Source organism: Xenopus laevis, chromosome 7S (genome assembly GCF_017654675.1).
Source record: "Xenopus laevis strain J_2021 chromosome 7S, Xenopus_laevis_v10.1, whole genome shotgun sequence".
NCBI lineage: Eukaryota > Metazoa > Chordata > Amphibia > Anura > Pipidae > Xenopus > Xenopus laevis.
The window spans coordinates 41,337,987-41,410,075 of record NC_054384.1 but is presented as its reverse complement, the minus strand read 5'-3'; positions in this window follow the sequence as shown (position 1 = coordinate 41,410,075).

The window sequence follows — 72,089 nt, the reverse complement described above, 5'->3', positions numbered from 1 at the left end:
GTTACAAAAGAAATTCCAAAAGGTCAATTTATAAGGGCTAAAAGAATTACCTCTAGGCCACATAAATATGAGGAAGTGATAACAGCCCTAACAAGAAAGTTTTTGGAAAGGGGGTATAGACCTGAATTCAGGGCCGGAACTAGGGGTAGGCAGAAGAGGCACGTGCCTAGGGCGCAAAGCTGGAGGGGCGCCAGGCACATACCGCTTCTTCCGCCTTCCCCTAGCTCAGACCCTTGCTTCCTCACAACGAGCAGTTCCTCCTCTTCAGCGCGTACCTGCACTCTTCCTCGCACACGTGCTTGTGCACGGGCGTTGAGTCTCCATGGTCGGCAGCAAGCATCCTCATCGTGCGCTTTCGCGCATGCGCACGTATGTGCTTTTGCGCAAGCGCACGCACGCGCTTCCGCGCATACACAAAAACGCTTGGGGAGGGGGGTGACGTTGCCGGCTGGGTTGCCTAGGGCGCCCAGCCGGCTTGGCCCGGCACTGCCTGAATTAATTGGAAAAACTGTAGAAGAGGTGGAATTAGTCCCTTGGGACGATCTCTTGCCTAAGAAACAAAAAATAGTAAAGGATTATTATTATTATTTATTATTAACATGTATTTATATAGCGCCAACATATTGCGTAGCACTGTAAAGTAAATGTGATTATACAACTAAATCACATGAATTATATACATAGAACATATGGAGTTACATACATCACAATCAATACATGTACAAAAAGAAGAGGAAGGCCCTATGCATAGGCATACAGTCTAAAGGGAAGGGAGTAATACACAAGGTGTGGGAGTGGGCAAGATCGAATTAAGTGGGTGAGAAATGCGGTATTGTATTATATAGTGCCAACATATTGCGTAGCACTGTAAAGTAAATGTGATTATACAACTAAATCACATGAATTATATACATAGAACATATGGAGTTACATACATCACAATCAATACATGTACAAAAAGACGAGGAAGGCCCTATGGATAGGCATACAGTCTAAAGGGAAGGGAGTAATACACAAGGTGTGGGAGTGGGCAAGATTGAATTAAGTGGGTGAGAAATGTGGTATTGTATGTGGTGTTGCGTTTGGTAGTTAAGCAGCGTGAGGGTAGGCTTCTCGAAAGAAGTGCGTTTTCAGAGATTTCTTGAAAGCAGAAAGGTTGGGAGAAAGTCGGACAGACCGTGGGAGAGAGTTCCAGAGGAGGGGTGCAGCCCTTGCAAAGTCTTGAATGCAAGCATGTGAGGAGGTAATGAGAGAAGAGTTGAGTAGCAGGTCAGTAGAGGAGCGTAGTAAGCAATTGGGTGAGTTCAGAGATGTAAGGTGGGGCAGAGTTATGAAGTGCTTTGAAAGTCAGTGTCATTAATTTGAATTTGATTCTGAGAGGTAACGGAAGCCAGTGCAGGGATTGACAGAATGGCGAGGCAGAGGAGGAGTGGTTGCTGAGGTATATGAGCCTCGCAGCAGTGTTCATTATGGACTGGAGAGGTGACAGTCTCTGGAGGGGAAGGCCAATTAAAAGAGAGTTACAGTAGTCTAGACGCGATATGATGAGAGAGTGAATAAGAATTTTGGCAGCATCTTGGTTGATAAATGATCGTATTTTGGATATGTGCCTTAGGTGGAAGTGACATGATTTAATAAGTGACTGGAAATGAGGAGTGAATGACAGGGCAGAATCTAGGATAACCCCAAGGCACCGGGCCTGGGGAGAGGGGGTGATAGTGGAATTGTTAACTATAATGGATACTTCCGGGATGTTACTGGTGTTAGTTGGAGGAAAGAGAACCATTTCAGTTTTAGAGAGGTTTAATTTAAGGTAGCGTTGTGACATCTAGGTAGATATAGCGGACAGGCAGGAGGAGACGCGAGTTAGGAGTTCTGGGTTGAGATCAGGAGATGAGAGATAGATCTGAGTATCGTCAGCATAAAGGTGGTAGTGGAAACCATATGAGTTGATTAATTTGCAGAGGGAGGAAGTATAGAGGAAGAATAGTAATGGTCCCAGGACAGAGCCTTGAGGAACTCCAACAGAAAGAGGTAGGGGAGAAGATGATACTCCATTGTATGAGACACTGAAGGAACGATTGGTGATGTAAGAAGAGAACCAGGACAGGGCTGTGTCACGAAGGCCAAGCGAATGGAGGGACTGGAGGAGGAGAGGGTGATCTACAGTGTCAAATGCGGCTGAGAGATCAAGCAGTATTAGTAGTGAGAAATATTTGTTGGTTTTAGCGGTTGAAAGGTCATTAGTTAGTCGAGTCAGGGCAGTTTCCGTGGAGTGTTGTGGCTTAAAACCAGATTGTAGGGGGTCCAGCAGGTTATTGTCAGAGAGGAATGAGGTTAGTCGGTTGTAGACTAGGCGCTCAAGTAGTTTAGAGATGAAAGGTAGCAAAGAGATAGGTCGGAGGTTGTCAAGATTGGAGGGATCAAGAGAGGGTTTTTTCAGGATCTATGGTTAAACCTTGTCTCCACATTTAGCCACCATAGTGGGGAAATTGAACTAGCCATTAAAAAATATTGGCCACTATTACAAGCTGACAAACAATTTGAGCATCTTTTTAGGCAACCACCCCTGTTTTGCTACGTATAAAAAAAAGGCCATTCGATTAAGGATATACTTTGCCCCTCAGATACAAGGCTACAGAAGTCTAGGTTCTTTGGAAAATCCAAAACTGGAACTTTTCCATGTATGGGTTGCAACTGTTGCTCATCAATTATTAAAGGCAACACAGTTAATCATCCTACTAGAGGTTACGAGATAAAAATAAAAACGTACCTGTAATACCACCCACGTAGTTTATTTATTGAAATGTCCGTGTGGCATGGGCTATGTAGGACAAACAAAAAGAGAAATTAAAATCCATATCCAAGAGCATAGGGGTAACATTAGGAACTTTAAAAAAAGAATACACAAACAGATAAACCTGTATCTAGACATTACGTAGAGCACAAACATAATCCTATGCAATTTACAGGAAATTGATGTGTCCTAGATGAAGCTGCGTTAGACAAGAGAGGTGGAAATAGGTTAAAAAAACTTCTACAACTTGAAGGTAAATGGATTAAAAAGCTGAATACTCTCACTCCGGATGGAATGAACGATAGCTGGAGTTTAAAACCATACCTCTGATTTTAACTATGTGTCTCCATTATTACAGGTCCTGATATTAGAAAATACTAGCAAATAAGGGAGACAATTTAATTACTTACCAGCTGGCTTTGGCCATATAGGTAGTTTAACTTAATGTATACTATTACTAAAGTCACTAAAATCAATATCATGAAAGATACTCGAATGGTTAAAAATATCGTTTTGTATCTATTATGACAGTAGGTCACCCTAGCTTCTGTTTTTTGAATGTTTTGTTAAACCTAGGTAGGCACTCTGATGTGCAGTACCCAGGCGCTATATCAGTGAACTGTTATTTTATTTATAGGTGGAAATTGGCGATATGATAATGGATTGGATATGCCATAACTCTTAAATATCAACTAACATCGGAAGTTGGACTTTTTCTGATATATTTTTCTGATATATTTTTTTATTTTTATGTCTTAACACCAGAATGTATTTGAAGGATTTTATACGCATTTACACTTTCACTATGTTAAAATTACTGCATTGTCGAAGATTTTAATATATTTATTTCCATAACATTGTTGCATTTTATATTGACACTGTTAAGAGGCACTTTAACTTGAAACATGAAGCTTTTGAACTTTAACCTGGCAATCAAGGGGTGGGATTTAAACAGGATGTGTTTAAAAAGTCACTTTGTTTCCATTTTGTTACACTTGATAAAGGGCGTTTGAGGCCCAAAACATGTAGTGTTTTGTAGCTGCTAATAAATTACATTGTAGCAGATATTCTGCCTTGGATTGCTCTCCTCATTCTACTGGTTACGTTGATACTGAAGACTTGCGGTGAAGTCTTAGAGGAAAGAAGCACCATTGCATTTAAAATTTGGCAGTGCGCTGAAGTAACCTAGTACAGTAATAATCTATTTCATAATTGACAGGCCTGGGTTACAAAGTCTTGGAAATTAGAACATAATCACATAAACTGCATTATGTGTCAGTGGGCCTATCGGCTCCCAATGGGAGAAGTCCGGGCCAAGGAGGAAGCTTGGGAGTTGAAGTCCAATACCCAGTACACAGGGATCAAGTATAGACATAGTCAGGATTTCAGGCAAAGATTCAGAAGGCGTGCAGCAAAGATCAAAGTCCAAAGTTCAGGCAAAGGTCAGAAAGTCCAAGGATAGCAATAACAGGTATATAGGAAACCCAGGAACACGATTCAGCAATTCCTATAATCGGGCATCGAAACCGTGACCTGGAAGTCCTTTTATTTTCAAATTTCACGCCGGGAGCATGACATCATCATGCCAGCCCACGTGGTCCTTGGGCACTGCCATCTTGGACCGGATGCTGACGGTGACAGGAGCGCCAACGGGCACTCCTGACAGTACCCCTTCCCCCAGGGGGGCCACTGGACCACTACCTCGTGGTTTCTCTGGAAACTGTTTGAAAAATTCCCTCACCAATCAAGGAGCATTGACATCACACTATTTAATCCAAGAGCATTCCTCGGGACTGAAGCCCTTCGATTGGATCAGGAATTGTAGGGACCCTCTGGAGATTCTTGAGTCTAGGATCTTTTCCACTTTATATTCTTGTTGGCCATCCACAGAGACAGAAGCAGGAGGAGATTGTTACGAAGAGAAGCGATTAAGGATTGCCGGTTTCACCAGGGATATGTGGAAAACATTAGAGATTCGCATTTCTGGTAGAAGCTGAAGTCTAACAGCCACGGGATTGACAATCTCCACAATGGAGTATGGACCAACAAATTTTGGACTCAACTTGGGTGAAGGAATCTTGAGACAATTGTTCCTCGTAGAGAGCCACTCTTTGTCCCCAACTTTATATAAGGGAGAAGACTTCCGTCCTTGATCAGTCCTTGATCCAGTGGAGGCATGGCAAGCATTGTTGTGAGCGAATTCCGCCCAGGGAAGTAGATCAGCCCAATTGTCCTGACAGAGGGATACATGACTTCTCAGGAATTGTTCTAGCACTTGGTTTACTCTCTCAGCTGCCCCGTTGGATTGAGGATGAAGAGTGATGCTCAGGTTTTTACACAAAAAGTGCCAGAATTTGGACATGAACTGAGAACCTCTGGCAGATACAATCTCCACTGGAAAGCCATGGAGTCGGAAGATGTATTGAATGAACAACTGAGAGAGTTCAATGTCAGAGGAAAGTTTGTGAAGAGGGATAAAGTGCACCATCTTGCTGAAGTGGTCAATAACCACCCATATCACGGTGTTCCCCTTGGAAGGTGGTAATTTGACAATAAAGTCCATAGCCAAAGAAGGAATGGGCAGAGGTTGCAATAGCCCACTAGGGCGAAAGTGGCTGGACTTAGACGAGGCACAGATGGCACAAGCCGCCACGTAGAGACGGCCACCAGAGGAGTTGACTGACAAGCTCAAAGGTCTTTTGAGTACCTAGATGTTCAGCTTGCTTGGAACAATGGCTTTGCTGAAGGATGGGTATACGGAGTTCAGGTGGCAGGTAAACCATACCAATGGGGGTATCAGTCGGAGCAGATGACAGGACAAATAGGATCTGACTGGCCAATTGTGGAAATAGGGAAGCAATGATCTTCGTGGGAGGAACAATTGACTCGTGATCTTCACTGATACGACCTCAGGGAGAATGCTTCGGGATAGGGCATCCACCTTATGGTTTCTGGAGCCTAGGCGATACATAAGGACAAAATTAAATTGAGTGAAGAAGAGTGCCCATCGAGCCTGTTGGGGATTCAATCTCTTGAGAGTCTGGATGAACTCTAAGCTCTTGTGATGGGTGTCAATGGTCACAGGGTGAGGGGCTCCCTCCAGGAAATGTTGCCACTCCTCGAATACAAGTTTCACTGCCAGAAGCTCACGATTTCCCACATCATAATTCTGCTCTGCAGGAGAGAACTTTTTAGAGAAATAAGCACAGGGGTGAAATTTCCCATCGGCAGCTTGTCTCTGAGAGAGGATGGCACCAGCCCTGATGTCGGAAAGTCTACTTCAACGAAGAAGGGTTGCAAAAGGACTGGATGTCGATGGACAGGAGCCAAAGCAAACAAATCTTTCAAGTCCTAGAAAGCTTCCAGAGCATGAGGAGGCCAGGCATTAGGTTTTCCTCCCTTCCGGAAGAGAGCCAAGACAAGAGCAATACGGTAGGAGATCCCCTTGATAAATTGTCGGTAATAGTTAGAGAAACCGACAAATCTTTGGATGGCCTTGGTACTTGTGGGGAGAGGCCAATCTTGGATTGCCAAAACCTTGGAAGGGTCCATGTCAAATCCATAACGAGAGATAATGTACCCCAGGAACAGAATCTTGGGCACCTCAAGACCCACTTCTCCAACTTGGCAAAAAGGGAATTCTCTCTCAGATAGGAGAGCAGCTCTTTCACCAGGGTTTGGTGAGTTTCCAAGTCTTTGGAGAAGATTAGAATGTCACGACTATGGATCGCCCTAGATGATCTCTGAAAATGTCATTCACAAATTCTTGGAAGATGGCAGGAGCATTGCAAAAGCCAAATGGCATTAACAGGTACTCGTAATGCCCATCTCTGGTGTTGAATTCAATCTTCCATTTATCCCCCTCCCAGATGCGGATTATGTTTTAAGCTCCTTGGAGATCAAATTTAGTGAAAATCTTCGCCCCTCTGAGTTGGTCGAATAGCTCAGAGATGAGAGGTAGCGGATATCGGTTCATCACCGTGATTTTATTGAGGCCCCTGTAATCAATACAGGGACACAACCCACCATACTTCTTTTCTATGAAGAAGAATCCCGCCCCAGCAGGAGAAGAGGAAGGTCTAATCAATCCTTGCTGGAGATTATCTCTGATATACTCCTTCATTGCGGAAGTTTAAGCAGGAGACAAGGGGTAGGTACGACCCCTGGGGGTCATGGAACCAGGGAGAAGTTCAATGGGACAGTCATAGGGGCAATGAGGAGGAAGCGTCTCAGCCGACTTCTTGCAGAAGACGTCCGCAAAGTCTTTTACACAGCAGGCAATGATTGCAGATCTGAGGCAGCAAGAGACACCCGATGGACGGGCTTAGCCGGCAAACAGTTTTCTTATATAAGGGCTCCAATGCGATATCTGGTTGGCAGACCAGTCAATAGTAGGATTATGCTGACAGAGCCAAGGTAGACCCAACACTTTCTATTAACAGAAAAGACAGTTTCTCCTGTTGTCTCAGAAATTATCCCGGAAGTCAGCGGTTGATCGTCAATCACCAAAACCCTCAGGGGATTAGACAGAGGGAATAAAGGAAGTCTCAGGAATATGGCAAAGGCGATATCCATGAAATTTCCTGCAGCCCCAGAATCAAGAAAAGCATATACATTGATAGTCCTTGTTCTTTTGGGGTGCAGGCTCAGAGTTCTTTTTGGGTGCAGGCTCAATGTCACCAAAGTAAAATTCCCCAGTTCTACTTGAGCTCAGAGATACTCCCAACTTTAGAGGGCAATGCTTGGCAAAATGCGCTTTTCCTCTAAAATATAGGCATAGACCTGCCAAACGTCTCCGAAACTTCTCTTGTTCCGATAGACACATCCGACCAATCTGCATAGGTTCCTCCGAGAGAGTTACAGGAGGTGGATTGACAGGATTGGGAAGGAGGGGTCTCTGAAAGCATGGTGCCAGGCCAAGCAGGAATCTTTTGCTTCACTCCTTATCGGACTGGTGCTCCCTAAGACGGGTGTCTACCTTGATAACGAGAGCAATCAGGTCTTCCAAAAGCTCGGGACGATCCTTGGAGACAAAGTCATCTTTGAGTCTGGTAGACAAGCCTTGATAGAACACCGTATAAGCCGCATTGTTCCAGCTAGTTTCCACCATCAAAGTTCTGAAATCAATGGCATACTCACTGCTGCTGCGGTTCCTGCTGCTAGCAGTCGTGAAGAGGCATTGGCAACATGACCAGGGGTATCAAACACAGTACAAAAGGCTTGGAGGAAGGCCTTGGCATTGAAGGTCAGAGGAGAATGCTTCTCCCACAGGGGAGTTGCCCACTCGAGCGGTTTTCCCTGCAGCCAGGACATCACGTACCCCACCTTGGCTTGTTCACTGTACTGTGAGGGATGGAACTCTAACTGGATCAAGCATTACGTCACAAAACCTCTGCAGGCTTGAGGATCCCCATAATAGCGGAGTGGTGGAGAAATGTGGGGTTCACCAGCTGATGCAGCCACTGTAGGAGAATTACCAGCCATGTGAGGATTACCAGCGACCGGAGACACAGAAGGCATACAGGATAGAAGAGAATGGAGTACTTGCTGAGCTTCATAATCTTCCATGTGGGATGCCAATCCCCGGAGAGCTCTTCCCGATTATACTGTCAGGGGGCCTATCGGCTCCCACTGGGAGAAGTCTGGGCCAAGGAGGAAGCGTAGGAGTTAAAGTCCAATACGCAGTACACAGGGATCAATAATAGACATAGTCAGGATTTCAGGCAAAGGTTCAGAAGGCTGGCAGCAAAGATCAAAGTCCAAAGTTCAGGCAAAGGTCAGAAAGTCCAAGGATAGCAATAACAGAATATAGGAAACTCAGGAACATGATTCAGCAATTTCTATAATCGGGCATCGAACCTGTGACCTGGAAGTCCTTTTATTTTCAAAGTTCACGACGGGCACATGACGTCAAAATGCCGCCATCTTGGATTGGACACCTGCCGGAGACAGAAGCGCCAATGGGTGCTCCTGACAGTATGTTCTTTATGAGATGCCTTGAATGGGACGAGATGGCCTGTAGTAGATGGCCTGTAGTAGAGTATAGGTTGAACACTATTTCCTAAATAGTTATGTATTAACTCTATTGTCTGCATCTTCCAATGTAATATATAAAAAAAATTTGAGACTGTCATGAAACTCTGATGTAAATGGAAGATTGAGATCAGTGGTATTAAGAGTCTCAGACACATTACCCCTTTTCCAAATGAGCAAATTAAGGTTGGCTAGTGTCCCTGCTAGAAGCTACTCACAGTAAGTAAATGAGCAAACTTTTCATATAATCAGCACATGAAACTTTGAGCCAGATTCAGTTCAGTGAGAAAATGGTTTATCAATTGAAAATTAAATTAAATTTGAGATGCAATTTAATGCAGAAAAACATGTCACGGTTTATAATGTGAAAAGTCTATTGAAGTCTTTGGGGAAAAAAATGGAAATGACTTTAGAGAACAGTTATTTTCTCCTCAAATTTAATTTCATCCATGACTTTTAACATGATAAACTGTGAGACAACTTTTTCACACTGAACTGAATCTGGCCCTATGTGTGAGAAAATCTGTTATCAATACCACCTGTATTAAAATGGGTCATTCTTCCAAAAACTGTGTTTTGCATTGTCATAGAAAATAAAACTCTAGGCAATATAGCAATTTTTATTAAAACTTATATTTAAATATGTTCAAAAGTTATTTGATGCATTTGCTACTGAAAACAGTATCTGTCAGTCTGTAAAAAAGTCCACACTTACTGTACACTAATCCGCTGTTTGAAGCGTCAGGTACATGCTGTATTCCTCTCTGCACAGGTTAATTCACATGGAAATAATGACTTCAGCCCTTTATCAAGCCAAGTGTACTGTGTAACAAACGTGGTTAAATAAGTGATTTAAGGGGAGGGTTTACCAATTAGGTCATGAGACACAAATTCCAGCAGTCTCAGTAAAATATCAGTGAAATAAATATTGTGACCATCAATCTCTCAAAAACTCATCTTGGTTAATAATAGTCCATCCAGTGTGTTAAAATCAGTCCATCTGGTGTGATAAAAATATCATAAAGTTGCATAGAATTTGTGATTATGTCACATTGTGTTAAAGGTTAAAATGTATTCATAAATCACTCACATCATTTTGCTCAATCACTGGAGTTCTGGATGTCTACATTTGTCAGGAAACCAGCAAATCCCAGGATAGGAGCAATACAGTTCTAAAATGTAATAAACAAATAAATGTAAGGATAAATTACACAAATAGAATACTTGACCACTTGAAATGTTATATATATTATTTCATAAGAACATTTTTTTACACAAAAAGCACTATGAACAAGAATTACCATATCAGATAAATATTTCAGGAGTATATTCTTTATTTAATCCCCCAGGGCTCAAGGTACCTAATTTAAGGATCCATTTCATCTCCATTTTCTTTAGTAACTGTACTCTGTCACCCCCACATCTCAGGGTCAAGGACCTACGTTGTCAATTAATTAGTATCTTAGTTGGCTTACTGTTTGTCTGGCTTCTGCAAAATGTGCAAGTATTGGTAAATGTGTATAGTGACATCTGATGTTAGATGTATGTTGTTTAATTTGGTCTTTAACCTTTTGTGTTGTCTCACCCATATATGCCAATCCACATGGGCATTTTATTAAATATATAACAAATGAAGAGTCGCACATATAGACATTATTAACATTGATAGCATGTGCTCAATTCATTGAATTGAATTTCTACAGTGTGAAATTGCTGAATCCTCTAAACAGATTGAAATTCTGAATGGCAATTTGAAAGATTGCCCTTCTATGGAGACACATAGAACACAGCTGCGACAGATGGAAGAAAATCTGAACAAGCATGTTTTCTGTGTCCTGACAACCATAGACATCCAGAACTGCAGTGACTGAGCGAAATGATGTGAGTGATTTATGAATAAATTTTAACCTTTGTACACAATATAACGTAATCACAAATTCTATGTAACTTTATGATATTTTTATCACACTAGATGGACTAATTTTAACACACTGGATGGACTATTATTGACCAGGATGAGTTTTTGAGAGATTGATGGTCACAATATTTAATTCACTGAGACTGCTGGGAATTGTGTCTCATGATTAGGAGGTGGTGACCAATTAGTAAACCATCCCCTGAAATGACTTATTTAACCACGTTTGTGACAGTACACTTGGCTTCATAAAGGGCCGGTATAGTCTGAAACATTGCCTGGCTAGTGACATGAATAAAAGTTTAATCACTGACGGGAGTGCTGCTGGAGACATTATTTTCAAGTATCTGTCAGTCTGTTTACATCAGCTCAAAAACAGGAAATGGGCACAAACATGCAAATTATTTTTCTTTCATGATTTTGAAGGTCTAACAGTTTGGTCTTTTTTATGGTTCTAGTTACTGAATCCCCTAGCCAATTAATTACACAAACATATACTTACACAATGCTATACAACAGGAATCAAAAATCTTCTGACTTACAGTAGCTCACAATAAGATATTCAGCCAGAGCTCAAATAATTTATTGAGTAATGGTACATGTCAATGGTGATGTACATGAGTAATGGCACATTTCAACTCCTGTTCTCCTACAGAGGCAAGCATTATTCTCTATTCACCTATTTAGATGCCATTGAGATACTACAAAGACTGAACATTACTCTCCAGGACCACAGTCTCCTTTACCTTCTCAAAGTTCATATAATCTTCCAATCTGACTCCCTTCTGGAACCGACGCAAACCCTCTAGCCCTCCTTTGAAAGTCTCCCACCACTAAGAAGGTTGTTATCTTATCTTGATTTGATAACGAGTTGCTATCCCTATCACCTTAACTAGCTATTATGCCACAATAACCATGATAGGAGACTCTAACATATCTACAGGGAGATCCCACAGTACTTCATTACACTCATCCCCTGCTTTAGATTTACCTTCCCAATGTCTTCAATGCTTTATGCTTATTGATGCCTGAAGAAAACTCTATTCCTTTCTAAAACTGTACTGTATTTACTATTCAAACCCTCATGGTAGCTATTCTAGCATTGACCCCATTTTGCCTCAAATTCCCACCTCATGGTTGAATCACACAAAGCTTCATTAATACTTAAAGAGGTTGTTCACATTCCAAACACTTTTTAAGTTGCTTTCAGAAATATAAAACAAATTTCAATTGCCTTCCATCTTTTATTTGTTAATATTTTCCCCAAAATGTATTTTTTATGTTTAATGTTCTGGTCTCTGGTGTTTGGCAACTCAGTGATCAAGGTGCAGATTGTGAACTGTTACAATTTGCTACATTTAGCTGATACATTTTCAACAGCATCTGTAGAACATTAGCAACTATTGTATCAATTAAAACAGCTGACTTTAATGAGATTCTGTCAACAGGATGAAAGATAAGAACCCCCTGAGCTGCTTTAGAAAGAGATAAGCAGGTAAAAAAATTAAACTTTACATTCCAATATTAGAAAAACAGTCACAAATAGAAAATAGAAAGTAACTGAAAAATTATTTATTTCTGGTGGACTACAGTATCTGAAACCAACTGAAAAAAAAGTGTTGAAAGGTGAACAACCCCTTTACGAATTTATGGGACATGCCATCTACCTTCCAAAGGAGAATAATCAATCCCCTATTGAAAATGCAATATACCTTTTTCCAAGTGAAGCTGGTGGTAGGAAAATGAACATTTGGTCTCTATATCCTTTCCCAGCACCCTCTGGGAGACATACAAAACTATGCTTATGAGGATCAATAGAAAAGCAAAATCAATAAACTAAACAAATTGTTATGCCCAGAAAAATATTACATAGAAGCACTCATAGCTATAAAATAGAATCAACCGGCATACCATTCACCCATATACACAAAAATGTGTACTACTTCAGGTAATGCTAAAAGTTTGCCCTGTAAAATATTAAGAAATTTCAAAATACTGTACTTCACTGTATGGTAAGCTTAATACTTTACTGCTTACCTCTTTGAAATTTCCCCGACTGTCAGCATTACAGGCTTAACAGATGGATGCAGAAATTTGCACATAAGAAGTGATAGAGCAATTAAAATTCAATTAGATCTGTGGAGACCTGCAACAGGCAATCTTAAAGCACAAATGACCTTCAAACCAAAACCATAGGTTGGTCTCTATTAATCTGTTTTGAACATTGACATCAAAAGCTAATCTAAAATACTTGGTGAACAGCTTAGCTGGTTTCATCCAAATATGATCAATTTAGATCAAACTTGGTTTGTTCTCAGGAAAGCAATCAATAGCATTGGGTGTGACCTACTAATTTTGAACTCCTGTGGCCAACCCGAGATGTTACTATCAACAGACATCCATAAAGCCTTTGACTTGATTCATGAGACTACCTATCCTTTGTGTATGACAGGTGGGGCACCACTTTTCAGTGATCTTAAAAAATATACATATATATTTTCTAAAGTTATCCTTACATGACCTGTAATCATATTTTTAAATACAGGTGCAGGATCCATTATCTGGCATTCTGTTTCTAATTTTTTAAAATTATTTCCTGTTTTCCTGTAATAAGAACACAGTACTTGATATTTAGTAAATCCTTATCAGAGGCTTAATAATCCAACTGGGTTTTATTAATTTGAAATTATTATTAGCAGACTTGCTATGGAGATCCAATTTGTGAAAGATCCCTAATCAAAAAAACCCAGGTCCCAAGTATTCTGTAAAACAGGTCCCATAGCTGTATAGGAATTACATCAGCTTTCCTCAAATCCATAGGTGCCATTCCAGATGAAAGTGAGTCTGAGAAAATCAGAGATAAAGGCCTGTCTAAATTTGAACTAAGCTTTAAAAATTCCATCTGGTCCTGGTACCTCCATTGGTATAGTTACATAGTTAAATAGTTAAATCGGGTTGAAAAAAGACAAAGTCCATCAAGTTCAAACACTCCATACACACACCCCTAAATATACTCACATAAATTCTATATAACCATATCTATATTAACTATAAAATTTAATATCAAAATAGCCTTTGATATTATGTCTGTCCAAGACATCATCCAAGCCTCTTAAAAGCATTAACAGAATCAGCCATCAAAATATCACCCGGCAGGCCATTCCACAGCCTCACAATCCTTACTGTAAAGAACCTATGCTGATTCAAATAAAAGTTCTTTTCCTAGTCTTCCTAGTCTGAAGGGGTGGCCTCTTGTGCAGTAATCCTCTTTATGGGTAAAAAGGTCCCCTGCTATTTGTCTATAACGTCCTCTAATAAACTTGTAAAGTGTAATCATGTCCCCTTGCAAGCGTCGTTTTTCCAGAGAAAACAACCCCAACATTGACAGTCTACCATCATAATTGAAATCTTCTATCCCCCTAACCAGTTTGGTTGCACGTTTCTACACTCTCTCTAGCTCATTTATATCCCTCCTTTTCATATTAAACAAATCCAATTTTTATTTTTTATTAAAGCATTCATAGCTGTTGTAAGCTCATTTAAAAATCTCATCTGTCAATCAAATATTATCTGCCCCTTCTCTATGCCTTAGGCATAGAGGTGAGGCAGACAATTACTTTCACTTTCCATTCACCACTTCCTAGATGTCACATCTAACATGGACATCTAACAAATTTATCAGAATCGGTAATCTGATAGAATCTGATAGGCCCTCTAATGCTTTCACATTAGAGGCTCTCATACTAACTTTGAACGATGGTGTAATAACAACACAATAACCCCAAAAGCTATATCGCTATTATACCAAAACATGGTATCCCCAACTAACATGCTTGACCTTACATATATCAAAGCATGGCATAAGGAGTTGGAGATTAGCCTGTCAGAGGTAGACTGGTTGAAAGCCTGGGATAACCTAAGACATAGTTCTCTATGATAGTTGATAAGCCACTATACCACATCAAGGTAAACCCCATACGGTGGTCCCTAACTTGTTTACCTGTAATCAAAATATAAATTCACATCTATACCCACACCTGTACTTATACCTATACTCACACACACACACACACACACACACACACACACACACACACACACACACAAGTGTGCACCTATATATACAGCTTTACTTTGCCTTTATTATAGTTTTAAAAGGGCAGTCTCCCTTTTAAAAGCCGTATATGCAGGTGGCTTCAGGAGATTTTTACTCCAAGTAATGCTGTTAAGCAGAGAGGTATATGACCTTTTATATTTTGATTACAGGTAAACAAGTTAGGGACCATTGTATGGGGTTTACCTTGACATGGCACGGTGTCTTTATGATCATAAATTTGTAACAAAAAACCCTGTTTTTCTTTTTTTAAATACATGCACTTGCATATTCATTGAATTATTTAGACAAGGGATTATTGTACTTAAATATATTTTTATATGGCCTTAGGAGTGCACCCACAACCCTCCTTTTTTGTACTTAATCTATTGCCAAAGCTTGGAAAAAACCCACCATCAACTTTACACTGTTCAAAAACAAGGTAGATTGGATCTTTATTAACAAAAGATTAACTGGGATAGCCACAGAGAACAACCAAAGGATACTGAAGATCTGGCAGCCTTGGCTTCGGTACAGATTCAATGGTACCCTCCCTCCTAATCTTGTGGCAGCATAATGCCCCTAGACCCCCATATTCACATCTAGGTGAGTCTTTCCTCTATACCAGATTAAGGGCCCACTACTAGACATCTAAGACTGTTTGACTATACCCTGTCCCTCATTCTACTTAATTTCTTATTCCTTGTATACTGCGTTTCATTTTGTTTAGTTTTGGTTTATTTTGGGTTGCTTCAGCTTTTATGAGGCTATTCACTTTATGTCACAAGTGCCTTGTACTTTTAGTCTACTTAGATAAGCTGTGGTATGCCTCAGGCACTCCTCAAAAACTAACAGTGTTCAACATTTATGGTTAGGTGATAACCCAGGATATTACACGATAGTTATACCGATTCAAGTGCGGCCATTATGTATGGAACTGGTAAATGAAACAATAGTAATACTCCAACACTCTCAAACACTCTAATAATGTCTTACTGTATAAAACTTGAATTTGTACTGTTTTCTTTTTGTTGTAATGAATATCACAATAAGACTCCAAGCACTGTTGTACCATATAACTGTATAACAACCCCTTTAACCATTTAATTGTGTAGCTAGGTCATGGGCATGGTCCTGGACATTGGGTCCCCCATTCTGGTGCACAAACAAGATTCTGAGATCAAGCAAGGCTTGCCTTAATAACAGAGTCCACAAAATGGCTCCTGCCATCTTGCTATACTTATGATTTCCCAGACTGAAGGAAACAAGATTCAAATAATTTATATAGTGTAATTAAAGTTTATTTTGCTTGACTAATGAGATAAAATAGGATTTTGAATATGTTTTTTGGGTGATGGGTCACCTTTAAAGACCGAAGCCCAAAACTGCACTGCATACTCCAGTTGTGACCTTACCAGGGACCTATAAAGAGGCATAATTATGTTTTCATCCCTTTTTTATGCAAGACAGTACTTTGTTTGCTTATATGTCACTGACACTGCCCAGAATCAGACATATACACAAAACGCTAGTTCCTTCCCAGTTAAGGAAACTCCCAACACACTGCCATTTTGTGCATAATCTTGCATTTATAAAAATTTAACCTAATTTTCCAGATTGCTGCCCAGTTTTCCAATGTAGCTAATTTAGCAATTTAGCACAATTTAGCATCATCAGCAAAAATAGAAACAGTACTTTCAATGCCCTCCTCCAGGTCATTAATAAACAAGTTGAAAAGCAACACTGGTCCAATTAGAAAATGTTCCATTTACCTCAACTCTTTGTAATCTTTCTTTTAGCAAGTTCTCTATCCAGGTACAAATACTATGTTCCAGGCCAACATTCCTTAATTTAACCAGTCACCTTCTGTGTGGTATTGTATCAAATGCTTTAGTAAAGTCTAAGTAGATCACATCCACTGCCATCCCAGAATAGAGGTCTCTGCTCACCTTGTCATAAAAAATAAATTGTTCGTTTGGCAAGATCTATTACGTCTAAAACCATGCTGGCACAAACCTATAGTATTATGATTTGCTATGAAGCCCAGTATCTTATCCTTTATTAACCCTTCAAAAAGCTTTCTACCATTTACTTCAGACTAATTGGCCTATAGTATATCAGTGCCCCTATCAGGTGGGTCCTAAAACTTTGACTCATCAATTGTATATACTGAAGAAAAATAACTGATTAAGTACATTTGCCTTTTCTGTAGCCATTATTACCAATATTTAATGGTGCCACACACTCACCCTGCATTTTTTTTACTACTTAAAGAAATTGAGATTAGTCTTATCCTATGTCCCTATCCACTCCTCATTTTCTATCTTTGCCTTCCAGGCTTCCTGCTTTAGAACATCTGTTATAGTGTTTATATTCATTAAGCACAGCTTCTGTCATCTCTAACTTGCAGTTTTAAAATGCTTTCCTCTACTTTCCCATTCAATTCTTTAATTCTAAATTGAGCCACATAGAGTGGTGTTTAACAATCCTATAGTTACTTCTTAAGGGAATAAACGGAGAACAGTAATGATGTAATATTGTAAATCACAATATATTTTATTTTTAGCAGAAAACCTAATAGGTCATTGGTGTAGAGGTTTTCAATTAAACCAATACCACCTATTACCAAAAGCAAAAATAAACATGGACGAAGTCTAGTATTATCTCAAAAACTATGCAAAGTTTAAAGAATGCAGTCTAGAAATAACAAAATAGACCTCACTCCGATATACTCCAATTCAAAGTATAAATACAAAGTCCAATGTTTCTGTTCCTTTAGAGTTTTATCAGATTATAGCACATTTCTACATTTTTCAGGCCCCATACAGGTATGGCAGTGCGATTTCCATAAATTCCTAATTTTTTTTTAGCATAAAACCTTTCCTTGAAGCTATCTGTCACTGCTCAGGTGTGTGGTCAGCCTATTGTCCATAGCAACTATGACAAGCAGCAACATGGACTTGCTGTCAGAGCAGCAATAATAGATGTTTTGTGTTAGCAAATATCTCACCTATTATCTTTGGCACATGGATGTTGTGCATTTATATGACCATGGAACTCCTTGACTTCCAATAGACTTTTACTGTATATTACAACAGGGGGTATATTTTCTTAATTTACAATATGGTTATATGTTTTATCTCTGTGACACCTTTCAGCCAGAAGAACTTGTCAACCTCGGATGCCATGTATTAATATAATGATCTTGCTTTAACTATGTGGCTAAATCATCAGGGTATATAATAATGGTTACAAATATAGACCCTATTCGTGAAGGTTTATTGGAGAATTTGCATCTACAATTCCTCAGTAGTGATAATTTAAATTTTTGCCCCTAAAATGACACCCACAAAAAAATTGTTGCATGTCAAAAATGTGTTGCACGTCAAAAAAAAATTCTTGAGAAATAGACCAATGCATTGAGGCTAATTTTTGCTGTTTCGCAAATTGTTGGCGAAGCGAAATGTGTCAGATTCACAAGGAAACTCTGACTGTAAAAGTGACCATACCTCTATTTATACATACATTTCAAAAATGATATAACTATATAAATTCTCAATTTCTAATGTGTCTCAAGTATAAAATGAATAAAAACATTATAACACTACTAATGATGGGCAAAAAATTTGCAAAACACATTGAAGTCAATGGGCGTCAAAATTATTTTGATGTGTAAAAAATTTTTACACATGTGAAAAATTATATATGAGCAACTATTGTGTCCAAATACATTAAAGTCAATGGGTGTCCAAATAATATTGGGACGCAACAATTTTTATGCATGTGTCAATTTTTACACAAGACAATTTTTTTTTGTCTCAGCTTATATTTCACTGGCTAATATTTCTGGCGAAATATGGAAATTCGCAGCAAATCCATGCCTGCCCAATAAATTCGCCCATCACTAAACACTACCCTTTAAATTGAAATACTCCATATAATAAGAAGCAAAATATTTCTAAGAATCAAAACAAATGTCCTATTACACAGTTTCAAATATTTACTCACTCTAATACATTAAAATAGCACCAGAATCAATAAATTAGACATTGAATAATCAATAAATCATCGATTTTTTAAAAAAATTTAGTTCATGAAAACAAAGAACTTTTATGATTATGAAGATTTTTATAAAAATACATAGTCAATATACCATTCATTTGGTTGAATAGCTTTAATAATTCTTCTGTCACTTGAATTACCTGTAACCAACTAACTTACACTATGGGGCAGATTTATCAAGGTTCGAATTTCGAGTTGAAACTCTAAATTCTTTAAACTTTAAATCCCATCAACTTGAAATTCGAATAAAAAAAGACCAACCGGAATGTATTAAAAAAAATAATTTTTTTTTTTACTTCGGGTGATTAGGCTGTATATGATAGTTCAAATCAAATTTGGGTCATATTTAATTGAATTTGATTTGAAGTGTTTCCCCAAAAAAACTTACATTTTTCAATATTCGATATTTGAATTTTCAATTTTTTTTTCAAATTCAATTCGAATTTGGATTATTGCCTAATCGCATTACCTTGAAATTAGAATTTAAATAAAAATTATTTTGAAATTCGATCCTTGATAAATCTGTTTCTATATGTGTTGTTTCTATCTCTTCACATGTGGAGTATTCTTATAGCATCATTAAATCTCCCTGTCTCTTATGTATTATACAGATTAGAGTACCACCATAAGAGTACTATCAATATTGATAATAGTAAAGTTTTGAAATCCTTAACATATTAAAAAAATAGACATTACCCACTGTAATCAAAGGAATTGATTTTGTCATCAAATAAATTGGATTTTGTTAAGCATAATAAATTGAAGAACAACATTTTTTTAATATAATTACAATTAAAAAACAAAGCTTTAGAAAAATATTGATTCAGTATAAGATTGTTATTTTATTTGGGGTTTGCTTGTTTGCTTTTGTTTGTGTGATATCTTTGCTTGTCCATCCTGCTGAGTACCTTGTAAAGTGAATGCATAGTTGTAAATATGGTGAATGGCCTTCTCTGACATTAATGCTTTCTCAATTTTCATACTCTCAGTGGTCAGAAGGTTAGGCCTGTGATTTTACGGTAGATGGATGGCAGATTGAAGCTTTGCATTTTTGAAACCCCTAGGTTTATATGTGTTTCTTCTGGTTATACACATAAAGGTTGAATATAGTAGTGCTCCTTCTTATGGACAGTGTAGAGAGCTGTTTAAATTGTTGGGGATGTACTGCCTGTGTGGTTTTATCCTATAGCTTTAATAGGGTGATCTAGCTGGAGTCCCTCATATATTTTTATAACCCCCAAATAATTTATTGGATATCATAATCATTTTATTATAATATGGCCCCAGAAGTAGCAGTGTGAATAACTGAGCTGTTAAATAAAATAAGTTGGACAGCACCGAAGTAGCGCATCTATTCATTAAAATCAATTGACCTAGTAACAAGGGTAAAAATAGCGCAGGCATCTCCTTCTTTTATAGGCGTACTGGTGCTGGCGTGATGACGTCAGCGCGCAGTGGCGCCAAATTCAAATGGATTTAAAGGGACTTTTTTACTGTGTTCATTGCCCGTTGTTTGGTTCTTCTTCGTGAGTTCCTGGGTGCATTCCTGCTATTGTCTTGTATCTGATTCCTGTTTTGACCCCTGCCTGCCTAATCTGACTTCCGTGATCCTGACCCCTGCCTGGTAACCCACTATTCTGAAATCTGTATTCCGACCCTTGCCTGTCTGACTCTTCTTGATTGATATCCTGGTTTTGACCCTTGCCTGTCTGACTCGCTTGTATTCTGTCTGCACCAACCCGGCCTGGTTTTGACTACGCTTTCTGTCTGCTCTGACTTTGCTAACGATTGTGCCCCTCTGCTCATCCAGAACCCTTAGTTTGGCTTCTTTCTTTATAAGACCTGGCGGCATCCAATTAGCCGGGGGCTCCTCCCGAGGTGAAAGGCGGCTGTTAAAGGCGGATGCAAGAGCCAAGACCAGGGAGCCTAGCATTGGTTCTGGATTCTGGTTGCCAATCGTGACACAGAGTGAGACTGAATATCTGCTGAAAAGTTATATTAAACCTTAGGTTATTTGTTCTGGATAAAATTATTCTACCTTATACAATAATGATGAGTAATAAATCATTAATATTTGTGAAAAGATTTATATGTCAAATGTCACAGTTCATCACACAACATTGCAGCTAGCCAGTTATGACTTAACATTTTTGGAACAAAACTGTCACCTTTACATTATGGGGGATATTTAACAATGGTTGTATTTTTATTTTAGACATTTTTGGCGCTTAAAATCATGAATTTGAATAATGGTTTAAAAATACACACATTTTTCAATATTAAGGGGCACATTTACTTAGCTCGAGTGAAGGAATAGAATAAAAAATACTTCGAATTTCGAACTTTTTTTTTGGCTACTTCGACCATCGAATTGGCTGCTTCGACCTTCGACTACGACTTAGAATCGAACGATTCGTACTAAAAATCGTTTGACTATTCGACCATTAGATAGTCGAAGTACCGTCTCTTTAAAAAAAACTTTGTCCACATACTTCGCCACCTAAAACCTACCGAGCATCAATCATCAAGGTCCCCATAGGCTTTCTAGCCACTTTCTGATCAAAGGAAAATCGTTCGATCGATGGATTAAAATCCTTCGAATCGTTCGATTCAAAGGATTTAATCATTCAATCGAGCAATTATTCCTTAGATCGTTCGATCGAACGAATAACGCTAAATCCTTCGACTTCGATATTCGAAGTCGAAGGATTTAACTTCGACGGTCGAAGATCGAGGGTTAATTAACCCTCGATATTCAACCCTAAGTAAATGTGCCCCTAAGTAAAAAAAAACATGAAAAACTTGAATGTAAAACTTTGGTATCTAAAAGCTTGCGCGGTCATGTAGAAGTCAATGGGAGCTGTCCTTGCCAAAGTGTTAACTTTTTACTCAAGTTTTTAAATTTTTTTGATCTTGAAATAATTTACTAGAAATTAAGTACTCCACAATTTAATAATTCCATGATTTTATTCATTCTAGGCTTTTATATTTATATTTGGATTTATTAATAAAAAGTAACATTTGTGTTTATTTAAATTGTTTAAAAAATTGTGTATTCAAAGTAGAAAAAACACTATTATTACACAAATCCAATTTTGATAAATAGGCCTTGTGAAACCAAAACTAAACTCACAAACTCTAAAACCACAAATGTCATGGAATTTATTTAAAGATCCAAAAGTAAAATTAAAAAGTGCTGAACAATGCACAAAAAAATATGAATACCTATAAAAATTTCAGTTTTTTGGACAATTCCTAGTGAAAAAGAACCTTAAAACTTCTGTGTTGATTACCGGTCCAATAGGATTAACTTCTATAGGATGTAAACAACTTTTACTTGGCAAACAGGTTTATGTGCTTTTTACACTTAGTGGCAGATTTTTCAAGGGTTGAATTGAAAATTCTAATATAAATTTTCACTTTTTTTATGTCAAAACTGTCAAACTCGACTAAGGAATTATTAAAACTCGATTCAAGTTTTTTTAAAAAAACTTAATTTGATTTTCGAGACTTATCATACTCGGGCCCTAAATATTGTTGAAATATAGCAAAACCACATATTATTTGAGAATTGTAGAGAAGATTGCAATTCGATTTTTAGTAAAAGGGCAAGGAGCAAATCAAATTGCAATTTTCTCCACAAATAGAAATATTTCTTAAATAACAGTTCCTTTGCTTTGATGCTCAACAAATCCTACCCCTCTGATGCTATGTTCCAATATCTTGCACTGATGAGACAGGCTGTCTGCAAGTTTAGATATATGGCTCTCAAGTATTAGGCTGTATCTGTACTGTTAAACTAGCTGTTCTGGAGGTATAGTTAGCCAAAGAAACATTAAGGGGCAGATTTACAAAGCTCGAGTGAAGGATTCGAATTAAAAAAACTTCGAATTTCGAAGTGTTTTTTGGGCTACTTCGACCATCGAATGGGCTACTTCGACCTTCGACTACTACTTCGACTTCGAATTGAACGATTCAAACTAAAAATCGTTCGACTATTCGACCATTCGATAGTCGAAGTACTGTCTCTTTAAGAAAAACTTCGACCCCCTACTTCGGCAGCTAAAAGCTACCGAAGTCAATGTTAGCCTATGGGGAAGGTCCCCATAGGCTTGCCTGTGATTTTTTGATCGAAGGATATTCCTTCGATCGTTGTATTAAAATCCTTCGAATCGTTCGATTCGAAGGATTTAATCGTTCGACCGAACGAATAATCCTTCGATCGTTCGATCGCAGGATTTGCGCTAAATCGTTCGACTTCGATATTCGAAGTCGAACGATTTTAGTTCCTGGTCGAATATCGAGGGTTAATTAACCCTCGATATTCGACCCTTCTTAAATCTGCCCCTAAGTAATTGATATGTACCTGCAGATAATATTAAAAAGAATATCATTTTTGGTTTGAATACAGAATCCTTTCTATTGTCCTTCTACGCCTGTATGCCATTATCAATCAACATGAAATTTCAGTTTTCCAATCAATGTATATACTGATTTTATATACACAGTCCCTACAGCAGCTACCAAGCAATTAACCAGCTAAACCTTTCTTTTTAGAGCTTTCTTTATAACAATTGTCTAAAAAGAGCTTATTTTTACCATTTACTGCTGGCATATATCTGAATATAATAGAAATTGTTTCACAAAGTACAACTTTCAAACCAAAACAAAGTGTCTTCCTTTGACTGTAAGAGCCTTGCTGTTGTATTCTCATTTAGTATTCATAGAGTAGAGATGTGGATGAAACTTTCCAGTTATAGATGAAATAATTGTTTGTTCCAAGCTCTATTTAGAGGTCCCTGAAGAACAGAATATTTTTTTTTACTGCGAATGGATACATTTTACTAAGGCTCTTAAACCTAAGCCTCATAAATACTTCTATCTCTAGCCTTGTTTTACACAGACCGTAAATGCTGTAAATGTTACATAATAAGGTCAGAGATTTTAATATATTGCATTGCTGCATTGCTGTATGGGATTTTTATCCTTTTGAGACTGTGTTTATAAGATTTGGATTCAACCCTTAGACAAATGTATCTTCATGTTATGTTTTTTTACACCAAGGGGGTTAATTATCAAAGTCTGAATTGATCTCAATATTTTCTGCTCCAAACTCTGATCAAATCCACTTAGGTTTTTTTAATCTTATTTATTATTACATTTTCCCGAAAAATCCGATTTTTTCATTCGATTTTCAAAAATTTTTCATAACTTCGGGGTATTGCCCAAAACCCAATGCACATCAAAAAATTATTGGGCTTCTCCCATTGACTTATATGGAAACTCGACAGGTCTGAGATGCCGGATTTTCAGATTCAGACTTTGCCATCCTCGGGGTTTAATAAATTCTGAAAAATTCGTGATTTTAAAAAAATAGATTTTATAAAAAAAAGTCACAAAATTTTCATGATTTTTACATTCAGAGTTTAGTAAATAACCCCCCAAAAAAGTGTTTTTTGCACCATAGAAAATAGTTTGGATACAACATTCATTGTTTTGAAATTAATTTAAAAAATGTGTTTACATTAACACAGAAAATATGAGTTTATGCTATCATAAGGTCAAGAGTCAAGAGTGAGTTTATTGTCATTTCATCCATATATGTTTGTACAGTACACAGTGAAACAAAACAACGTTCCTCTAGGACCATGGTGCTACACACAACATAGATGTACCAAACAACAGACATAAAGTGCAAGTGCAAAAATATGCAACTCCTGCAAGACAGGATAGCATAGTGCAGGGACAGGACAAGACAGTGCACACTCAGCAGATGTAATATGTTAAGTAAATAATGCTAAACGTCAGATATGATAGTAGTAAGAACATGATAAAGAACATGATAAAGTACAGATGTGCTCATAGAGAACAATTGTATCCAATGGCTATTTATTTATACAATGGCGTACCGTGGCTGTATAATGTTATGGTATATATTAAGGGCAGATGGAGTGTGTGTGTAAGAGAGATCTGTCATTCAGTATTCAGGAACCTTATGGCTTGGGGGAAGAAACTGTTACACAGTCTGGTAGTGAGGGCCCTAATGCTTCAGTACCTTTTTCAAGATGGCAGGAGTGTGAACAGTGAGTGTGAGGGGTGTGTTGGATCAGCCACAATGCTGGTGGATTTAGGGATGCAGCGAGTGGTGTAAATGTCCGTGATGGAAGGAAGAAGACACCTATGATCTTCTCATTGCCCATTTGATTGGCAACACATATTCATAATATTACACATTTTATAGGGTCACTGTCATCTGAATACATTGCAAATATCAGATTTGTGTTTATTTTGAAAAACGTCAAATTATCTGCCAGCATATTTCCTCATACACTTGGGGGAGATTTACAAAATATCTGGGGAATCAAGAAGTATGTTTTTGAGAGTATTGATAATTTCCTAACTATCAGGAATCCTTTCTAAAGAGTTAGGAATACACATTTATCAGAGTAGATCAGCATGTTAATTTGTCAGAATGTGTTCAGCTGGCAGTCTATCACTGTTTAGCAAAAAAAAAATTTTGTACAATAATGAGTGTTGCATTAAAAATAGCATAACATGTGTGTAAGGTGCTGCAGCTCCGTGACGGAGCATGCGGCTGCCTTCCCCTCTCAGCCTATAAAAGAAGTGCGCAGGCGCAGTGGTGCTGCACGGTTATACTTACGTCTACCCGAAAGTAACTTCAGCATCTCCGTGTTCAAAGTGATTTTCTTCGGTCCTGATTTCCGGCTTGTCCTCGACTCTAGTTTCAGCTCTTCTCCCTGGTACCTTTGCCCGGCTGGACAGATTCTCAGGCTTGACCCGGCTAGCTCCTGACCTTGGCTTTTCCCACTCCTTGTCTGCTTTCTCTGCTAAAGCAACCTATTCCTGCTAAAGACTTTTCCATTAACCCTTGCATCTCTACATTGCCTGGCTTGCTTATCAAAGACTGTGTCATGAACCCCTGTTTGCCTTCATTTTCTGTTATCTGCTGATATTGATAATATACTAACCTACCTGAGTGGGGAAACAGATCCCGGATTCCCAAAGTCGGGAAGAGAATACATACCTGTGTTACCATTTTCCAGTATTACTTACCTTGAGGAAATGGTCTTTTCTGCTCAGCTGTAATGAGTCACGCCACTTCTTTCCTGAGGAGGTTCATCCTGTGCCAGATCCTTTCCTCTAATTACCTGTGGGAAGATTTCATCATTAAAAACGACTTGACTTTCCTCGTGCAGGATTGTCTTCCTGAGAATTTCAGAGACTGTTCCTCTACATGGACCTGGAAATTAAGAGACTTAATTAATTTTCAGGTGTACACCTTTTTCTTTTGCTGCTTTAATACAGGATTCACTTAATAAATACTTTAAATTCCTAACAATGTGTAAAAAAAATGTTACTCCAAAAATGTTTTTTTTCTAAAATCTGTAAATATAATAGTCAATATAGCCAAATGACGACTTTGCCAAACAAGCGGATTTCCTAGTGTATGGCCACCATAAGCCTTTATTCCATAACAATCAAACATAAAAAGCTGAACTGTGTTTTGTGCTGGTACACATTTTCTATTTCTATGGGTTCCCAATGATCTTTAATGTCAGTGTATAGTTGTAATGATTATCTTGTGATTTAAACCAAAAATAGAAAGTGTATGTCTACTCTAAAGGAAGTCCAACATATATAACTTGCAGTACATTTTCTTATCTACGGCTGTACGGCAGTGGTAAAATATGACATAAAGAGTTATTCTCGTTATTGGGTTGCTACAATAAAATGCATTTTCTAATGTAAGCTGTATTCTAAAGAATTAATTTGAGATAGCAGACAGATTGGCAGTAGAGAATATACATAGTAATTTTCAATGCTGTTGACTTCTGTTGAGATATTAAGTGAGTATGATGAAGGCATTTAGCTTGAGAGGGGTTTATACTTGCTTAGTATACCAGACTTATAAGAAAGAGAATGAAAACATTTTGCATACATATCTTTCATCACATCACAGTTGTTTGAAGAAATTGACAATATTGAAATGTTTCATATTATCAAAAAGCTGTTTGCTCTAATATGACACGTCTTATCACCCAGACTGACAAATGGTATTTATTCTAAATTCAATATGAGAGAAGTCAGGAGTGTGCTAAGTAGTATTTCTTTGAAGCCTGCCACTGTTATGTCCTGATAACATCTAATATGTAAATGAAACAATATTCTCAGATTCACAACACAACATATGTAAAATATACACACATTGTATATAATAAAGATATGACACAAGCAAGTCTCCCTAAGGTAAAATTTGTATCAAGTCCTAGAATTACAGTAACAAAGAAGACAAATGTATTTTGATTGAATGTTTTTCCTAATATCTATCTTTAAGTTCCCACTTGTATTAGGGATCAAAGGTCTTAACACATGCCAGCCCTCTAAGTTAAAATCCATTGCTAACATTCTGTAAAGACAAGAGCAGGTCTGGTCTTAGTATCAGTTTAACCTGTTTTTCAAATGATTATACAGTATAAACCTCTCTGATTATTTTGAGCAATAATTACAATAATTAAATTTAACAGTAATTACAGCTCAAATATTCTACCGGAGTTATGCAATATAAAAGTACACAGAACATGTATCTATTGCTAGTAAATGGTGTTAGCATTATTTGTTTGCAGATGGATTATTGGCCATTGTCCGAGAAATGTTTTCACAAAACTGTGGCGCAAATTCGCAGGTGAAAAATTTTTTACAACCAAAAAATTTATTGCACACATAAAATTTGTCTCACGTCAAAATTGATTCATTTTACTGCATTTGGACAAAATAGTTGAGTGTATAGTTGAGTGTATAAAAATTGTCACTCGCATCAAAATTGGCGAATTTTTCGCTGTTTCATAAATCTTTTCCCTGTTTTGTGAATTTCACGCCGAAGAGAAATGGGACAGATTCACCAATTACTAGCCTGTAGATATTTGAGGTGTTCTTAAGTTGAATTTATATGTAAGTTTAAACATACAGTATACATTTACTTATTACTTGCAAAAAACAGATAGCCTATAGATGTGTTCTTAAGTTGAATTTATATGTAAGTTTAAACATATACATTTACTTATTACTTGCAACAAAACAGATGTTTGTCTTAGCATAGTATTTATTTTTACCTTTCTGTGTTCTGTAGTAGACAACACATGCCAGAGGGGATTGGGGCAGGTGGTTTATTAAATCTAAATGCTAATAAAAGTCAAGTAAACCATAGTATGTTAATGTAATAGCCTCTGTTTGTAAGTATGAGTTGTATCTAAGTTGGGTTTATGTAACTCAAGAACTCCCTGTATATATCGTGTGTAGGGGCCTACAGCATGTATGTATGTTTGGCAATAGGGGTATGTGAGATTAATATAGTACATCTCTACTTACATACAGTACTTTAATAACCCCAGGCAGTAGATGTATATCTGTAGTTCTTGTGTTTTTAGGACCCAAACTTTCTATTTCAAAGGATCATCTATAGTTACATTGTTAAGTTGGGTTGAGAAATTACCATTAAGTTCAACCCCTCCAAATGAAACCAGGCAACAATCCATACATAAACAAACTATACAGTATATTTAAATATCTATATTATATTGTAATTAAGTATAACTCTAGAATTGGATATTATACTTGTTCAAGAAATCACCCAAGCCCCTCTTAAAGACATTAACAGAATCAGCCATGACATCATCCGGCAGTGCATTCCACAACCTTACTGTCCTCACTGTGAAGAACAACCTACTCTTATTTAAATGAAAGTTCTGTTCCTCTAGGCCAGTGATCCCCAACCAGTAGCTCGTGAACAACATGTTGCTTACCAACCCCTTGGATGTTGCTCCCAGTAGCCTCAAAGCAGGTGCTTATTTTTCAATTCGTGACTTGGAGGAAAGTTTTTATTGCATAAAAAACAGATATGCTGTCAAACAGAGCCTTCTTTAGGCTGCTAGTCCACATAGGGGCTACAAAATGGCTAATCACAGCCCTTATTTGGCACCCCCAGGAACATTTTTCATGTCTTGTGTTGCTCCCCAAAACTTTTTTTTATCTGAAGGTTGGGGACCTCTGCTCTAGGCTAAAGGGGTGGCCTCTGGTGCAGTGAAATCCAAAATATGCAAAAGCAAGACCAGTGCCTGTGGCAACAGAAGTTTAGAAACCAATATGGTGCAGTATTTCTGTTAGAAGGGATGACACCCAGTGTTTGGTTACAATTCTAAAGGTGCCTATTACTTTTACTCTCTCCCTTTTACAGTACTACACACATTGCTCTAGTGTCCCTTTGTGGTAAAATTTATTGATATCATATCACATAAACCTTAGTGGACCTCCACCAAATAGCAGCAATTCCTACTCACAGACCAAGGGTATGAAACTGCACGTAGTTTGAATCCCTGTTCTGGTTTAGCTCAGGCTCCGCACCAGTCTCCTACTCGAAAGTGTGGGAAGAGATGGAAACCGAAAATAGTACAGTCCCGTTTTATTAAAACAATTTTTTAAAAACAATTGCACTCACATTTCTGAAATCAAATAATCGCATATAGTCCACATAGGGCGTTCTTCCAGGGGTGGTTTTTGCACAACAGAACTTTATTTGCTTTAGTAGTCACAGAATGACACTGTTTGAAATTACACAATTTGTTATCAACAAAAACTCATAGGTCATTCTCAATTCCTGTATTCCAATCAAATGCTTTGAAGAATATTTGTGTTGGGTATCTTGGTATTTATTATGTATGACTGACTAATATTAATACTGTAGGTGGGTAATCTAAAACCAAGATAAGATACACTGAGATACAAAGAAAATCCATATAGAAAGGGTCTTTAGAATTTCTAAAGAATCTGTTTATTGGTAAAACAATAACTATGTATTGGTGAAACAACATCTAAGGAAATTACCTGTTTCACTGAAATAAGGTTATGATACTTGATTATGGCCAATAAGAACACATCCATATTTTGGTCAGTGACACTGTAACTGTATCACTTAAGTCTTACACAGGGAGAAAGAGTGTGAAGATTTGTATTAGGGAAGGTTATAGGAAGAGTATTTTGAAGGCTGTTCTCAATTTAGTATAACCTGTGGGCACATTCTGAAAGACTTGTTATCACTTGCTGTCTCTGTGCTGGGAAATCTTAATATATTATTTCATCTATGGAAAATAATTGATGGTCATCCACTATACTTATATTTGTCACAACAATCCTCATAAGCACCTCTTTTCCACTGTAAATAGCCTCAACTTTGCCAGTCTTTCATCTTAACTGAGGCTTCCCATAGCCTTTATCAAATTACTTGTCCTTCTTTGGAGCACTGAAGACTAAAACTGCACTGCATATTTTTGATGGGGCCTTTTTGTAAAGAAGAAGACAATGGGTCTCATTTATCAACACTGGGCAAATTTGCCCATGAGCTGCTACCTATAGCAATCAATCAGATTGCTCCATGCTTGAAGCAGTCTTTAAAAAGCTAATCACTGATTGGTTGCTATAGGTTACAGCCCATGGGCAAATTTGGCCATTGTTGATAAATGAGCCCCACTCTCTCATCCCAACAATATATGCCCCTTTTCATACAGCTCAAAATCTTTTTTGCTCTTGCAACTGTTGACTAGTATTGCTTGTTACAGTATCGGTACCCCCAGGTCCATTTTTATTATGGACATGTGTAACGCAGTATAAGTGTCTTGCACATTTATACATCCCAGGTGCATATCCTTCCATTTATCAAGATTAAATCTAATCTGTCACAGTGTCAGTTCGTCAAAATCCTGATAGGATGACACATTCCAAATGAAATGTATTAAGCTGCATAGCTTTGTGTCATCTGCAGGCACTGATACATTACATAGAATGCCCTCCTCTAAGGCATTAATGAACAAATAAAATAAAAAAATGTAATACATGCAAGGAATTAAAACAAATGAAAAAATGAATAGCAGATCCTAGACTATGCTGTAAATTGGTGCTCTAAAACAATTACATGTAATGGGTCAACTATTTCTTATATAATGTATAACATCTTTGGAGCCTTTGAGAAGACTGGTGCCATAAAAAACCCTTTTGGAGAGCAACATCCAGCCTGCGGACCCCCAGTTGGACCACTCTGCCCTAAACAAATAGGCTACTACTAAAAATAATATGTGCTATTTTAGGATAGATTATTTATTCAAATGCCAAAACATCTGCAATTGATTGGAAAAGCCCAGTAGAAGAAATAACCATTTTAAACAAAGGTCAAAATTAAATGAACGTTTACAGCTCAAATTATAGGCTCTATGGGGCAAGGAATGCCTTCCACTTGTATTTTTAATACTTAGCTCTTAATCTATAATGCAACTGTAATTTGTATTTATTTATTTGTATTATTGAAATGACCCCTGTCTGTTCTCTTTTCTCAAACTTTTTTACACAGCATCATAAAAAGTGTTGCCATAGTTCAATGGTAGCTTTCAGAAATGTATCACGGTACTCTATCCTTACCATAGCAACATATACACAATCATGTAACATATTATAGGTACATCCAAAAGAACAAAGCAAATTAAAAAAAAGCTTAACAATAGTACTAATGTATAAACAAATACATTGTTTAATAAGAAAATTTTAAAATAATTAAAAAAAAAGTATGATACAGGAGTGGCTGCTAAATTGTGAGTTGTGACAGGGAGACATATACTCATCAATAATGCCTATTTTTTATTTTGTTTTCGAAACTTACAAATTATCAGAATAATGATTGTTTAAAATAAATGTGTGTTCTATCTTGAAAAACAATTTCAAATCCTTTTACTTTTAGCAATTACCACACAGTCATTAACATACTTTTGCTATCAAACATAGCATCATTATCTAATCTATGTGTGTGTCAAAAGAATGCCTAAGTAAGATCTGTTTTATATTACTCATTTTTAAAGATTAAATATGACACAATAATTTGATAGGTTCTGTCAATTCTGAAATATTCAGAATTACTTCTCTCAAAAAAGAACTACATCATATCTTTAAAGTCATATAACATATTTTAATTCCAGTAATAATTTTGGGATTATTTTTACAGTTTCACTTTACAAATGTAACCCCTTTTTGGCTGAAACAGACAAATACCAACTATAGGGTTAGAGCATGGGTTACGCATGACCCTCTTTCACCAAGATGGGCTTTCACAAAATGGAAATAATATGTGCTAATGTTGTTGAACTACAACTCACTACTGCCAAAAGTACAAAATAACAGAGTTGGACGCCAGGGATTCTTTGCAAAACAGTAGAGCAAGTAGTTGAGAGATTATCTTCGAGGGTTTTAGTACCTCATGTGGCCCAGCAGCCCTACAGCAGACTTGGAACAGGTTTACACCATAGCCTGATTCCCTTGTCTCTACTGTGGTCCCTTTGCTACAAGCAAAGCAAAGCCTGGGGGAGAGCTACTTGCTACCATCGTCCTAGTTGGAGCTTGAGCTGCTCTTTCTTACTAAGCCTCGCTGTCTCACTCTCATTATAACAGGAGCTGCACTACACACTAGCTCTCCTTGTTCACGGGGTCCCTTTACCCCGACTTCATTAAAGGGATTGTCACTTTAGGGCCAAACACTTCTGGGGCCTTGCTGACTCCAGGATCAGTGGATCCACTGCTGTAGGCTAAAGAGGAAGTGTCCCACCCTGCAAAGCACTTTGTTACAGCACTGCAGGAAGTGGTCACCACCGAGAACCAATGGAATGTGTATGCAAATAATGTATAATATGTTACATGGGGTTTAACCCAGCAACAAAGGAGAAGGCACTGGCAGGGAATGAAGCCATAAGGGTCATTACACTTATGGGTCCCTACACCAATAAATTACACAAAGTATTAGTTAAAAAAGAAACACTTTAATGAAAAATTGCAGAGTCAGTTGTAGACTAAAACTATACAGTAATGCAATCTAAATGAGGATTGAATATAATATACAAGTAGTTTGTTATTTAATTTTTGTTTATTTTTTCATTCACTCTGTAGTGTTTTATGGATATAGTCACCAATAATAATAGACCCTTAGGGGATGACTTATCAAGGTTCAAATTTAAATTTTTGCCACGATTCAAATTTATTTGCACAAAAACTTGAATTCTAATTATATTTTCAAAAACTCAAATGTCTGGTATTTATTAAGCAGAAAAAACCTTGAAAACTCGAATGAAAAAAATTGGCATCTAAAAGCTGGCAAGGTCATGTAGAAGTCAACAGGGATTGTCCTAGGCAAAATTCAAGCCATTTTTTTAATTCAAGATTTTCATGTTTTAGAGTTTGTAAACTCACAAACTCAAGTTTTTAAGCCTATAAACTCGAAAAATGTGAAGTTTTCGATTTTTTTTCAGGAATGTATTAAATCAAGTTGTTCATAAATAAGTAAACATTTGAGTTTTTATAAATTGCGAGTTTATTCAAAGTAGAAAAAACCTCACAAGCCTCACAAATTCGATTTTTGATCAATAAGAATTGGGAATTTGTTTTACAGACTAATAAACATTCACAAAGTTTTTTGTGAACATGTATAGTGTACACTTTTTTGCAATCATAAAGTGTTTTTTTGTCATACAAATATTAAAGAAATTAACCTTTTCTTTGAGATAAATGAGTGCTGTAATATTTGCCAGAAATTGATCTTAGATTGCAAGCATCATTAAACATTTTATAAATTTTTATTTAAATATTGCTTGCCATTTTAATTACATTCCCCCTAAAGGAACACATTTATCATCAATGTTCATGGTTGGGAAAAATAATAGAAAAGATGAGTGTCTTTTTTCCATGAATGGATTTTGAATGAAAAAAAAACAAAATAAATTGCCAGGTCTCAGAGCTTTTTATTTTTTCACAAATCCTCTGGACAATTCCGTTGTTATTTATGTATGTCCAAATTCATATCTAGATGAGCACAGATTTAACTTCTGGTTTAACTTGGAAGTAGGACAAATAGGGGTCTTGATATTTCTGTTGTATAAGGTATAAATTGGTTATAAATTACATCTTTACATATTTAGATGAATGTAAAGAATGGGCTCTTAAATGTTGCTGTATAAAAGTTCAGCAAAAGAAAAGCTTAAAGCTGTTCATGCCTTAGATGCAGAACAAACTTAATGATCTCTTCCACTTCTTAAAATACTTTCTGGCTTGGCAACCTTTTACTGTATGGACCTATTGACCTTTTCAGCATCTTTCATTCTACATTCAGTAGCTTATTTATCACTTATTTTGTTGGGTTGTATTTGTCTTGTATTTCAGAAGTCACTTATATTGATTTGCATTTACTACATTTGTCAGTAGCAACTGGGTCATTTGAACAGTTGCGTGGTGTGCGGTTAAACAATGATTTTATATATATATATATATATATATATATATATATATATATATATATATATATATATATATATATATATATATATATATATATATAAAATCCAAAAAGGTAAGGTGCACACTGGGATCCTTTGTAGCTTTTTTTAAAAAAGATACATTTTATTCAATACATGTTAAAAGGAGGTCAAGGTTTCGGTCTGTTCCTAAGACCTTTATCAAGACCATTGGTCTTGATAAAGGTCTTAGGAACAGACCGAAACGTTGACCTCCTTTTAACATGTATTGAATAAAATTTATCTTTTTTAAAAAAAGCTACAAAGGATCCCAGTGTGCACCTTACCTTTTTGGATTTTGTATGCAGCCGCAATTGGTAGCACCTGGGTCAATTGCTCCAGTGGTGTGCTGAACTGTTTGGATTGTGTATATATATATATATATATATATATATATATATATATATATATATATATATATGTGAAATTTATTGAAAATAAATAACTGACATTTTGGCTAATCCTATAGCCTTTCTCAAAGTGCAATACACAGTGAAGACCAAACATTTAAACCCCAAGTGGCGGGAAAACAAACGTGATGATGTCATCAGGTGTCAAGGGTTGTGGAAAAGAGTATACAGCACAAAGAAAAATAAAGCCTGAACATACAATACAAATAAAATAATATTGCCCACATGCAATCAGTAGTCTCATATAGAAATTAGTAAATGCAAATAAATGCATAATCTCAAAACACAGCATAATAGATGAGTAATCATTAATATAGTGTGATCCCCACACTGCTCACATGGCCTTGTCTTCCCAGCACCTGCAGGGCTTGATTTGGAAGACAGCAAAGCTCAACCAGCACTGAAGTACACGGAACCTGTTTTTGTGACTCTAGCCATTGCATCCTCCATGCTACAGATATGGACATTGTCACAGAGTGATTGTCTTCCCCTGTCTCTGTTCGGCACCTGATACTGACAGTAAGTTCTATAATGTTTGTTTGAAATACCAGTTGTACCAAAGCACTGGGTTTGCCACATACTACATTGTAACAATTTGTCCTTGCTTAGTGATTAAGTAACATTAATAACCAGAACACCTGACTTGAACTTTTTACTTTGTATCTTTCAACTGGATGTGACACCCAGCTTGTGGAACAGTATGGGGATCACACTATGTTAATGGTTACTCATCTATTATGCTGTGTTTTGAGATTATGCATTTAGTTGCAGAAATTATATTTATCATTCACACATTTTTTTATCCCATTTGTTGGGGGACAGAGGTTCATAAAATGATGTTGGACCTTTCTAAATATGGCATAATGGGAATTTCAAGATTTCAAGCACAAGGTAATCTGAGGAAGTTTGTAGAGTCTTACAACTAACAGGAGGTTTACAACTGCAAAACAAGCAAATTGAAATAAATGTATTTTTTAGAAGTCGCAAGTGCCTTGGTGACAAAGTGGATTTGTTGCAACAGTGTAATGCATTCTTCAGGGGTGCAATAAATAATTAATAAAAATGTATCTGAGGGAGGTAAATTAGTTGATGACAACATCAAATAGGAGAGATTCTAAACTCTTGCTTTTCATTTTGTTTCCATTTACACAACCTAAAAAACACCTACTGAAGATATATTTTTTCAATAAACCCTTTTTTTAAATAATATAAGTAGTAATGGCTGGTTGAATCAGAGAGACATTCAAAAGAGACTTAAACATGTGAAGGTAAACAAAGGTTCATACTGGATGGTATCAATCCCAGGGTTCTAAACAAGCTTAACTCTGTGATTGCCAAACTACTTTGAAAGGATAAATAAGAATTAGATACTTGAATATATTGCAAATCACAAAACAATACGTTTGTGCCAGCATGGTTTTATGTGCAATAAATCTTGCTACACAAATTTAATTTCTTCAATGAAAAGACTAGCAGAAGCTTAGACACTGGGGTGGCAGTGAATGTGATCTACTTAGATTTTGCTAAAGCACACATCAAAGTTATTGATAGGAAAATTGGTTTGAAACATAACATTTGTACATTGAAAGATTTCAAAGAGTGGTGTTACATAGAACATAGTAAGTTAGGCTGAAAAAAGACACACATCCATGAAATTCAAACTTTAAAATCTATATATAACCTGCCTAACTGCTATTTGATCCAGAGGAAGGCAAAAAAAAACAACATTTGAAGGGAGGAAGAAATCCTTCCTGACTCAAAGATGACAATTGGACTAGTCCATGGATCAACTTGTACTATGAGCTGTCTTCCATAACCCTCTATTCCCTCACTTGCTAAAAAGCCATCTAACCCTTTCTTAAAACTATGTTATGTATCAGCCTGTATTACAGATTCAGGGAGAGAATTCCACATCTTCACTGCTCTCACTGTAAAAAAACCCTTCAGAATATTTAGTTGGAACCTCCTTTCTTCTAATCGGAATTGGAGACCTTGTGACAGCTGGAAAGACCTACTGATAACTAAAGCATTAGAGAGATTATTATATTATTCCCGTATATACTGTATTTATATATACTGTCATTTTCATATCACCCCTTAAGAGACTCTTCTCCAGAATGAACAACCCCGACTTGGCCAGTCCTTCCTCATAGCTAAGATTTTTCCATAACTTTTACCAGCTTAGTTGCCCTTCTCTGTACCCTCTCAAATTCAATAATGTCCTGTTTGAGTGCTGGAGACCAAAACTGTACAGCAAATTCTAGATGGAGCCTTACCAGTGCTCTGTACAGTAGAAGAATGATCCACTCCTCCCCCAAATCTATTCTTCTTGTAATAAAACTCAAGACCTTATTTGCCCTTGATGCTGCTGACTGGCATTACTTGCTATCGCCAAGTTTATTATCTACAAGGACTCAAAGGTCTTTTCCATTATGGATATACCTAGTGCAATCCAATTAAGGGTATACTGTAAGTGGCTTGGGTATTTTTACATCCCATGTGCATGACTTTACATTTATCAAAATTGAATCTCATCTGTCATTTAGCTGCCCAGATTGCCAGTTTGTCAAGATCCTGTTGCAAGGATGCTGCATCATTCATGGAATTAATTGGGCTGCACAGTTTTGTGTTATCTGCAAACACTGATACATTACTTACAATACCCTCCCCTAAGTCATTTATGAACAAGTTAAATAAAAGTGGACCCAATACCAAGCCCTGAGGGACCCCGCTAAGAACCTACTCCAAGTAGAAAATATACCATCAACAAGCACCCTCTGTACCAGATCCTGTAGCCAGTTTCCTATCCATGTGCAAATTACTTAAGTCCTGATTGCTGCTCATAATGCCATTCACTAGGACTAATTATGAATGTAAACCAGCCTTCAAATAATTTGCCCACCACATATATCAAATGTATTGGACTATAATTGCCCGGCTGAGATTGTAATCCCTTTTTATATATATTGGAATGACATCAGCTTTCCTCCAATCCATAGGTACCATAACAGATGAAAGCAAAGCAGAGAAAATAAGAAATAGGGGCCTTCTAAAACTGAACAAAGCTCTCTTAAAACCTGGTGGCCATGTAACCTTGCTTAGATTTATTTTATTAAAGCTTTATGAACCATATCCAGAGTCAGCCACTGACTAGATTGATCTGAGCCAACAGTGCAGCTATGAAGTGAGCCTAGGAACTCTTCTATTGTATACACTGAAGAAAAGAACTGATTTAGCACATTTGCCTTACTGGAAAAATTCAGAAAATATCCCATAAACTGTGTATTACCATAAAAAAAAATTCAAAAATCATTTTAAAAGAATAAAAATACGGACCCCATGGTAATCTGATCTGTCGTATGCGTTTCATACCCTCTGGTATGTAATCATAGGCATTAATGATCCCAAATTAGCCAACAGAATTTATACCCAAAGAGGTCCCTCCCATAGAATTTAAAACCAATAAATTGTTGCCACATGCTATTCAGGTGTCAGAGCAAAATTATACACACATTACTATGGTTCTGTTTCTCGGTCTGTATATAACCAGTATGAATAATAAAATAAATACAAACGTTAAACAAAAATACATAGTATCCAATTGTATAGACCCCACCAGTTACAATCTATGAATTACTATTACATAGCAGTTATATAAAATATTGTTAAACTTTAGGGTAAATGCTCTGCTTATAGTCATATCATGAATCATTGTATAGTTATACCTGTTAATTATCTACCACATAGTCTACTATATATATATATATATATATATATATATATATATATATATATATATATATATATATATATATATATATATATATATATATATATATATATATATATTGTAGAAGCTGGGGGGGGATATATTGTAGATGACCGATATATATCCCCATTCTTTAGGTTTTAAAATTACCTCTTTAAAAGACACCATGGGGTTAACCAGCCAGAGGTGGGCTGGACATCCAAGGGGTGTTTAATGGAGGTGAGCAGCAGGTGAAAGGGGTGGGAGTTTTTTCTCAGGTGTGGAAACTCACTGCTGTGTTAAACTGAAACGTTTGGTTTTCATGTGTGGCTACTCACTGTGGAGTTGGAGAAAGTTCTTTTCTAAAAGACTAGGGAGTTCACTCCCGGCAGACTGGACACTGCAAGTTTTCATGGCAAGTACATGGCTCTTTTGTTGGGACTTATTTTGTTGCTGAACTGAAGCTGTTTTGATTTTTATGCCACTGCTTGTCTGTGAGAGATTTATTTGAACTGAAGAAAATAAAATAAATGTTTCCCTTAACGTGGAGTGGCCTGCATGTTTGGTGAAAAAACCCCGCTGTGATCCCCCAAACATCACAACTGGTGCTCGGATGCGGGCAGGCACTACCGAAGGGTAGAGACATTTTTTTTTCTCTCTGACTGACATTTAAAGAGCCAGTAACCCATTTTGCTAAGATGGAGGAACTGTTGCAGCAACTGGCTCGAGCTACAGTTCAGCTGCAGCAGAGCATGGTCGTGCAGCAGCAGGCTACAGATGCTCAGCAAAAGAGTCTGGAGGCCCAGCTATCGGCCATGGTGTCTCAACAGCACTCCACAGATGCTCAGTTGCTTGCTTTGCGAGAGTCTGTAACTTTACAAGCCACCGCCTTACACGATGCTACAATTGCCCAAGCCAGGGCATTGGCTGAGGCTGTACAGCAGTGTGCTCCAGGACGGGAGACCGTTGCCGTGGCTCAGGGGAACCAGGTAACCACCCGGGCAACTCATTTTCTCCAAAAGTTGAGTCCCACGGATGATGTGGAGGCCTTTCTTACCACGTTTGAGAGGACTGCAGAGCGAGAAGGGTGGCCCCGAGATAAATGGGCTGGCCTAATAGCTCCATTTCTGTCTGGCGATCCACAGAAGGCGTATTATGATCTTAACCCAGATGACGCCATGAATTATGATCGGCTAAAGGCAGAGATCCTGGCCCGCCTAGGGGTAACCACTGCAGTCAGAGCCCAAAGGGTACACAGGTGGAAATATCAAACCAACCTACCACCTAGGTCACAGATGCACGACCTTATCCATTTGGCCACCAAGTGGCTGCAACCCGAGGATCTGAATGGACCCCAGATTGTGGAGCGAGTTGTGACAGATCGGTACCTCCGGTCCCTCCCTGTTGACCTACAGCGTTGGGTGAGTCATGGGGACCCCAAAACAGCGGATCAGCTGGTCGAGATGGTTGAGAGGTACATGGCTACTACTTGCTCCCACCCGTCCGCGACCGTTCGCCGTTTCACGTCCGGAGAAATCTACACCGGCTAGGAAAAGTTCCCCGCAGAGTCCTAGGCTTAGTGTGAAAGAAAGTGGAGAAGTGCCATCACCGGCCCAACAAGGGGCACCCACAGATACCTCTTCACCCTGGAAAGGGGGGAACGTGCAGTGTTGGAAGTGCCAAGCCTGGGGGCACACTAGAGCACAGTGCCCGTGGAAAGACGAGACCATGGAGTGTGGGGCTCTCACCCAGCTTTCTTGTTATGCACAGAAAGTTTACACTGCATGCCCTGACTTGTTTGAGGGGCAATTTGAGTGTCATGTTTACATCAATCAGGTTCCTGTCAAGGCTCTCCTAGATTCGGGGAGTATGGTAACCCTGGTACTAGACAGTGTTATTGGAGAATTCGAACCAGCAGCCAAATCACTCCGGGTAATTTGTATCCATGGGGATATCCGGTCCTACCCGCTAGTCCCAGTGACCATCACTATTGCCGGTGAATCCATTGTGCATGAAGTTGGGGTGGTGAGTAAACTGTTGCACCCCGCTATTTTGGGACGTGACTTTCCAAAGTTCTGGGACTTGTGGGAAAGTGTGGGGAAGGAAACCACTGACTTGAGGGTGGGATCGGGTCCCCAAAACCCAAGGGATGTGATAATTGATATACCCAGTGATATTGAAAATGATGTGATGTATGATTTTCAAAATGATGATGTGTCACTGCCCCAAACTCAGGAGAAAAGTAATAAGGCAATGGAGGATCCCAGTCAGAAGACTGAGCTGTCCTCTGAGGGGGGGGATTTCTCTCCATTACAGGTAATGCTAGGGGAGGATGATGAGAATGATTCATCAAATCCCGTATCTCCTGATCTGGATGTGTCAAGGGGAGCCTTTAGCACGGCCCAGATGCAGGATCCCACCTTAGTTAATGCTAGAGAACAGGTGGTGGTGATAAATGGTGTTCCCCAAGAACCAGGTGCAGATAACCGATGGCCACACTTTGCTGTAAATAGTGATCTGCTTTATAGAGTCACCAAGGTCCGTGAGGAGGTTGTTGAACAACTGTTAGTTCCCCGGCCATACAGACGAATGGTACTTGACCTGGCGCATAATGATGCCCTGGGTGGACACTTGGGGGCAGAGAAGACCGAAGCAAGAACCACAGACCGGTTTTACTGGCCAGGTTTAAAGTCCGAAGTAAAAACCTACTGTGCGTCCTGTCCCACCTGCCAGTTAACAGCCCCGGCTTCTCATTTTTGTAGCCCCTTGGTGCCCTTACCCATTATCGAAGTACCGTTTGAATGTATAGCCATGGACTTGGTAGGTCCCCTGGTAAAATCTGTCCGAGGGCATCAGTATATCTTGGTAATCCTTGATTACGCCACCCGATACCCGGAAGCTATTCCCTTAAGGAATGCCACATCTAAAGCCATTGCCCGTGAGCTGTTCCTAATGTTTTCAAGGACAGGTTTCCCAAAGGATATACTCACTGACCAGGGTACCCCATTCATGTCAAAGGTTATGGCCGGTGTGTGTAACTTGTTCCAGATAAAGCAGTTAAATACATCTGTCTACCATCCTCAGACAGGCTTGGTTGAACGTTTTAATAAGACCTTAAAAACAATGCTTAAGCGGGTGGTGCAAAAAGATGGTAAGGATTGGGATTGTTTATTACCTGCTCTTTTATTCGCAATTCGAGAGGTGCCTCAGGTGTCTACAGGTTTCTCCCCCTTTGAGTTGGTGTACGGGCGCAGGCCCCGGGGACTGCTTGATGGAGGCTTGGGAGAGTGAAGCTACTCCCCACAAAAGTGTTTTGGAATATGTCTCTCAAATGAGGGAAAGAATTGCAGGAGTGATGCCCCTGGTTAAGGAACACATGCAAAGTGCTCAAGAGGCTCAGCGCCGGGTATACAACCGGTCCGCTAAAGTGAGGCAATTCCAGGTGGGAGATAGAGTAGCAGTGTTGATTCCCACTGTAGAGAGCAAATTCTTGGCCAGGTGGCAGGGCCCATTTGAAATTGTAGAAAAAGTGGGTGAGGTGAACTATAAAGTTCACCAACCTGGTAAGAGAAAGCCCTACCAAATTTATCACATAAATTTGTTAAAGCCTTGGAGGGATAGAGAACCAGTTTCGGCACTGGCTAGTGGGAAACTTCAGTCTCAGGTTGGTGCTTACAGTGTCCGTGTGGCAACAGCATTGTCAAAAGCTCAGACCCAGCAAGTCAGGGAGTTTCTGCAGAGAAACAAAGATATTTTTTCTGATTTGCCTGGGATCACTAATGTCATAGAGCATGACGTAATTACAGAGCCGGGAGTAAAGGTGTGTCTAAAGCCTTACCGTATTCCAGAGGCTCGCCGGAAGGCTGTCTCAGAAGAGGTAAAAAAAATGTTGGAATTAGGAGTTAATGAAGAGTCACAGAGTGAATGGTCAAGTCCTATTATGTTGGTACCAAAGCCCAACGGTACTCTGCGATTCTGCAATGATTTCCGAAAATTTCCAAATTTGATGCCTATCCCATGCCCCGGGTAGACGAACTTATAGAGAGGTTGGGTCCTGCCCGGTATATCACCACTTTGGACCTCACGAAAGGGTATTGGCAAATACCCCTAACTCAGGCAGCAAGGGAGAAAACTGCATTTTCCACTCCAGATGGCCATTTTCAATATAGGAGAATGCCCTTTTGGTTTACAAACAGCCCCCGCTACGTTCCAAAGGGCAATGGACAAGCTTTTGAGGTCCCATCACAGGTACACCTCCGTTTACCTGGATGACATTGTCATCTTTAGTAGGGATTGGGAGTCCCATTTGCCTATAGTCCAGGCAGTTCTCGACTCCTTGAGAGAGGGAGGATTCACAGTGAACCCAGAAAAGTGTGCCCTAGGTATGGAAGAGGCAAGGTACCTTGGGTATATCGTTGGAAGAGGGCTAGTAAAACCCCAGTTAAATAAGATAGATGCAGTCCAGAACTGGCCCCGTCCTAAAACAAAAAAACAGGTACGAGCCTTCCTGGAAATAGTGGGGTACTACCGTAGGTTTGTCCCTGATTTTGCCACTATAGCTGCTCCATTAACAGACCTGACCAAAGGTCGTAAGTCAGTTATGACTGAGTGGAACACTGATGCTGAAAAGGCCTTTCTGGAGCTCAAGTCCGCACTTTGTAATCACCCCATCTTGGTGGCTCCAGATTTCTCCAAGGAGTTTATTGTCCAGACCGATGCTTCAGATGTAGGTTTGGGAGCTGTATTATCTCAGGTCATTAATGGGGAAGAGCATCCCGTGGTGTTCCTCAGTAGAAAGTTGACTACAGCAGAGAAAAACTATGCAATAGTTGAGCGAGAATGCCTGGCCATCAAGTGGGCCTTGGACTCGCTCCGTTATTACCTTTTGGGTAGAAGGTTCAGGCTGGTTTCTGATCATGCCCCACTCACATGGATGAAGCAGAAAAAAGAGGCAAATGCCAGAGTAACACGGTGGTTCTTGGCACTCCAGGAGTTCAAGTTTAGGGTAGAGCACAGACCCGGAAAACAGCACCTGAATGCTGATGCTCTTTCCCGAGTCCATTGTTTGGGCTCTTCTGGTGCCTCCACCTCCCCTGGGTTGAGGCAGAGGGGGGGATATGTAGAAGCTGGGGGGGATATATTGTAGATGACCGATATATATCCCCATTCTTTAGGTTTTAAAATTACCTCTTTAAAAGACACCATGGGGTTAACCAGCCAGAGGTGGGCTGGACATCCAAGGGGTGTTTAATGGAGGTGAGCAGCAGGTGAAAGGGGTGGGAGTTTTTTCTCAGGTGTGGAAACTCACTGCTGTGTTAAACTGAAACGTTTGGTTTTCATGTGTGGCTACTCACTGTGGAGTTGGAGAAAGTTCTTTTCTAAAAGACATGGGAGTTCACTCCCGGCAGACTTGACACTGCAAGTTTTCATGGCAAGTACATGGCTCTTTTGTTGGGACTTATTTTGTTGCTGAACTGAAGCTGTTTTGATTTTTATGCCACTGCTTGTCTGTGAGAGATTTATTTGAACTGAAGAAAATAAAATAAATGTTTCCCTTAACGTGGAGTGGCCTGCATGTTTGGTGAAAAACCACCGCTGTGATCCCCCAAACATCACAATATCTATTATATTATATATATATATACTAGAATAGTATCTACTACATATATAGTTCCATTAACATTTATGACTACTGGCTATTCCTTTTCCTCTCAGCCTTTATCACAATTAAATAAATCATGTCACATCAAATTCATAATTTAATGTTATTTTAACAAGTGGTAAATGAGTATGTAAATAAAAAATCCAAAACACTTCACTTTTAGCTAAAAGACCTACCAAGTCACCTCCTCTTTCTCCTAATCACACTATCCCTTGAACTAAAAAAAATGCTGTATTGCTCCCGTTACACTGTGCAAAATGCCTAGTCATATTGCCCTTTTCTACAGCACTTGAATTTCTTATTTGACTTAAATGCTCCTAATTCTTTCAATGTCCTGTTCGTACATCCTACATACTGTTTTTGACACTTAAGTCATGTCACTAAGTAGACCATTGTGGAAGTATTGCAATTTATATATTCCTTTATATGAAAACTTCTATTTGTTACTGTTGACTTAAATTCTTTTGACACTTTCATATGTTGACACGTTATACACCCATGACTACCACATTTATAATTGCCAATAGAGGGTTTTAACATCCAATAGTTCTCTCCTCTCTGTTTTCTTGGCTCTCGATATGCCTTTGTCACTATCTTGTGTTTATAACCCCGTTCGAGGAATCCCCTTCCCATTTCATCTGCCTGTTCATGGAAGGCTCTATCTGTTGAGCAGTTCCTGTGGATCCTTATGAACTGCCCAACAGGTATACCCCCAATCAAGGTCCTTGGGTGGCAAGAGGATGCATGTATCAGTGTATTTCCACTATGTGGTTTTCGATATATGGTTGTATGTATCTCCTTACCTACCACCACTAATTCCACATCCAAGAGTTCTATATTTTTCTCTCTAAACTCGCTCCCTGGTATAGCTGTCCAAGCCCTTGACTAATGGTTGTAGGTGGGCATCTACCCATTCAGACAGATGTTCATTTAACAAGCCTATCCCTGATATAATTAGCCTACTCTCTTTATTGTGTTACTTTTGATGGTGGTAAAAGGTAGGTATTGTTACTGTGGTGGGGATCAAATAATCTCTCACCATTGTATCTATTGAACCACCTATCAAAGCATCATCTATTGGTTTGGTGAGTTTGGACATAAACTGTTTTTTGGGTCAATTTTTAAGATCACATATGCTTCCTTATCATTTAATTGTCTAAGGGCTTCTTTTTCATATGTTAGAGTATCTTGTACTACCACTAATCCACCCTCATCTGCGTTTTTTATAACCAGACTCTTTCTTTAAATCCCTCAATGCATGTTACTCCACATAACTCAAATTGCTATGTTTGTTAGTTTGAACTGTCAATTTATCCCTTAGATCCCATAAATCTATTTCTACCCTCCTTTGAAATTGTCCCACTAAAGGGCCTCTAAGCTGAATCGGCTAAAAATTGCTCTTATTCCTAAACATGCAGGTATCCAAAGGGGTCAGGCACCTCTTCCCTGGTCTCTTTTTTTCTCTCTAAATAATTTTCCTGTCCCTCTTTGTCACGGTCAGCACCCAACACTAGAACAAACACCAGGCACCCTGGTCTCGGCTCGTGCTTCACCAGTAGTGTGACCGCCTTTGGGCCTCGGGAGGAGCCCTCGGCTTACTTGGATGCCACCTGGACTTAAACGAGAGGTACAAGATGAGGGTTCTGGATAGGCAGAGGGGCACGACTGTAAAGCAAAGTCTTCGGACAGAAGATCGTAGTACAAGGCGTTAGGCAAAGGAGGGTATTTAGAACAGGCCGGGTCGAGGCAGGCAGAGAATAAACGTAGAAGATAAGGAAGCAGAGCTGGCACTATAGAAAAGGTAAATCTTAATTGTCGGGGAGGTGATTTATCTAAAATTCTGTCTAGGAGAGAGGTTTACTGGATTTTTTACTTACAAACTAGAATACCTTTTGGTATGAATTCTGAATTTGATGTAACTTGTTATTACTCGTGAGAAACTGTCTATGGTGTCCCCATTTAATCCTGTCTGATGCATCTCTTGAGAATATAATGCATGTCAATATACAATTTTTATGTCTAAATATCTCTATCATAGATACTGCGCAGCCATTAGTGAGAGTGTAGGTCGCCATAGTGAGTTAGTGCTGCATATTGCCGGATCCTGCACTGCTCTCGAGGTGGGGGAAGTGCCGGCAGTACCACTTTGGCCCCACAACTGAGCGTAAGATTCTCTATGATATTGTCTTGCTATCCTTGGTGCCTCAGTGGTGTGGCTTGGGAGTAAAGAGTGCCATAGCTACGTGTCATTTCTATGCTCCCTGTTGCTCTCTCTCTTCTGCAAAGTAGTGGATCTCTAAAGCTGCAAGTTAAATGTACCACTTTCCCACGGCACTGATATAACGGAACTGTTTGTTTTATTGTCTCCATGCTGAATTAACAGGATATACTTCTGGGAGCTCCGTGGTGTTATTAATCCTGACAATATACTAATCTACTGACGATCTGTAGTTCTCCTTGTGCTGAGCATTCCTCCACGCATTTATTATGCGTAGTAGCAGAGCACCGAAAAAGCCTGGTGAAACATCATAGAAGATGGATCAGTTTGTGAGGCGGTCTGGTCATGATGGCGCTGCACCCTCTTCCCCTTCTTCCATACCAACCGAAGATGCTTCGGAGACGGCATTTGCACCAATTCTTGCCGCAATAGCGACCTGCCAAACCACACTCACTACTCACATAGAGGAGGTTAAAATTGACCTATCTCTGATCAAAGTGAATTTGCAGGCTGTAAGGGAACGAACGACAGCTGTGGAAGCCAGGGTTAGTGCTCTGGAAGATATGTGTGCACCAGTTCCAGCACAGCTCACTGAATTACAGCAGCAAATAAAGCAGCAAGCTTCTCTCTTGGATGATTACGAAAACCGTCAACGTCGTAACAATGTGCGGGTGGTGGGGCTCCCGGAGGGCGCAGAGGGCAATTCGCCTACTGATTTTGCTGAAAGATGGCTCAAGCAACTTTTGCCTAATGCACCCTTCACTACACACTATACAGTGGAACGGGCTCATCGCGTCCCAGGTCGTCCTAGACCTCCGGGTGCTCCCCCGCGCCCCTTTTTTATACGATTACTTCACTTTCGAGATAGAGATGCGGCTCTCTCTGAAGCAAGATCGAAGGGCCAGCTGGTGCATGAAGGGGCCAATATATCTCTGTATCCTGACTACTCTACTTATCTGCAGAAACAGCGCAGCACCTTTACCGGCGTAAAACGGCAGTTACGTGACCTGAAGTTGGTTTATGCCATGCTATACCCGGCTAAACTCAAGGTCATTGACGCCAACAAATCTCATTTTTTCAATACTCCTGAAGAGGCGTTGAGCTGGATTGAAGCACGGTCTGGCAGAAGTCCCAGGCCGTAATTGTTCTTCACTGAGCCTCTTCTTCGATAGTTATTTGACCTGTTATACATGGTTTCTATATCCTTCCACTGTTAAGAGAAGAGGAGAAGCTGATGCATATGCCTTTTCGATGTTATCCCTATTGCAAGATGTAGCTGTCAGTGCAAGTGTTTATCTTGTGTTGTTAGGCTGTTGATGCCTCTGTATGTCTCGGCAGTACCAGGTGATCGAGCAATCTACAGTATTGAGACTCTTTCAGTGGCAGACACAGTGCCTTCTGCGAGTAATCTGGACTCATGTAGGTGCTGCCGTTAACTTTACTTGGACACTACCACCTGTTTTGGAACTTCTTGTGCACAAGGCATCTCATACTACGCATATGCAACTTGATATACTTTCCTTGGGATTGCATGATAACCTTTAGTTCTGCAGTTTACTTTTCATTATCCTGTGAACTGTTGACCGATCACCACGGAAGCTCTTTGGCCACAACAAGATTTGGAACGACCTTGTTGAGGGCAACCAAACTCCCCAGTTGATATTATGTTTGGGATACTAAGCCCACCAGACTGTGAGGGTTGGGCAGGGTGGGGGGCAGTTGGGTGGGGGTTTTATTTTTGTGTATGTTGTGTAACCATGTCTTTTCTGTCTCATTTCAGTCTTTCTTTCCTTCGTTTCTTTCACTCCCTGGCTGGATAACAATGTATGTACTTGGCGGGCTATTGAGTCGATGGGTGTCCGGAAGCCTGAAACTTATTCATCATAGAGTGAGTACTCATCCCCTTTTACACACCACCGAATGGCTACTGTTAAGTTAGTGTCTTGGAATGTTCGGGCCTTAACGATAAGGTAAAGCGGGCATTAGTCTTCAACTTTATTAAATCTTATACCCCACATATTCTCCTACTTCAGGAGACCCACTTAGTTGGGAGTCGGGTCTTGACTCTCCGAAAACCGTGGGTTGCGTATATTCATCATACTACTTATTCAACTTATGCTAGGGGCACCTCGGTCCTGGTTAGGAAAGGTTTCCCCTTTGATCTCATAGAGGTGCATTCGGACAGGGCAGGCAGATATCAAATTTTGGCGTGTGCTATAGCTGGATTCCCTATCCTCATAGCTAATGTGTATGTCCCTCCCCCCTTCGCAGAAACGGTACTTCATGATCTGTATCAGACACTGCTGCAATTGCCCCCCGCCCCGGTGTGTATCATGGGTGACTTTAACAATTGTTGTAACCCTCTGTTGGATAGGCTGTCCGCCCCTCCAGTAACTACCTCTAAACTTGCAGATTGGGCCCAGGCATACAATTTGGTAGATGTATGGCGCTGGAAGTATCCGGAACGTAGACAATTCTCCTGTTATTCTACTACCTATCAGTCATTGTCTCTAATTGATTTGGCAATGGTTACCCCGGATCTCCTCCCCAAAGTTAGAGAGGTTGGATATTTGCCACGGGGTATCTCGGATCATGCGCCTTTGCTTCTTTCGTTAGACCTCCTCTCCGACCCCGCACATAGAACTTGGAGGCTGAGCCCATACTGGTTGAAGGTCCCTAGTGTGGTCGGGGAATCCGCTGATTCAGTTGCACAATATTGGAGTGTAAATCATGGCTCTGCGGATCCCTCGATTGCCTGGGAGGCTTTTAAGGCAGTCTCCCGAGGTACCCTAATGGCTGCAGTGGCCAGAGCTAGGAACATCTCCAAGGACACTCTACAACACCTAGAATCGGCAGTTACCCGATCTGAAGCGGCTTATATTGACAATCCCACGACACAGACGCATGGGGAGTTTGCTACTGCTCTTAGGCATCTCAATTTGCATAGGATAGATTTGACTAAAAAGCAACTTCTACACGCCACCAACACTACGTTTGCGTAGGCCCGGATGGATTTGTTATAGAATGGTATCGTATTCATATACGCGAGATAGTCCCCAAATTGCATGAGACTCTGGTGTATGCCTTTGAAAATTTCTCTCTCCCTAAAACGTTCTCAGACGCGACAATTGTGGTCATCCCCAAACCAGGGAAGAATCCCACGCTGTGTTCCTCTTATAGACCAATCTCACTGCTCAACATGGAAATCAAAATTCTTGCAAAAATTTTAGCTAAGCGTCTTGTTAAAGTTGTATCTACGGTGGGGGAGCCTGATCAGACCGGCTTTATGCCTTCTAAATCAACCAGCTTTAACCTGAGAAGATTGTTCCTTAATTTGCAACTAAAACATGAAAACATGGGCTCCCGGCTGGTGGTCTCATTAGACACGGCGAGGGCATTTGACTCAGTGGAATGGCCATACTTGTGGGAGGTTGTTACTAGAAAGGGTTTTGGCCCTTCCTTTACAAAGTGGCTTAAGTTGATGTACAGTGAACCAAAGGCATCCATCAGGGTTAACGGCATTACTTCCACTCCGTTTCACCTTACCAGAGGTACTCGTCAAGGGTGCCCTCTCTCCCCGCTCATATTTGCGTTGGCAATTGAACCCATGGCCATAGCAATTAGGCAATCTCAGGGAGTAAGGGGATTCATCTACAAAACAATAGAGGAGAAGGTCTCATTGTATGCAGATGATACGCTCCTATACTTAGCTGACCCACATAAATCGCTTGCCTCTGTACTTGGGATTGTCAAACAATTTGGTACGTTCTCAGGCCTTCAAAATAATTGGGACAAGTCCATATTATTTCCCCTTGACGGACAACTTCCAATAGAGACAGCTGCAGACTGTACCCTAAAAGTGGCAGACCATTTTAAGTACCTAGGGATAATGGTGCATAAAGATCCAACTTTATTTTTGCAGCATAACTTGTACTCCTTACACCGTAGATTTAAGGACACGCTTGCACACTGGACCAAATTCCATCTCACGCTAATAGGCAAAATTAATATATGCAAAATTATTTATCTTCCTAAATTTCTTTATATACTGAGTAATACCCCCTGCCACATACCCAAGAAAGCCTTACATGATACCGTACGCAATCTGAATTTATTTGGGGTAACAAAACGCCCACACTGTCCAGAGCCACTCTCAATGCTCCACAGGATCAGATGGGACTGTCCTCTCCCAATTATGAGCTGTATTATTTTGCCTCCCAGGCCTCACATGCTGCTGGTTGGAAGGTGTTTGACGCTGATAACCCGGCATCCATAATAGAGGCTCTATATCTTACTTCTGTTGAAAGTCTGCACAATGCCTTATATAGAACTCGAAAGGATCTTGGCCCTTTACTGCCTGTAATGGATGCCACTAAGAGAGCTTGGGATGCAATTGTGCAAATCACTAAAGCTGATACCACTCTATCTCCGGATTCACCTTTATGGGGTAATAGTAACTATCCACACTTAGCCACATCCTCAGAGGTGGGAACATGGAGTAAATTTGGTCTTAAGCGACTGTCTCAACCACATCCTCAGAGGTGGGAACATGGAGTAAATTTGGTCTTAAGCGACTGTCTCAAATATATGCTGATGGCACTCTTCCCGCACTGCCTAGATTTCGCCAGATCCTCTCTCTGCCTGACCTGTCCGAATTCCGCTATAACCAGATCAGTCATCTTTGCTCAGCACAATTCCCAACCCCTCCTCTACACCTACAGTACACAGGGATAGAAATATTGATATCTCAACCCACCAAGGTCAAGCTCCTATCCAATGCATATAAGCACTTAATTTCTAATAGATATGATCCCCGACCCAGAGTGAAGTATAAGTGGGAGAGTAGTGGGGTTTGTATAGACCCTGATGATTGGGAAGAAATTATAGACAACTTATATGTCCCATTGGTGAGTGTAAGAGACAGGCTCATACAGTTTAAGATCATGCATCAAACATACCTCACCCCTCAGAAACTATTTACGATGGGGAAAATGGCTTCACCCAGCTGTCCAAGATGTGGTGCTTCTGTTGCTAATTTCATGCATTTAATGTGGGATTGCCCAGTGATACTTAGATATTGGAGGGCAATTGTGAACTTTATGGCTACCGAACTGGATCTTCCCCAGATACTTAACCCTGCTACCTGTCTTCTGGGTCTCCTTGACTCCGTAATACCTAGAGTAAATACTAGATGCCTGATGAGGTTACTTTTCTTTTACGCAAAGAAAGTTGTTGCCCTGCACTGGATGGACCCATCGCCACCAACTCTGACTAGATGGATTGGACTAATTAATCCGCAACTGGAACTGTATAAACTCACGTACTTAGCACGCGGATGCATGAAGAAATTTGAGACTATTTGGAACCCTTGGCTCGAGCCACCTCGACCAACCAATGATAGTCCCTTTTTCAGCCATACCCCTTTTCTCTACTTTCCCCCTCTCTCTTTCCTTCTAACTAGCTTTCCTTCTTTCTAATTTTTTCTGTTGTTAAAATTCAATAAAAACTAACCTTTAAAAAAAAAAATATCTCTATCATAATCTTTTTTCTCCTTTACATAAATAATAATTGGTTTTAAATATATTTTTGTAATACTCTACCTCTTTAAGAAATATAGAGGTACAGTCTCTTTAATGTTTTTTGTTCTGTTTTTTTTCTTTTGGAAATTTCTGATTGGTTGTGCTATGTATAAATGCTCACATCCTGTGATTGTCATTTGAGCCCATGACTAAGCACCCCAAAAGGTGTGAAACGCGAAGGGTGGATGGAGATGCAAAAATATTTTTAATTTTTCTACTAATAAAAATATCTTTTAACTGAATATCTGTGGTCCTGTGGATCCGTTTGAGTGCCGGACAGCTCTGCTTCCTTATCTTCTGCTGTACCGTTCCCTAAAGCTGGGGGTCTGGGGCTGGTGCACCCAGACCACTTTCACTGTATGGTGAGTTACTTTACATTTAATTCTGGAGCACCTTGTCCTCTCTTACACAGAGAATAAACGTAGTCAGGCAGGCAAGGGTCAAACCAGGAAGTCAATCAGAGGGTTAATCAGAAGAGATAGTCGGTAATCAGGCAAGGGTCAGGATCCAGAAGTCAGAATAGTCAAAATAGCCAGGCAGGGTCAAACACAGGAATCAAACAGACTAGAAGCTTTTCAGCACAAAGTACAAGGCACCAGGAACAAAACCTATCACGGGCACTGAATACAAACTGAAGTCCCTTTAAATACCGTTTGAATTTCGTGCCACTGTGCACTGACATCATCACCCACCCAGCGCGCATGTGCAGAAAACCAGGAAGAGGTGCGCATGTGCGCCCTAACAGACCGGCGCCTGCAAGGAAGCAGTTCGGCGCGGCAGGCGTTCCCGCCAAGGGGGTGGCAGGCGTCCCTGCCGTCCCCCTACTAGACCACCAGGGTAAGATTTTATTACACTCTTGTGAGAAATATTTTTTCAATACTATTCTCAGTACAAAATAGTTGACATCAATAACTGTTTCTAAAATATTAAAGTCTCTATCTGGTGAAAAAGAAAGCTCTTTACTTGTATGTAGGACTTGTGCTTGTAATGATGTCAATTCCCTAAAAGACAAGTTCAGTACTTTTTGGATAGCGCTTCTGTAGGCTCCCCTTCCTCTCTTAATAATTTTTCTTCATGTCTTTTCCATAGGGCTCGGTTTGTTCTTTTCGGAGTCCTTTTTTGTGGTCCAGTGGTTTGTCCCTTAAAAAAAGGTTGATTACCCACAAAGATCACTTCTGTTACTCTGTGAAGAGATAAGGGAAGAGCCAGACAAGGAACCATCCAAAAAATCTTGTTCTACACTCGAAAATTTTACTTTTTTGGGGGTACTCATGCCCTTCAAAATAGATCTTTGTCATTACTTTTTTGCCCTATTATAGACTTGATCTCTCATATAGTCTTAACTATCTCGGTTAAACATATTCTTTTTGTTATCCATTATTTCCTCCTCTACCTTTTTCCCCTTCCTTTTAATCGAGTCATGCAGGGTTTCATATCATGCTAAATCTTTAAATTGTTATATTTCCCTTTTAGCCTGCCTTAGTTCAGCCTTCACTTTCATGCGTATCTTTGTTTTGTGCTGTATCATTAATTCCATGATATCAGGGATAGGCTCATTAAATGAACATCTGTCATAATGGGTAGATGCCCACCTACAACCATTAGTCGAGCGCTTGGAGAGCTATACAAGGGACACTACACATGTTCTAAAAAAATTGAGTGAAATCATGTGGGAGGAGGGATATGGATGGGGGACACTAGATGTCACCTCACTATATTCCTCAATCCCACATGAACAGGGGATTTGTGCAGTCTGGTACCATCTGGAGAGGTATAGTGGTTATCCTGCAGATTTAGTTGAGTTTCTTATTATATCTATTAGATTCCTGTTAGAACACAACTATTTTACTTTTGGGGTATGTTTCTACCTGCAGAGATGTGGGACAGCAAATCTTGACCCCTCCTATGCCAACCTCTACATGGTTAGTGCCACACAGTAGACTGGTGAATATTCCTTTTTAATTGGTTGATTTCGGTAGCTCAGCATGGAGCAAATTTGCACCTGGAAGTACATTACTGGGAATAGCAAACTGTTCTGTAATAAAAATACATTTTGATATACTTGATATACTAGTTCTACTAGTTATGAACCAGCCTTCACAGGGATTGCAATTCCTTCCTTTAACTGGAAGAAATCTTACAAATGGGTGTTAAGTAGGTATTGCAGCCCCACAACTAAATCTAATATCGGATATAGGGAAGATACAAGGTTCCTTCTGTGACAGGCACACAGATCTTGAAGCTAGCATATACAATATGCTCTCATGTAAGAGTTTAGTATGATAGCACTACATTTAGTACTTAGTCAGATACACTCAGCAGTACTCATGGGTGCACAGGTAAGTCAAAGTCTCATAAAAGGTAACATTTGCATACACAACCAAAAACAAATGAGAGGGAATGTTGGAAAGATTGAAATTGCTGGTTACTCGGGATCCCCACCAGGCATTACACAGCACATAAGGGCACCTCTGGATTGTAAACTCTTGCTGGCAGGACCCGATCATTTGCTTTTTGTTAGTTGCATACAATTGAATTGCTTGTGTTGCCACCAATGCATTGTACCGCACTGAGGAATATGTTGGTGTTTTACAAATAAACTATAAGAACAATATGTTTTACCATACATAACTGTGCAAGTGTTTGCATGACTTTGTCCATGCAACCAGGTTTCAGTGCTAATCTAATATTAACTCTGAAGTGCTCAGCTGTATTTTAGCTACATTTGTCCAACCTTCAGCCATCCACCTGCTGTTGGACTCCCATTGACCACTGATAGATTTCTGCTATTGGTGCTGTATTTCCACAACAGCTGGATGGCCACAGATTGGACACCCCTGAACATCACATAGCTGTGCACTTAAATAGGAGTTGTGCACCAAAATCCCATATAACTGTGCAATTGATGACCCCCACCATGTATAGAGAGCAGTACGACCGCTGCAACACTAGAAGGCCCCTATGGCCATATGCCTAAGCTTTCAGCAGTACTTCTGCTCTACACAAGTCACACTGCGGCTCACAATCCAGACACAGCAGCGCTGTGCACCGATTCATTTGGAGGGCTGTTTTCTCAAGGCCTGGGGTTTCAGGAAGTTTTGCAGGGAAAGTTATTCCAGAGCCTTGTGGAATCTGTGTGCGGGGAGGGCCCTGAGTAATCTCTGCATAGAGACAGTAAAGAGGGGGTTCGGGGCAGAGCCAGCGAGTCAGACATACAAGTCCTGTCCCACCAGCTCCTTCCAGACACAGCCCGAGATCAGCCGAGTGCCTGAAGGGACCTGTGCATGCAGTCTCAATGTGCTGCCCCGAGCCTGTCGCAACAGAAGCAAGCACAGTCTGACGTTATCTTGGGCCCAGCTTCTAATAGACAAGCTGCATGACAGTAATCGCTTGGGTGAGATAAAGGGGTGTGGGATGGTGCTGGCAAAGTCTGCCAGGCTTTATTAGCAACAAATCAAGCAAGTGTGGTAATATTACACAATATAGTTATACATGTTGTTAAGTTTCGTTATTCTTTTGACAGAAAGTTGCTAAAACATTAATAACAAGATTCTTAATGAAACAACTTATTTTTGGATAAAATGTGTTTTCTTCTCACTTACATACTTCAGCTTTTACTGCTGGAGACACAACCCTTGCGCCGCGCTTGTACCGATAATGGAATCGCTGAGGAAACAAATGGAGGAAGCCACACTCTCTACTGCAGCCCCATTTCTGAAATACACTAGCTGCACCGTGTCTCTGCAATAAACACCATTAAACAGACACCACTCTTGTCCATCACCAACGCTAACGAAACGTGCAATGCATCACTAGCGTCAGGTTCAGGTGCGATCCTTCTCCGGTGTGCCGATCATGAAGCCACACCCCCTCCTCTGCCTTCACAGTACGACTCTCCTATAGGAGTGATTCAGTAACATAACTAGGAGGGGCCCGGGATCCACGATAGCGCAAACTACCACACCCCCTTCACCCCTGGTAGTTACGCCACTGTACACAGGGGTACAGACCCCTGGGTACAGTGGCGTAACTACCAGGGGTAACTACCAGGGGTGAAGGGGGTGTGGTAGTTTGCGCTATCGTGGATCCCGGGCCCCTCCTAGTTATGTTACTGAATCACTCCTATAGGAGACTCGTACTGTGAAGGCAGAGGAGGGGGTGTGGCTTCATGATCGGCACACCGGAGAAGGATCGCACCTGAACCTGACGCTAGTGATGCATTGCACGTTTCGTTAGCGTTGGTGATGGACAAGAGTGGTGTCTGTTTAATGGTGTTTATTGCAGAGACACGGTGCAGCTAGTGTATCCTCTGCCTTCACAGTACGAGTCTCCTATAGGAGTGATTCAGTAGCATAACTAGGAGGGGCCCGGGATCCACGATAGCGCAAACTACCACACCCCCTTCACCCCTGGTAGTTACGCCACTGTACCCAGGGGATCAACTACTTGAACATTTGCTATATGTTCTGGGTCAATAGAGATGACTAGATCCAGTATAACAATTTTTCGTGTTGGCTCCTTAACATCTTGTGCCATAAAATTGTCATGCAACAAGTTTATAAACTTGTTCCCATTAAGGGTGGTGGCACACGAAGCATTAACAAATCTCCTCTTCTTCAGGCAACTTATCTCCCCGAAATGCTTTTCCATCTGCTACAATGTGAATCACAGGCGTGATGGCACTTGGATCAATTCAGTTTTCCGAAGTTGCCCGAAGTTTCCTTGTGAGGGCAACGGCAAATGTGGGGGAGGAAAGGAGGCTCCCAGAGCAACCACCATATTTACACTGGGTACTTACTTACTCTCCCAAGTGCAATTCCTCAACAACACCTTTATAATTTTAAACGCCTTAGGTTTTTAAACACTTATTTCATATGCCAAACTTAGATCACATGCAACACTCGCTGTGAAGTCCCAGACTTATTTAGATATCAAACCAAAGAATAATAAACCTGGTCAGAATTCACCTGATTAACTCCTCCCCCTTAATTAGCAGACAGAGGGGAAAAATGCTTTTGCTACAGCAGTAAAACAACAACCCCTTAACTTTAAAAAAGGTTCCCCTTAGAATCTATATCTCAAAATCACACAAAAAAATAAATCCACTAAGGGGCAGATTTATCAAGGATCTAATTTTGAGTTCATGGGAGTTATAAACTCCCATAGACTCCAATGAACTTGAAAATTCTACCAATTGCAATTTATTATAAAAATCTAATTTTTCAAACTAGAGTTTCAAATTCGAATTGAATGCGAATCAAATTCAATTTGAGTTTTTAAAACTAATTTCACGTTTTTTTCTGTGAAAAAAACTTGAATGTCAGGAAGGCTCAAACAACTCCAAATTGATCCCAGGATGTCTTACTTAGGCTAAAACAGCAATTCGGCAGGTTTAAGGTGGCAAATAGTCGCATTCAAATTCTTAAAGGGCCAGTGTATGATAAATTTTGAAAATCTAATTCGAATTTTAAAAAAAACTCACATGCAAAACCTAGAGACAGATTTATTAGCATTTGCATTTAGAATTACATGAAATTCGAATAAACTAATTTTTAGCACTAAACTGGGCCCCCACTTTTCCAGTGACAAGAATGCATCACTGGTTAGTGAAGTACTTGCCTAATGGGATGTGCTGTTTGGGAGTCAGTCACATCACTTAAATGCTTGCAAATCTGGCAGCAGGTACCAGACAAGATCAACACTGTAAGTGCTTTATGCAGAGATCGGCAGACTGTGTACAAGCGCTTCAGTGGCCTGAAATGATGCATTAGGGCAAAGTTAGCCACAGGGAGAGCCCAGAAGACCGGCAGATGGCCTCTCCCTCCACCCAGGCTGAAACCTTATGAGCACCGGCTTCTGGACAAAGAGTCTTCTGGATAAAGAGGTCTGTCAAGGCTTGGAAGGTGAATAGGAAAATGAGAAATTAATGTTTGCCGCACCTTCTAACCAAATTGCTTTCCCATAGGGTTACCCCCCGACCGAGAGTTAGGATCAACTCCGCGTGGACGTGCTAACTACTCCTATAAATGAAACCTGGTTTGATGCTCAAAAGGAGAGACAAAAAGCGGAGTGTATGGCGTCGCACAATCCTAAAGCAACCTTGTATTAACAAATGTGTCTTCCTGCTTCAAGTGATCAACTATGGAACTTAAATAAAATTGTGATTTTGTAGTGATTAATTTGGTCGTTTCTTCTGTGGTCATTGAATAAGAAATTAATTAAAGTGAAATTCTTGTCAATTCATGGTGACTGAAATCTGTAAAGTGCATAGTGCTTTATTCGTGAACATGTGAATGTGCCCTGTGGTTTGGACTCATTAAAGAAACATCATAAAAAGTAACTTTTATTAGCTTACTAAAATTCATGAATTGAAAGGGAATTAATTGATAAAACCACTAAAAACAATTAAAAGAAAAGGGTGGAAATCCGATCTGGAATGTGTATGAACAGGGGTAACAGTGTAATTATTTCATTAGACTGTTCCCATATCGATCTAACATCACCCGTTTCCCTATACTGGCTGAATAGTAGTCAGGGAGTACTTTGAGGATTAAGTTAGCACTAAAGCAGTGATCTCCAGAGAGAATAAAAGTGGCGTGGGCGTGAATTGGGAGTTATTCGGGGTACCCTTGAGTCCTCAAGCGTAATGTCCCTTAACCCTTCTGTTCGAAAGGAGGACTGATCAACCACTGTGCTATATGGTGTGCGCGGAGTTTAACTAATACTGTGTCCTCTCAGAGGCACCTAAAGCATTTGGCCTATTCCCTATCCACTACAAAGGCAACACCTTCTGCTGACATGTCCATTGAGCGTAACGCACAGGTGATCGGATTCCCCACCGGTGAATTCTACCCCCAGTTCTCCCCCCTCTGAACCTCTGGACCCACTGCGAGCTAGGATTAAATTCCTTTTAGTTCCCAATTTTTAGCCGCTAAGCTGGCGGCAAAGCTACGGTGCCTGACGCACGTTTCGCCGGTTAGGCTTTTTCAAAGGCAAATGGCGGCGTATTCTCGCGATATTTAACTCCTCACGAGCGCGCCGATTGGTTTCTTAGAATCACGTGACCTGCATACCTCACTGCGTTTGTGTCAAATGAAAGATACATCACGTGATCATGACATCCTTATTTCGGTATTGGATACAATGTATTGTAGCTATCCTAATCACATTAGTTATTGTTTCAGTATTCATCATTCTGACATTTCTATGGGTTTGGATACTATATATCAGTAAAATACCACATCAATGAACACAGGTTTACATAGTGTTTGGCTGTTTATAAATTACATGATACTTATTCTCATGTGGAAAAACCAAGGAAATAATTTTTATTTTTTATATTTTTATTTTTTATTTCGGATCTCATTGTATTTTTAGAAGTATTAAAGGATCCTGTTTGAAATGAAAATGCCTGACAAATTTATTGGTAATTATTGCCACTATGATCCTATATAAGTGTGTAATGATAAACTCTCATTTAGACCATGGGGATTAAGAGTATTGAGTTCATAGATCCATCTGCTTTCTATTGAGAGCAGTCTGTGATCCAAATCCCCTCTTCTGATTCCCAGGGATACTTTTTCAAGAACTGACACGGTTAAGCCTTCTGGTGAACCGTTGTGGTATAGATAAAAATGTTTTCCCAAAGGACTAACTTTCTTGGGGTTAGGCAGTTTTTTCTCTGTACAAGATGAGCCTAGAAATTGAGTCTCAAGTAACACTCTCTGCGTAGATTTTATGCTGTTTATATGCTCAGAGATCCTTTTATTCAGAGATCTTTTTGTTTTGCCTATATAATGTAAATTACACGGACAAGTGATCCTATATATCACTGCGTGAGTTCTACAGTTACTCCATTGTCTTAGAGGGTGTTTCTTACCAAATCTGTCTTCAACCTCTTTGGCATTATGTATATAGGGACAGATGTTACAGGAACCACACGGGTACGTTCCCCATTTTTGTTTTGATCTATTCCCTTTTTTGTTGTTGAAATGACTTCGGACCAATAGATTTTGTAAATTAGGAGCCCGTCTTGATGTCATTTGTGGGAATGTTTGGATATGTTTACTCAGGGCAAAATCAGCATGTAAGATGTGCCAATGCTTTTTCAAAATAGATCTGATTCCATTCCACTGTTTGCAGTATGTTGTGACAAATCTCACACTTTCCTGATTCACCTTTTTTTCTTTTTGACACAAAGTTTGTGACCTAGATATGGATTGTGATCTTTTTTTTCCCTCCCTTATTGATCTATTACTGTAGCCTCCTTTTTTTAATCTCTTTGTTAGCTCATCAGCTCTTTTCTTAAAGGTGAAATCATCACAGAGCAGTTTCTCCTAACCCTTAAAAATTCACCATGGAATCAGATCTATTTTGAAAAAGCATTGGCACATCTTACATGCTGATTTTGCCCTGAGTAAACATATCCAAACATTCCCACAAATGACATCAAGACGGGCTCCTAATTTACAAAATCTATTGGTCCGAAGTCATTTCAACAACAAAAAAGGGAATAGATCAAAACAAAAATGGGGCACGTACCCGTGTGGTTCCTGTAACATCTGTCCCTATATACATAATGCCAAAGAGGTTGAAGACAGATTTGGTAAGAAACACCCTCTAAGACAATGGAGTAACTGTAGAACTCATGCAGTGATATATAGGATCACTTGTCCGTGTAATTTACATTATATAGGCAAAACAAAAAGATCTCTGAATAAAAGGATCTCTGAGCATATAAACAGCATAAAATCTACGCAGAGAGTGTTACTTGAGACTCAATTTCTAGGCTCATCTTGTACAGAGAAAAAACTGCCTAACCCCAAGAAAGTTAGTCCTTTGGGAAAACATTTTTATCTATACCACAACGGTTCACCAGAAGGCTTAACCGTGTCAGTTCTTGAAAAAGTATCCCTGGGAATCAGAAGAGGGGATTTGGATCACAGACTGCTCTCAATAGAAAGCAGATGGATCTATGAACTCAATACTCTTAATCCCCATGGTCTAAATGTGAGTTTATCATTACACACTTATATAGGATCATAGTGGCAATAATTACCAATAAATTTGTCAGGCATTTTCATTTCAAACAGGATCCTTTAATACTTCTAAAAATACAATGAGATCCGAAATAAAAAATAAAAATATAAAAAATAAAAATTATGTCCTTGGTTTTTCCACATGAGAATAAGTATCATGTAATTTATAAACAGCCAAACACTATGTACAGTAAACCTGTGTTCATTGATGTGGTATTTTACTGATATATAGTATCCAAACCCATAGAAATGTCAGAATGATGAATACTGAAACAATAACTAATGTGATTAGGGTAGCTACAATACATTGTATCCAATACCGAAATAAGGATGTCATGATCACGTGATGTATCTTTCATTTGACACAAACGCAGTGAGGTATGCAGGTCACGTGATTCTAAGAAACCAATCGGCGCGCTCGTGAGGAGTTAAATATCGCGAGAATACGCCGCCATTTGCCTTTGAAAAAGCCTAACCGGCGAAACGTGCGTCAGGCACCGTAGCTTTGCCGCCAGCTTAGCGGCTAAAAATTGGGAACTAAAAAGAATTTAATTCTAGCTCGCAGTGGGTCCAGAGGTTCAGAGGGGGGAGAACTGGGGGTAGAATTCACCGGTGGGGAATCCGATCACCTGTGCGTTACGCTCAACGGACATGTCAGCAGAAGGTGTTGCCTTTGTAGTGGATAGGGAATAGGCCAAACGCTTTAGGTGCCTCTGAGAGGACACAGTGTTAGTTAAACTCTGCACACACCATATAGCACAGTTATTGATCAGTCCTCCTTTCGAACAGAAGGGTTAAGGGACATTACGCTTGAGGACTCAAGGGTACCCCGAATAACTCCCAATTCACGCCCACGCCACTTTTATTCTCTCTGGAGATCACTGCTTTAGTGCTAACTTAATCCTCAAAGTACTCCCTGACTACTATTCAGCCAGTATAGGGAAACGGGTGATGTTAGATCGATATGGGAACAGTCTAATGAAATAATTACACTGTTACCCCTGTTCATACACATTCCAGATCGGATTTCCACCCTTTTCTTTTAATTGTTTTTAGTGGTTTTATCAATTAATTCCCTTTCAATTCATGAATTTTAGTAAGCTAATAAAAGTTACTTTTTATGATGTTTCTTTAATGAGTCCAAACCACAGGGTTAAGCACATTCCCATGTTCACGAATAAAGCACTATGCACTTTACAGATTTCAGTCACCATGAATTGACAAGAATTTCACTTTAATTAATTTCTTATTCAATGACCACAGAAGAAACGACCAAATTAATCACTACAAAATCACAATTTTATTTAAGTTCCATACTTGATCACTTGAAGCAGGAAGACACATTTGTTAACACAAGGTTGCTTTAGGATTGTGCGACGCCATACACTCCGCTTTTTGTCTCTCCTTTTGAGCATCGAACTTGGAAGGTGAATACCATGACACCAGAGCCGGGCCAACCCGGCCAGGCGCCCTAGGCAACCTGGCCGGCCACGGCGCCGGCTTAGTGTTTGCTCAATTGCGCATGCGCGAACCTACGTGCTAGCGCGCATGCGCGAACGTACGCGCCAGCGCGAATGTACGCGCTAGCGTGCATGCGCGAATGTACGCGCATGCGCACAAGCACATTTAAACGTAAATTACCAGGGGCAGCCAGGGAGACACAGGACCGGACATGGGGTAGGCGAAAGAGCAGGTATGTGCCTGGCGCCCCCTCAGCTTTGCGCCCTAGGCACGTTCCTACTCTGCCTACCCCTAGTTCCGGCCCTGCATGACACAGACAGAAGTAAGTACACTTTGTAAAAAATATCTTAGTATATTTTTCCACATAGTTACATAGTTAAATTGGGTTGAAAAAAGACAAAGTCCATCAAGTTCAACCCCTCCAAATGAAAACCCAGCATCCATACACACACCCCTCTCTACTTTTAATTAAATTCTATATACCCATACCTATACTAACTATAGAGCTTAGTATCACAATAGCCTTTGATATTATGTCTGTCCAAAAATCATCCAAGCCATTCTTAAAGGCATTAACTGAATCAGCCATTACAACATCACCCGGCAGTGCATTCCACAATCTCACTGTCCTGACTGTGAAGAACCCCCTACGTTGCTTCAAATGAAAGTTCTTTTCTTCTAGTCTAAAGGTTTGGCCTCTGGTACGGTGATCCACTTTATGGGTAAAAAGGTCCCCTGCTATTTTTCTATAATATCCTCTAATGTACTTGTAAAGTGTAATCATGTCCCCTCGCAAGCGCCTTTTTTCCAGAGAAAACAACCCCAACCTTGACAGTCTACCCTCATAATTTAAGTCTTTCACACCTCTAACCAATTTAGTTGCACGTCTCTGCACTCTCTCCAGCTAATTTATATCCCTCTTAAGGACTGGAGTCCCAAACTGCACTGCATACTCCAGATGAGGCCTTACCAGGGACCTATAAAGAAGCATAATTATGTTTTCATCCCTTGAGTTAATGCCCTTTTTTATGCAAGACAGAACTTTATTTGCTTTAGTAGCTACAGAATGACACTGCCCAGAATTAGACAACTTGTTATCTACAAAAACCCCTAGATCCTTCTCATTTAAGGAAACTCCCAACACACTGCCATTTAATGTATAACTTGCATTTATCAACATTCAACCTCATTTTCCAGTTTGCTGCCCAGTTTTCCAACTTGGACAAATCACTCTGCAAAGTGGCAGCATCCAGCATGGAACCTATAGTTCTGCACAATTTAGTATCATCAGTATTATGCATTGCTACACTTGAGTAGAAATGCATAAATGTGATATACACAGTGAGGTTGTGGAATGCACCACCAAGGCTATTGTGGTACTAAACTCTATAGTTAATATATATAATTTATGTGAAGGTATGGAGGGGTGTGGTTATGGATGCTGGGTTTTTATTTGGAAGGGTTGAACTTTATGGACTTTTTTTTTTCAACCGAATTTAACTGTTACTTTTCTAGGAGTCAAGTGGCGCCTCTGAGCTAGGGATGGGCGAATTTTTTAAAAAAAATTTAGCCGAAAAAATGACGCCCATAGACTTGTATGGCGTTAAAATAAAAAAGACGCGTGGCAAAAAAAATTTTGCCGCACGACAACATTTTTTTGACACCCATAGACTTTAATGGGCATCTGCGACATTTCGCCCGCAGCAAATTTTTGGCGAAAAGAAACGGATGAAATTCGCCCATCCCTACTCTGAGCAGCAAGACTGGCATACTCTATGATGTTCCTGGCTAAACTACACATAGTGGTGGACAATTTCACTCATTTCTTCACCAAACCAGCAGAATCAGACCAATGGCTTGACAGCAGAGGGGACAGAGGAATCCCCCTTGCAGCTAAGCTAGAGTCTGTGACTGATGTGCCCTAATACAGTAAGCTCCAAGTACCCCCTTGCTTAACTCCCCCAGGCACTACTAGATCGGGCCATCCTGAGAGGGAGTTTTATTCCCAGCCTGTATAGACTCTTTGGGAGAGACTGTGGGCTTCGTACTACTACAAAGGACAGATGCCAATGCATTAACCATAGACTGTGCCACCAGTAGGAACAGCTGAAAGAACCAAAGGCTGGACTAATACTCCCCACAATGACAATCCTTGAGAAAGGGGGGGGGGACTACAAAACTGCATCCAGATTAAAATGTCTGAATGTTCTATCCTAAGAGTGAGATTGAGGGGGAACCAGACCCTTTCACCCAGGCTGAGGCTGACCATGCAGCTGATACCACAGATAGGAGTTATGAAGCAATCCAGCTGAACCAGTATGCCCTTGAGATGGCACAAACTCGCTTGACACACAAAAGCTACTCTACTCCACACTTAGGGTGTTCAAACAAGCTAAGGCAGGAAAGTTACTAGCCTTCCTATTCATATTATGGCCTAATACTACTCATACTAAAAGAGGGGTAAAACCCCAAAAGCTGTGACTTGTATTGTCCCATCTTGCTAATAAATACAGATACGAAAATCTTCCCCAGCTCCAGGAATTGCAAGATTTTCAATACTGGGCTCAAACGCAGATCAGGTTCTTTAGCAACCTCCTGATTGACGTTAAATTTCCTACTATGGACCAGCTTAAGCAACAAATAGCAAATGTTCCAATGGTTTAGATACCTCCAGCTTAGGGAGGCCTTCTGAATGCAATTTTCCTCCCTTCAGTTTACATACGATACCCCCAGGTTTGAGGAATCCCTATGAGATGAAAACAAGGGAAAACTGTTCTCTAGGCTCTATAGATAACTAATGGTCTGTCTTCCTGCCACATTCGACAGAGCCCAACAAAAATGGCCGACAGAAATCCCATCACTAGACCCAGATGACTGGGAAGAGACCACAGAGGCCTCTATGACTGATTTCGACTGACTTTAATTTAATTCAAGTTAACCCACAAGTTATACATCACGCCAGTTAAATTGAAAAAGTTTGGTAGATCTCCTGAAGCTAGATGCCCCAAATGCTAACAACCCAATGACACATTCTACCATATGGTCTGGGAGTGCCCACTGGTTTCCCGATTCTAGCCTGAAGTAATAGGCCACTTCCGAAAACACCTGGCATTCCCTGGGGCATGTACGACAGAGGTGTGCCTGATGGGCATTGTAGAAAGTTTGCTTCCTCTAGTTAGATCTAGAATCTCTATAAAAACTCTCCTGTTCTATGTCAAGAAATCAATGGTAATGAAGTGGATGTCCCCTCATCCACCCACAATGCAACATTGTCTGTCTCTGATAAATAAGGGTCTGGTAAATATAAAACTGATATATGAAGCCAGAGGATGCCCCAATAATTTTGAGAAAATATGGTCCCCCTGGCTGGAAGCGCACCCAGAGCATGAACCCTATTTGCCTCACCTCCATACCCCCTGTGAATCCTCTTGAGCTTTGATAGCTGTGTACCACCAAAATGCCAATGTAAATCATGTGCGTCTAAGAACTCAAGGCAGATTGTAATGTGTATTTTTTTACTTAGTTTTGTTTTTTATAGTAAACTCCCAATCCCCTACCCCCTTTCTCCCTTACCCCCTATTTTAAAAAAAATGGATTAAAACATAGTTTTGCCTCTGCTGGAAAAAGATTCCAAAATCAGTCAGCTAAACTGGGAAAATAGAATGGAAGAATTAAACTTTGAGGAAATTATTAGGTATGAGGAAATTACAAGGATAGACTAGGTTGGGATTGTTTTCTATAGGGAAAAGGTGGTCTTGATGAGTACAATAAGTCACGTGATTAGGTTCCACATGATGGATCTTTTTAACCCTAATTAACTATATTACTATGTAACTGTCATCTATATAGACTTTTATATAGATGATTGATGTCACCTGCTTATACAGAAATCTATATACACTTTTATGTAGATGATTGATGTCACCTGCTTATACAGAAATTAAGTAGTTGCTTAGCAGGATAACCAAAATGACAATTAAATTAAAATCTGTTTTGTTTTTTCCACTTTAAATATCAAAAGGAATATTCTCTTTTTTGTATTCATTTTTATCATTTAATGCCAAGCTTGTCAGGGATGATGAGACTTAAGTTATTTTATGCTGTATGCACATACAGTATGTGTTTATTCATTGGGAGAAAGGACATTAATATGACAAATTCAACACCTGCATCTCTCTTCATGGAACTGAACACAATAAAACTGACTAAAAAGCAATCATCTCTGTGTAGGTATACCCACTGGGTCATGCTATGGTAAATAATGACTAAATTGGCTAGTGTAATAAAATATAAACAGCCAGATGACCTTAGAGATACTGAAATAATAATCAGAATTTTCTCCCTGAGATAAATATTGAACCTGTTCAATTCTAGTTGGATGTCTAATGCCATGGTTTATTAATGAAGCAGTGCATTGATATATGTAAACTGAATGCCTTCCATGAATATTCTTGAAGAAAGCTTCAGCATATTCAAAATCACTTTTGTAGAATGATTTTAAAATATTGGTAATCAACTCAATTCTTTTTAAACTATATATTGCTTAATCATTTTTTATGGATTATTATACTTGACAAGTACATCTAATAATTCTAAGCAGCCATTACTAATGTGTAAAGTTTTTTTTAATTACACTACCCACAATTCCACTTAACTAGCACATCTCAAAATTCTCAGATTACTTTGTTTAACAGCTCAAACCCCTCTAGTTACTATTTCTTGCACTGCTTTTAGCCCTTACATATAAATTTAAAGGACATGTCAACCCCCACATCAAGAATTTATTCAGTAAAAAGCCTAATTACATTCTTCACATACCGAGTATTCCAGTCCTTCAAAAGCAATTCGCTAAGAAGCTGAGTTGATTTAAGCTTCCTGCTTCTATCCTCCACGTTCTGCCTCTCTCTCCCCTCCCTTCTGAAAGAGCGCTGCTGTTTGGCGATATGCACATGCGCACTTCGTCTCAAACAATCTAGCACATGCGCAGTAGAGGGGAATCGGCTTCAGCTAAAACTTTCAGCCGCGTCATCAGTGACCTGAATAAAAAATAGCATTGGTGGTTGCTATACCGACTTCAGACTTGTAAGTTTGAACTCTCTGCTCCCCTGCTGCTAGCAAATATTTCTTCTGCTGACTGCAGCGAGGGAAAGAGCAGAGAGTTTAACTATTACACTGCCTTTTACAACCAGGATAACCATGTAAGTGCAGCAATGCACAATACAACAGGAAGCGTGCAACCCGGAAAAAATGGCCGCCGGGTAAATGCTTACATCGATCGAGAAAGAACGCAGTGATGCAGGGAGCAGGAGGGGAATTTCGAGGCGAAAGTAATGCGGTTCGGGTTGGGTTAAGGTAACCTATACAGGCATGCCAATACTGAAAAAGGTTGACATGTCCTTTAAGACCAGCACCAACTCATTTGTGGAGGTTGTGATAGCTTTCAAGCTGAAAAAGGTGCAACCTATTCAGTTGTTATTAACTTGGAAGTTTTTAAAACATTTTAAGAAGCTTTTGTACTATTTATAATAATTTTGTTTTGCATTTTGCATACTCCCCCCACTTAGTAAATAAGACTTTAAGGGGTAGTTCACCTTCAGGACATAGTCTAAATTTGAATAGCCCCAGTCAGAAGATGTTATGTTTAATGTCATTAAAATAAGAAATAGAATTCAATGTGAATAAAAAATTGTATCATTCCTTCTCATGGGAAGTGGCTATTTTTCCATGTCAATGTATGATGTGTTCTCTCTCCTGCAGTTCCAGGATATGCAAGTGAACTATATATTTCTATATAGTTTTAGTATATAACACTAAATATTTAGTAACACAGGATACATTTATTTAATAGGATATTAGATAGGATATTAGATATTAGTGCTTATTATACAGATATACAGTATAGTCAGGAACAGGCAGCTGCCATTGTCATTAATAGTGATGGGCGAATTTATTCACTGAGAATTCACTGCGAATTTCCACAACCACTTCCGACAATGGAAGATCGGCATGCTTGCTCCAAAAGATTACTACAACTTCAAGCACTTCTTAAGAGTTAAAAAATGCAACTTAAAATTTGCAATGCAATAACAGTATGTTATGGTAATAACAATATTACATTGTGAGATATGTATTTTTATTCTTATTGGTGCAAATTTTTTGCTCTTTGCGTCTTTTATTACATTCCCGCGTTGTGTATAACTTGCATTTATATTTTTTCTACCAAAGTGCATAACTTTGCATTTATCAACATTGAACCTCATTTTCTAGTTTGCTACCCAATTTTCTAATCTAATCAAATCCCACTGCAAAGTGACAACATGGAATTTACAGTTCTGCACAATTTAGTATCATTAGCAAAAATAGAAACAGTAATTTTAATGCTCACCTCCAGATCATTAATTAACAAGTTGAAAAGCAAAGGGCCAAGTCCAGACCCCTACAGTACTTTCCAATTGGAAAATGTTCCATTTACCACCACTCTTTGTATGTTCCAGACCATTATTAATTTTGTATCAATAATTTTTATTGATTTTCATATTTTTGACTCACATATTTATACATTTAAAGCATGTACAGGTATGGGATCTGTTATCCAGAATGCTCGCAACCTGGGGTTTTCCGGATAACAGATAACCAGAATTTGGGTCTTCATGCCTTAAGTCTACTAGAAATTAATTTAAACATTAAATAAAACCAATAAGCTTCTTTTTCTTCCAATAAGGATTAATTATATCTTAGTTGGGATCAAGTACAAGCTACTGTTTTATTACTACAGAGAAAAAGGAAATCATTTTTAAAATTTGGATTATTTGGATAAAATGGAGTCTATGGGAGACAGCTATTCCATAATTCTGAGCTTTCTTTTTCTCTATTTCTCACTTATTACATTAATATTATTGGAATATGATTCTCAACTTATTCTTATAAGGACACAAGGTATTGAGGGAGGGTACCGTGGTATCGATAATCCAACCAAGGCTACCAAACCCGTTCAAAATTTTAATATTTATCATTTAAAAAACTGGTTAACTTCTCGTTACTAAAAATCCAGTCTATTTTAGCTTTTACCAGTTCAAACTTAATATATGGAGATTTACAGGATTTTGCTATCACTTGACATGCTGCCAAATGTTATTTAACAGTTTCTTTTGATCTTTGGATACTAAATCTGGGGTAGCTCCTAAAAGCGCCACAAAGGGGTCTCGTTTTAAGTTAATATACATAATTGAGAATATAAAATTATATATCCTGATCCAAAAACGCACCACTCTAGGAAAGGTCCCCCTCATGGTATGTGAACCATTGTCCCTTTAGACATACACCTCCTGGCAATTCTGGATGGAGTGCGGTACCATCTAAACAACACTTTACCCTGCCTCTAAGAGAACTGTACTCACAGAGCTACTCTTAAGGTTAACTTAGATCTGTAACCAATCTTTTTCCAATAACTATTTCCACAAAGCCTGTTCCCATGTATGGATGTATTTCAGATCTGTGAGTTTTTCAGGTGTATTGAGCTGTTTATATAAAATCAAAATATCTTAAGTAAGATATCATGTCAATAAAATTCAGAACAATCCTATAGAATTGGAATTTGACCCATTGTAGCATAGCATAAGGAGAGGCAAGAAATAAACACATTAAAACAAACTTGATGAACAAATGTAAAATAAAAAATAACAACAATAATGAAGAGCCCATCCTGAGGCCAAGAGGCCTGCAATCATCCCCAGTAGGACCTTCCATGGTAGGTCATGTTAACTCCACAGGCCCTTCCCTTTTACCATATCATATACCAACCTTCCGTAATTAAAACTTTTATATCTTTAGGAGGAAAGTGAGAATTTCAAACATCATTTTCTTTTTTTTTTTTAAAGGTAGGTTTTATTTCTCATTTTTAAACACACACAACAATCATACATACAACGAATAAGTACACTCGCAGATTAAACTGTACAAGTTAGGCAGGAAGAAAATATGGCACAGGCTATCACCAAGCATAACACAATGCAGTTATTGAGCAGTTGAGATGGACACTATCAAACTCTGGTGAACTTTACATCTGAAGGCTAGGTTGGGACCCTCGAGGATATGTAGGATAGCAAATCATGAAGGATTTCATAGGAGGAGATGGACTCTGCTAATACTTGCTATAGAGGGGTCGGGTCAATGTCATTCCACAAGCCCCAAATTTTATCAAATTTTGTTGGTGTTCCCCTAACTTCGTAGGTGAGCTTATATAGGGGTACTGCTTTGTTAACCAGTTGTATCCACGCATTGAGAGAGGGTGAGAGGTTACCCATCCAATGAAGGGCTACAGTTTTTTTTGCATAAAAGAGTAGGATACGAAAAGAGATTTGAGTATATTTAGCTGGGATTATGTCTTCTAGGACCCCCAAAAGGCAAACTGTAGGTGAAATTATTCTCGGGAAGTCAAGATTATCTGCTAGATAGTTTACGACTTGTGTCCAAAAGCTCAATATGTAGTGGCAGTCCCAGATTAGATGGAAGAAATCCGCAGCTTGTTGGTGACACCTGGGACAGGAGTCACAGGGGATCTGGCCCATCAGTTTGAGTCGTGTGGGAGTTATGTAAATATGATGCATAATTTTATATTGTATTAGTTTGTCTTTCAACGATAACAGGCCAGTATATATATGTTCTGTTGCTTCCTCCCAGTTATCTTGCTCAAGGCCTACAATTTTGGTATTCCACCAGTCTTGTGCTGATCGAAAAGGTTTGGGGCCGGATGAAAGGAGTTGCTGGTAGAGCCGGGACACCAGCTTTGCTGGGTTGGGATCATGAAGAATTTCTTCCATGACTAGGCAGGATTGCTGGTGGGTAAGACTGTTAATGGGTGCAAAAGGTATGATTCTCAAGGAGGTCCTTCAAGCATTTAATGCCTAGCCTTGGCCAGAAAGCAGAGTGTTGCAAGGATCTAAAGTGATTTAAATAGGAATTTCCCCAGAGTGGGAGGTGAGGGGATAGGAGGGGTGGTGGATGGCCCAAGATTTTGAGAGCTATCAGCCAGGCCTTCTGTGGGGTAGTCAGTGTCGTTGGTAGCGGGCCAGAATCCCTGGGACTCTGATAGGGAAAGTTGCGGAGACTCTCCCACGAGGATAGTAAAAGAGCTTGTAACTGCAAGTTTGGGTTATACGGGTCAGGGTTAAAGTACCAGTGGAGGTAATATATTTGTGAAGCTATGAAATACCAATGGAAGTTGGGGAGGGCCAGTCCTCCCTCGTCGCATGGTGCACACAACTTTGACCAAGCGATTCTGGGTGTTTTCTTGTTCCAGAGAAAGGGGGGTCACGATTTGGTTTATACTTTTAAAGTATTTTTTTGGGATAAATATTGGCGCATTATGGAGTAAGTAGAGAATTTTGGGGAGGTAAATCATTTTAATGACATTTATTCTACCCCAGAGAGACAGAGGGAGTTTAGTCCATCGATTTAAGGTATTGGCTAGATTAACTAAAATTGGGTCGAGGTTTAACCCTTTCCCTGCCAAGAACGTAGCTCCTACGTTATTTTAAAAAAAGGCTGCAAGTGCCAAGAACGTAGGAGCTACGTTCTTTCTTTAATCAGCTGCCTCTCTGCACTCCTGCAAAAATCAAAGTGCAGAGAGGTTCTCCTGGCCCCTCCACCCCCTAAACAACTAGCCTAGGGGGCTGCCAGTCG